A 72,089-nucleotide genomic window follows, 5' to 3' on the forward strand; every position below is an offset into this window, starting at 1 on the left:
GTCAAAATATCACCAGTACTTCATATAACTTTTTTTCCTTAAAGTCTTCGTAACCAAGTTACGGGCCCTCGAAGTTACAAAATGAAAAATGTTTTTCTTTGATAACTTTTCAAGTGAATATTCAAAATCATCCAAATTTTGATAATTGATTAAACAAATGAATTCCGTCGATGAGCTTTCATGCAGGAGTCAGTTGTTTTGCTACAAAGTCAGGAACGGACTACCCCCGATGGTCCACACCCCAAAACTTTGAAATGACAGATATTTTTCAACAAATTAAGGTTACTTGGACAATTTTATGAATAAAAGTACTCGTGTGGAAAGTCGAATAATTATCAAAGCAGAAATAATAATGATAACGTTAATTCAAAAACATTTATCCTAAGATGTCTACCATTATTCGAAAATATTAGTTTTTAATGGATTTAAATCCGGAGACCGCGATGGCCATTAATATGGCCCACCTCTACCAATCCATCTATTGTGGAAAATATGGTTCAGATGGTCACGCACAATCAAACTAAAATGAGGAGGAGCGCCATCATGCATAAACCACATATCTCTTCGGGTTTGCAATGGAACATGTTTCAAAAGTCCATTCAAATCGTTCTGAATGAACTCCAAATAACGTTCTCCATTCAATCGGTCCTGTAGAACGAATGGTCCTATAAGATGGTTTCCTATGATACCAGCCCAAACATTCACGTTGAATTTCCGTTGGTGTTTGGTTTGCAATATCCCATGGGGATTTTCTTCGGCCCATATATGGAGATTATGAGAGTTGATAACTCCATCTCTACTGAAACCTGCTTCATCAGTGAATAAAACTCGATTAATAAAAGTCATATCCTCTCTTTGCCTATCCATGAACCAATTGGCATATTCCAGTCGTGCTGGAAAATCTTTAGATGTCATGGCATGTACCTTCTGGATGTGAAATGGGTGGAGCAGTTGTTCCCTAATTATTCTATGAATAGTGGACTTGGATGTATGGAACTGTTCTGATAGATTTCTGATGCTCATTGAAGGATCATCAGCGACGGCTTCCAAAATATTTTCCTCCAATACAACGGTACGTACAGTCCTAGGAGCGCCCTCACCACCTCGTTTTGGCAAAACTGTACCTACAATAATATCGAAATAAAACAACGTGCTCAAATCAATTATCAATTATTACATACCTGTCTCCCTCAAGCTGCAATCGACACGCTCGAATGTTTCTCTTGACGGTACCGTTCGATTGGGAAAATGCTCGGAATACAGACGACGAGCTTCTGCAGCATTACAAAATGCTCGTCCATAAAATACATGCATATCTGCATATTCATTGAATGTAAACTGTTCGGCCATATCAAAAAAATTCAAAATATCCTATAGAATATTGACAATACAATGATAGTCATATGACAACGCACCACTCAACAAAACAAAATCGTATTCCAGTTTCTCATTTTTTATCAAAACTTTCTAAAAGGTTTTTTGTCAACATCTGTGAAAGAAATGGAACATAACTATTCCCTGGATATTTTTCACCTGATCATGTGCAGCCGTTTTTGTAGTTCATTCGTTTGCTTTTTATTAGTATAGTAAATATTTTTTCCGATGTGCGTTTTTTCAGCTAAATTTAGATTCGTGTTGAAGAATTTCTCCCATAAAATTATAATTATCAGTGAAACTCTCCTCAACAGTTTAGCTGTGAAGAAGAATTTGAAACATTCGAATGTTGAGTTTCATGAGATTCAGATAACTGATCAACACGAAACGTGATTATTCCACACGTATTATGTACATACAAAATATGGAATGAATTCGATATTTCATAGTAGAGTAGCTTGTTAGTTTAAAAACACCACGAATCTACAGAACTTGATATTTCTTTTGAAAAAATATCTGCTATCACAATTGTGACTCAAACTTCCATATAGGTACTGTACTTTTTGTTTACGACTTCATTTTAGCATACTTTGTATTATTCCTGTTATAAATGTTGTTGAATTAACGTTATCACTATTATTTCTGCTTTGATAATTATTCATTTCAAATCATGGTGGACGAGCGGGTTTGATGTCGTCGAGTAGAACTACATTTTTATCAAGACTCGTTGCTCCGATCGACTTTCCACACGAGTACTTTTATTCATAAAATTGTCCAAGTAACCTTATTTTGTTGAAAAATATTGAAAAATATCTGTCATTTCAAAGTTTTGGGGTGTGGACCACCGGGGGTAGTCCGTTCCTGACTTTGTAGCAAAACAACTGACTCCTGCATGAAAGCTCATCGACGGAATTCATTTGTTTAGTCAATTACCAAAATTTGGATGATTTTGAATATTCACTTGAAAAGTTATCAAAGAAAAACATTTTTCATTTTGTAACTTCGAGGGCCCGTAATTTGGTTACGAAGACTTTTAGGAAGAAAAGTTATATGAAGTACTGGTGATATTTTGACCCCATCTATACATTCCCGAGGGGAAAAGAGGAAGTCCAGGGACACCCTGTATACTTCATTACATTTTTGTGAATTAAAAACATGGTGGAGGTTTAGGTGTTGAATTTGCTTTGAAATAAAACCGACACATTCGCCAATATACATGACACTTATGCGAAATTTCTGTTAATATTGAAAAATAGTTAATCAGAATAATATTTGAGGTTATTTTCAGTTTTATTGTTTTTAGTTTTTCGTACGAGGAGAGATATTTTCCAAATTGCATTTTTTTTATATTTCACTCATTCATTATCAGATAAAGTAACATTTATTCAATTCAACTTCTAGAAATTCTCATCAGGATGATAGATTTTGTAACATTTACTAGTTATCCATATAAAGATATGCATCAATAAACTGTTGAATATTTTTTAATGCTTGCAACTATGGATGGAAGTTGATATGAATATGATTGATTTTGACATAGATTCTACAAGTAGACTGAACGTTGCAATTACCAAATATTATTTATTCAACTAATCTCAATGAACTGAAGTCTATGGAATGGTTTTGTTGCAAAATATGATGGGCGATTGCTGATTTTTCTGGTCTTCTATATTTTAGGTGTGCCTCATATCTTATTTAAATAGATCTTTTTGTCTGTCCATAATATTTCGCATCGCAGTCCTTATATACAATTTCGTAAATCACAGACCGAATTGACAACTTTGTCTTTTGGATTTCCTAAAAACCGTCTTCATACCTAATTCTTTAAAATCTTTCCAAGATTCTTCGTGTATTGGTGGTATAGAACTGAGATATATTTATCTTGGTTTTCATCGTTTATAAAAGTCGAGATTCCGTTGATTCTCAACCTAAAGTTTTTCTTCCTTATTATATCATCTACAATACCCTTCGAGAAACAGTTACTGGCTGCTATTTCCTGTATTGTACGTTTTTCCTTTGTGATGTCTCATGTGGGAGAGGAAATGTAAAAAGACGATGCACTAGAAAATTTAGCCCAGCACGTTTGCGCTGTCCACAGTGATGTGAACTGCCAGGAATATACCTGAACGTGCTTGTTTCCTCTCTAAATACATCAGCAGTCGCCTATCATATTCTGTAACAAAACCATCCCATATACTTTAGTTCATTAATACTAGTTAGACAAGTTAACAACATAAGGCATCTAGATGCCTATGAAAGTGCAGAAATAAGTAAACATGTATTATGAATAACGTTGGTGGAGCAATATCTAATAGATTACTATGTAGCTTGTTAAAATAATATTTCAATAATTAGATTCACCTGATTATTACATAAGAATATATTGTAAAATTAATCTGAGACTAGTAGGTGAGGCAATATTGTGAAATTGATTTGAAAGACTCAAGACGCAGGTACCTATGTTATACATAAGGATAGCATTGTGAGTTATTTAAATCTCATTCAAATCTTCCTCTTGAAGATGATCACCTGGTGATCGAAACACGTGTCGAGGTGTTAAAATAACGGTTTGGTGTTGGGAAAAACTCCAGTAATATTCATCTCTACACCAAAGTTTCCAAACAGTGCATCACAAGTATACGTAAAGACTCGCCCGTAGAAGCTATTGTTTGGCAAAACAAATGTTGCGTTTTTGTAAAACTGTTTGATGAACATCTTGCAGTTAGTGGTTTCACTTATGTATCGCTTGCGTTTAGGCAGTTATTTTTATTGAGTACTTTCTTGGTTATTCAATCGAGGACCACCTGCCCGGCACTGATGATGCCCAATAGGCTATAGGCAATAGGCTACCGGTGGCTCTTAGATTGAAATCAATGTGGAAATGATCAGAATAGTATTTATCTATTCATTTTTGATTTTCAAAGAATTATTTTCCAGCAGCTCGACTGCATTAATCTTTCAAAAGACAACTGCAAGATCTGGTTCTCAATTCTGACCGCGATATTTTGATTTTCAATGCCTGCAGATGTGGTTATGAGAATATTATTTTTTGATATCAAATATGAGAATTTACTAATGAATAGCATTTTTTGATAAAAATGATATTGAAGTGAAACGGTAGTTTTTATGTTTAAACTAGAAGTTTGCTCTTCCTATACCTGTATTGAGTTCTTTGTCTTTTTATTGAGAATGTGAAAGAAAAAATTCACAAAAAACTTATAAAAGCTCTATTATTCTCTGACGTCACTCATAAATTGATGTAAGTTCGATATGTGATCTGAATAATGGACCGAGGAATACATTCTGAAACTTTTATTTATAGTTTGATTTTTTCATTAACAATTTAAGAAATACTGATCAATAGATCGATTTCCTCGAAATGTGAATCAAAATTATTTAACTCAACTTTTGATTATAACTCGGAAAGACGACAGATATACTTCCGATCCTGTTTTCGCGCAAATTATAGTTATTGAAATTAAATTATTTACTTTCATTCACATGTATTCGTATCAATGAATTTATATCAAGTTCAAAGTGGATAGAAATTATGTTGACTGAAATGGAATCAGTTTCATCTATTCCACGTAATGAATTGAATATATGAAAATTCATTATCTGAAAATAAAATATTTCGCTATTGTATAGCGAAACACGTGATCAGGATTTTGTAAAACCCTCAATTGTGAAAATCACACATTGAACTGTAATAATTAGTTTTCTTATGAAACAGCTACAAGATTTATAATAGAATGTATGTATGTAGTATTCAAAGAAAAATAAGTCCTGGATGATAATAATTAGGTGATGGAAATAAGAAGATTAGTTCTAATTAAAGGATTTTCGAGTGTTTTCAGAAAATTGATCGTAGACTTTGATGACTGACTGATTTCGTAGTGTACGGTGAAACTCAAGTTACTCAGTTTCCTATATGATATTACAGATCAGAACCACTGCATCTTATTGGGGTTCGATTCTGCTTTTTTATCGTTCAATTGTCGATCATGAAAGAGAATTCATTGATATTGTGTTAGCTGCAAGTTCAGCCAATTCTATATTGCATCAAGTCTTCCGGATTTACGTTCAAATGATTGTAGAACCTCTTCTATTGTAGAATAGCATACCATACTCTGCATATAATTCGTTATCACCATTTAGTGCTCTACGGGATACGGTATTGATATAAGTTGAAAATAGTTTTGGGGGCCTGGAGGGGAACCGTGCGCTCCCCCTTTCAACTTCACTCAGATGACTCCACTCTATCATTCAAATAACTTATTCTTCACGTCTATTTCATATAGTTTTCTATGAAATATAGTATCTAATGCCTTCCGCTGGTCAAGCGACATCACTAAGTGAATTTTTCTTTCTCTGACGTCACTCATAAATTGATATAAGTTCGATATGTGACGATATGGAGACGTACTATTAATAACTTCCAGACTCTTAAATATGGAAAGTAACTTCTTTCAAATCTTGGTGGACATGCGATGTAACTATAAATTTTGATTTTGTCTGGTTCCACTCACTGATGTACATGAAATACATATGTACATGAAACACAGCCATTGAATAGAACTCTCCGATACTTGATGAAAATCCATAATAACGTGAATTAAAACAGTTTATTGCGTGATTTTCACTATAAAGGGTTTTACAAAAACCGCAACATGTGTTTCACTATACAAAAGCTTCCTCAAACTTAAACTGAAAGTTACTTCTAAATTACAACCATATTATACTCTAACATATTACCTACTCGTATACTTACTTTCTAATGAATGAATCTACCTGAAAAGGTCAGGTATGAATTCATTAACTATATCAATAAATTTTTCGAAAGTACCCTTAACATACCTGGAAATGAACAGATTCAATAATGACGAATTATTCAATTCAGTTTGATTGTTCATAAAATATTGAGAGTTTTTTGGTTTATTTATTTCCATACTCTCCAACAGGTTAAGTTTCAATCCGTTTTTCTGGAAATGAAGTGGCTTGTATTCATGGTTGACCTCATGTTCCCCTGTGATTCAATGAGGGGCATATGTGGAATTCATTTTTTCATTCTGGAAACTATTTTGGTGTTCATTTGAGCGGGGTTTGAACGTTCTTCCAGTTTGACCTATATAAAACATCGGACATGACCCACATGATAATTTATACACTCCCAATTTTTATGAAACTGAATTTTTATTTTTGTTATTCTTAATGTGCATTCCTAAGTTGTTGGTTTTGAAAGCAATATTTACACCTTTGCTGTGCAGAAAATCTGAAATATTTGTAGTGGTTTGGCGTAATTAGGTTAGGATTCTATAACTTTTATTCTCTTCTCTTCGAATCGGGTAAACTTCCTTTAAAGCTTGGCAGTATAACTTTTTGATAATAAAGAATGTATCAGACTGCTATCGTAATCATTGTTGACGGTTATTTGTTTCATTATCATCTGTATGATAAATGTGCCCTTGTTTTCAATAAAGTACTGAACATGATAAAACAAATAGCCGTTAACAATGATTACGATAGAAGTCTAATACCTACATTCTTTATTATCAAAAAAGTTATACAGTCAAGCTTTGAAGTTTACCCAATTCGAGGACAAGAGGATAAAAGTTATAGAACTTCAATCTACTTAGGTCAACCCTCTACAAATATTTCAGATTTTCAAAACCAACAACTTAGGCATGCACATTAAGTTCAGTTTCAGAAATTCGAGAATGCATAAATTATCATGAGGGTCATGTCCGATGTTTTATGTAGGTCAAACTGAAAGAACGTTCAAAGCCCGCATAGATAAACACAAATATAATTTGCAGGATGGAAAAATAAATTCCACATATGCCACTCATTTAATCACAGAGGGACATGAGTTCAACCATGGATACAAGCCCCTCCATTTCCAGAAGAAAGGTTTGAAACTCAACCTGTTGGAGAGTATGGAAATAAACAAATTCCAAAACTGTCAACGATCAAACTGAATTGAATAATTCGTCATTATTGAGTCTGTTCATTTCCAGATAAAAGTAGTTAGGTATATTTAAGGTACTTTCGAAAAATGTATTCATATAGTGAATGAATTCATAACTGACCTTTTCACGTAGATTCATTGATTAGAAAGTAAGCATACGAGTAGGTAATATGTTAGAGTATAAAATGGTTGTAATTTAGAAGTAACATTTAGTTTACGCTTGAGTAAGCTATTGTATAGCGAAACACGTGATCAGGATTTTGTAAAACCCTCAATTGTGAAAATCACACATTGAACTGTAATAATTAGTTTTCTTATGAAACAGCTACAAGATTTATAATAGAATGTATGTATGTAGTATTCAAAGAAAAATAAGTCCTGGATGATAATAATTAGGTGATGGAAATAAGAAGATTAGTTCTAATTGAAGGATTTTCGAGTGTTTTCAGAAAACTGATCGTAGACTTTGATGACTGACTGATTTCGTAGTGTACGGTGAAACTCAAGTTACTCAGTTTTCTATATGATATTACAGATCAGAACCACTGCATCTTATTGGGGTTGGATTCTGCTTTTTTATCGTTCAATTGTCGATCATGAAAGAGAATTCATTGATATTGTGTTAGCTGCAAGTTCAGCCAATTCTATATTGCATCAAGTCTTCCGGATTTACGTTCAAATGATTGTAGAACCTCTTCTATTGTAGAATAGCATACCATACTCTGCATATAATTCGTTATCACCATTCAGTGCTATTCGAGATATGGTATTGATATAAGTTGAAAATAGTTTTGGGGGGCTGGAGGGGAACCGTGCGCTCCCCCTTTCAACTTCACTCAGATGACCGCAAAGACCATTGACGCTCATTTTTTTTCAACTCTATCATTCAAATAACTTATTCTTCCCGTTCATTTCATATAGTTTTCTATGAAATATAAAATCTAATGCCTTCCGCTGGTCAAGCGACATCACTAAGTGAATTTTTCTTTCACCAATTTTCATTTACTAATTCGTTCCTGTTTGGGTTGGATCAAAAACATTCGGAACAGTTTCCTTTAGCGAGTTCATTGTCCTCACGTATTTGTCGCACTTTGCTCGAATGTCGTGCTCGATGTTCTTTCTGAACCTCATCCAGCACCGAACATACATCGCCCTCTATTGGGGATCATCGAAAATAAATAGAGATGTTACCGCCGAGCCCAAAGTTCGTCTACTGCCTACAAAAATCACAAGCGCTGCAATCAGGAGTGCAATCGACTTTGTTTTGATCCTATTTCCAAAAGAGGGGCGTTCACCAGTAACGAGAGCATCCTATCTATAAGTTATTCTGTGAGGTGTGACGACCCAGTTAATCGATAAAGGGATTTGGGTTATGCTTTGATGATCCATTCTATGACTATATTGGCCAACTAACACTGCCCTGAAAAACTCTATCAATGTAATTGTAATATGTTGGTGATTTTAAATAATCTGGTGACAGTTTAGGGGTTATTCCCATCGAAATCCCATCAAGTTTTACAGCAAAAGAATGTACTTACTAGACTTCAATACATGACCATAAATCGGTACTCATAACAAGCATTTTCAACATTGAAATTTTTTTCAGAAAATCATAAACTAAAATAAACTGAGACATTCAACATATCAAAAATTCGGATTACAAAAATAAGTTTTTTTTTATTATTTTTTTTATTACTTTCTGATTGATTCGGCCGTCACCTGTAATTTCACAAATTACACCTAACGATTTGATCTTCATAAACTTTATTTTCAAAAACAATATCACGACATTTTTTGCTTGCTTGCTTTTTTGCAGTAACTGACATAATAAAAGTTTATTCTATTACATACTCTGATTTTTATCTACCCCACGTAATCATAAGTGAGAGATACCTACTGTAATACTTCTTCGATCATAATTACCAAAAGCACCTACTCAAAGTTTCATACTTGAAGTACATCCTCGAATTATGAATACGTAGAGCATACTATATCAATAATACATTGTCGGTTTCTAAGAAAACACGTTCAGTAATAGTGATCTATTTAAATTCAACTGGTCATTCAGTAAAATGTTCGAATTTTCAAGTTCATTAATTTCTATTGCTTTCAAATAATTCAGCTTCAAACCTTTATTTTCTATGTGTAAAATTTCAAAATCTCCGTTAAAGATATAATTTTCTTCTAAAATATATGATTTGAATATGTTGAACTTGTTTCCTCATTTACATAGCTCATGTGATGTTCTTGAATGCAATTCATAATTGTTCTGCCAGTTTGACCAATATATACCTTATGACAAGTTCCACAATTTGATTTATATACTCCTGATTTCTGAGTTTGGATGTAAATATTGAAACTAGTCCTAAGGAATATATTGATCAAACTGGAAGAACATTTAGGAACCGCATTCAAGAACATTATATGATATATGTCATCAGTTCGGACTTCCATTGAAATACCTGAAAAAAAAAATTAAAAAGATCAACCGAAAATGACCATTTTATTAAACAAAAATTACAAAGAAATAACATACAAGCAACAACCAAAAAAATAAAAAATTGAAATAATAATATAAGCTGAAAATTAAAAAAATTGAAAAATATTATTAACAAAAAATGAAGAATCAATATTAAAGGATTCCAAACCAAGTTACGTCACGACGCTTCGATTGTTAGTATCCACGATCATCTTCGGGTGATAACTGGGATTTCAAATCAATTTATATTATATTAGACAGTGGAAGTCCGAACTGATGAAATACACCACGAAACATTGTCAACCACCTTCAAACAAACATCATATGAGATATGTAAATGAAAAAACAAGTTTGCCATACTCAAATCATCTTTCAGAAGAAAATAATATCTTTAACGGAGATTTAAAAATTTCACACAAAAAATTATTGTTTGAGCCTCAAACCCTTAGGTGTAGGGTGTGTTAGTTCATCGAGTTGATATTATTGTTTTCTGCTTCAGGATATAATTTTGACAAATAATCATACACCAAGCTCAGTAGATCGAATGATTTGAGATAAAATCCCTTGAACCACAGACTCGGTATTTTATCAACATATTAGGAAGTCAAGCTCAGCAAAATGTAAGTATTTGCACATATTTCAACCGACCTAACTTGATGCACCCGAAATATAATCATTGATTATTATTCTCATGAAGAATCAAATTTGTTCAATTCCGAATTGTTGATTTCAAATAATTTTAGCTATATACGTTGAAATGAAAAACGCAGAAATCATTTATTATTTCAGTGTTTGAATAATAATTTTCTGCGTAAGAATCTTTCTTTAGATTATCATTGGGACTGTCATTGAATATCACAGTGTTTATATACCGCATGTCATCTAAAAAAAAATACTTTCATTGTCCAGAAGTAAATGACATAGATTTTGGTGTAGTGCCCATTGAGTTACAATATAGTATTGAAATTGAATCCAGAAAATGGTTTTTATTAAAGGAAATGGATATGGATATATAGATATTCCTTTTCATATTACTTTCATGAAAAATTTCAGAAAAGGAAAAGTGATCAATTTTTCATTCAAGTTAGATATTCATATTGAAAAACGGTTCAGGTGCCAAATTATTGTTTTCGAGAAATGGTTGAAAATAAATGATTTTATTTGTTAAATCAAATAAAATGATTTGAAACATGTATCAAAAAGCTGCTTAATTCATTTTGAAATTGATTTTTTCAAACTATCTACTAATCGATGAAACTAATCGATGAAAAAACCGATGTTTCTTTCAGGCATTTCTGGTGTTTGTTCCATTCATTTCCATCACTTTCAAATATATTTCATCAAATTTTTTAAATGCCATGAATCCACATTCGTGAACATATAGGAGTCAAAAAACAACACTATCAAAATCATAGAAATATGATCGGTTGATTCTTTATTCGATTATATGACTAATCGAACATGTAGTAATGAAGGAATTATTAATTACCTTGTATCAACATTATGAAGATGATTTTCTCCTCAAATACCATTCTCACAATAATGTTCTTTCCTCTGGTACACCCAAACTATGATCTCAATTCACTTTTCGAAATATCTAAGTATATCAGTTGATAAATATCATAAGAGTTATTGTATGAAACTTAATAATGATCGGTGACGTGATTGGTTCATGTGGAAGCGAAAATATTATTTTCAACTGTTTGGCGGTTGGTCCTCTTTTTTGTATCATAATCCAATTGCTGCTGATTCTGCCTTCTTCTGATATTTTTCAATTAGGACAGAAAATACTCTTTCATTACTTTTTACGTTATCAAATTTTAGATGACTTTTTTCTATTATCTAGTATGTTCAATATTACTTGTCAGTAACGAGCCTTCTACGAATGTAGGAAAATGCATAGGTATATATTTTCACTTGATAAATATATGTATATTTTCGTTTTTCATAATTGCTACGAAATTAAAGAACTTTTCGTATCGGACTAGAAGTTATCAGCAAGGATTCTGAAAAGTGTCACTTAATATATGAAAATTACAAAAATGGTATTCATAAATTTTATTCTGTTTGGGGAACTCTTACTTCACGGTAGAGTTGTTATCAATTTTCCATTATGTTGTTTCTTGAAACTAGACGCGATGAATATATTTAAAATTTTTCATTGGAAATATAAAGCCATGTACCATGAATCATAACAAATAAAATACTGACAAATTCAGTAACAAATTATTCAGTTGTTGAAAAAAGTCATATTCTTCTCGAAGTTGACAATGGATCAGAAATAACTGAGGCATTTATATTTCCGTTGGCATTCGATAATTGATTTTCAATTACATATTTGCATTTTCTCAACTAAATCATCAATTCTGAAAAATGAAATTCATTTGCACGTACAAACTTGAATAAAGAGCAAATTGGTGAAAAATAGAAATAATAGTCATTCATACAGTTTTGCTCAATAAATATTATCGATAAAAAAAAATTAATAACTTCGAAAAGAATCGCATATCTTAGAAATATAATATAAACAAAAGTTCCTTCATTAGTTCCGTTAATTTTTTTATCCTACACGCTTATTATTTTGTTGAAAATGATCAGAAATTGCTGTGAAAATGGATGGATCAAACACCTATTTTCTGTTAAAATAGAAATAGATTCAATCAATAAAAACCTTTTCAACCACGTGTTCAACGTTATTTTTTCATTATGAAAACTGCTTCAATTTCAAGTATGTCATTGAATAATTTGTAACTTTGGCAAGAAATTCAAAAATTTATCGGATATTGATCGGGTTCCCCTGTTACTCGAAGAAGTAAACTCATTTAACTATAAAAAGTGGCAATTAGGTTTGACATAGGTATTTTTGAGGATTACAATCGATTACTGTGATGATAATATTTTTGCTTCCTCAAGACTTAATGAAAAAATACATGCCAAAGCTCAAATAATACATTATACTCGCCCTACTAGAATAACAGAACTAAATTGTACAACTGTAGCAATACAATGATCCCTACTATGCCACTCAACACTGCTTGACCTATCCCACTCCCAAGCCTGGAGGAAATGAAACTTGCTAGTTTTTTATGCAGGAGCTCTTCTGCATTATCAAAATTTCTGGAATATAGGTCAACCCTGAATATTTCGGGTTACCAAACACGAGGTGACGTACACTTTTGTTACTTTCATAGAGAAAAGGTATAACTTTGAAGGCACGCCCCTCTGGATGTATAATACAGCAGTGTTTCATGTCCATGAATTATAACACCCATTCATTCTACTTATCTCATTTGATGATATATAAATTACAACTGCTATGAAACATTGATGATGCTACTGAATAATAAAAGTTCAAAGTTCTATTTCTGTATCTCTAGTTTCAAATGTTTTTCAATTCTCTAAGTCATGCACTCTCAAAACTTATCAAAACATTTTTCGTTAACTTACCTTATGTCAATAAACATTTAAGCTGCGAGTTAGTCTTTTCACTCTATAAACGTTATATAAAATTTTTCAGAAAACACACTAATAAAATATAAATCTTCTATTCTAGGCAACCATAAACATTGAACATCTTTAATTCATTTATCATTTAGGGTTTTTATTATACAGTTAACATTCAACATTTAGTTATTTATATTTTATGATTGTTTAGTTTATTCAGTGTTTGATTAAATGTCGCACCTATATTTTCTCGTCCTGTGGAAAAAATGTGAAAATGGTTACCCTGATGCATGATGTTTAAATAAATGAAAGAACATCTCATAGTTGTAAGTTTATTAAAAAATAATACATTCATGTAACGTAGCTAACTGCACAAAAAAATCATTCAACACAACCAAAGCGAAAAAATCTAGTCACTTTCCGTGTAGTATGGTAAAAATATAACAACAAAGCCTTTATATACAGCTCTATTCTAAAAAATCTGAGTGAAGGAGTGTACCTTGAACCAGTTATACATAGCATTTACTTTTATGGGGGTAAAAATGTTTTATACGGAATCACAGCACTGCAGGATGAATCACATTATTTTTAGGGTTTTAGGAGACACTTTCGTGAAACTGAAAGATTGAGCATGAGTAATTTGTTAATTATGTATCGGGTACGGGCGTACACCTCGCTGGGAAGTTCGCGATTTTGCCGTCAGGACAGCGGATGGCACTACTTGTCACTATTCAGAGAGCTTCTGAAGTGGAGAGGTTCAGGATCCTTCGGAGATATTCGGATAGCGAACGCTGGGTCAGGATGAAAGGAGAGGTACGTGAAAATATTGCGTAGGGCAAACCCTTTTCGTGACAGTCAGGACGTGTAGTTATTTATATAGTGAATGCTGAGCTGATAATTAATTTCATGGAAAAATAGCTATGAGAGCCTTTCTTTTCTAAAAACTAGTCCATCTCAAAATGAACTGAAACTTTTCAGAAAATGAAAATTACAAATTGAACAGGATCTATGATGTGCTGGTTTTGCAATGAATACCTAGTGGTTTACTAATCGAATGGTAAAACTATTCAAAACCCCACATAATCCCAAATCAAAAACGATGTAACAAATTCAACAAATTTGAGCAAATATTGTTTAGTCAACTGCGTCACATTTCTCGCAATAATACAATAAATATAAAAAAGAAATATAAAGAACAATATAATATAAATAAAGAACAATATAATCTGATGAAGGAAAACCAAAAGTTATATATAAAATATCCCCAAGTTTCAATCTACTCAATTCCAATCATCTATTCAATAAATATAAATGAAACTTTTGGGAAAGAAAGTGTTTGGCTCTTAACTACTCCACCCTGATACAAAAGAATGTAGGGATTTTTCAAAGAAAGGAAGGAAGCAATCAATTTTGAAAGAAGTAACTCCGAAGAGGGCTTTTTCTTCCAGTTTGTGTCTGAAAGTTACTTCTTCACATGATCTACACATCTATGTAAAGGGTTACTTCTTTTAGTATGAATTGCTTCATTCCTTTTTTGGGAAGATTCCCACATTTTTTTATCAAGATGGAGTAGTAGGAAGCAAGAAAAATTTCTCAAAAATTAATCACTACCAAAAATATAACCCTTACAATTTGAACAAGATTCCTTTGGCTGGGATTTAATAAAATATAAGTGAATGAATGTCATTACGATGCCGTCGATGACATAAGTAGATCAAACTTATAAGTGATATGAAGTCGTGATTATATGAATGAATTGTGTGTTTTTTCTTATAATGTTATTCAGATTGGTACTGAAGAGCCCTAAGGCAAGTGTCTTACGGCGAAACATCGATGTCTACCACTGAGGATGACAGTGTTCCATGAAAGAAAAATTTTAACTTTTCATTCAGTATATTGTGTAGGAATCCTGTGAATGATATCTGATTCAATTCCATAACGAATATTTGGAATACAAAATGAGTAGAAAAAGTATTTTTTGTATAATTTAGTGTTTATATGAAAGTATTTGTTTCGAAACAATGATTCTTTCGTGTAATTCAATATTGATATGAAAGTAGCTGTTTCAGGATGGCTTTTTCTTTCAGTTTGTGTCTGAAAGTTGACACTTTGCATGATCTACACATCTATGTATAGAATTACTTTTCTTTAAATTGATTACTTCCTTCCTTTCTTTGGAATATTCCAACATTTTTTTGTATAAAGATGGAGTGGTAGAAAGCCAAAAGTTTCCTTTCCCAAAAATCGATTACTCATAAAAATATAACCCTTTGGATATAAATAAAACATATCAAGACTGAACGATGTTTTCTAACAGAAATAGTAAAATAATTGTAATTACAGTTAGAGTTCTAGTCCGTTTGTGGAACCAGAAACAGAACAGAGGTTATTTCACTAATTCAGTAATTCTTCTCTCATATTGAATGAATTCTGGAAATATCTTTCAATTTTAGATAAATAAATAGTAATTTACAATTGTCAAGAAAACTGAAAATCAACATCAGATACTTGGTGTGCTTGAACATGTCAAACAAAAAATATATGTTTGAATATGTTTAAAATATGTTTCGTTTTTTTTCAACCAGCTATCGCAACCCTACGAACAACAACCCTCAGAAATCGAAACTTGTGCAAGCTAAGGACTAACGAGGTTTTACCTTTTAACGTGTGATTCCTAACACGGGTTGGAAGATAGCAAGTGAAAATAGATCGTACAGCCTGGGGCTTGAACCGTCGACTCACACATCGGCCAACTGACAGAGTGAACAAAGCACCCTCGTCGAACCACCCGGCTACCGACCGACCATCGAGGACTCTCTTTCACTGTCTCGAATGATTTCATCATCAAACCTAGTGTTTCTTCTTAGTTTCATAAGAAATTTCCATTATTGAATATAATTTGAATAAAAAATGTCTATAAACTGTAGTGTAATCATTATTGGTAAAACTTCCAACGGTAATATCAGCCGAGTTATTTTCTATTTTATCCCAATTCAAAACGTTAGTTTGTGTCATTTCTTATATTAGATCAATGCAAAGTCCCACGAACTGTTCCATTCTACTTCCATCACTCTCCATCCAGAAAAGTACAATGGTTGAGTCAGACCATATAATTTTTTCATCAGTCTTGTCTTCCAATGTGTTTCAAAAAGATTTTCGAAGTACAATTTTCATTAAAGTAATTCGAAAACTCAAATATGGGATGGAAATAGTCCTAATGGAATAGTCTTCATGGGTACTATTGTACGAGCATTGATCAACACAGAGCTGCAATATATGCAGCTGCAATATATGCAGCTCTGTGTTGTCTGATGAGAAAGTAGGTATGTGAATAACATATTGGCATGGAAATTACTTTTCCCTATTCGAGTCTCATTTTGTCAGAATATCCCATGGGAGATTTTCACCTATCTTTCCTCAATCTGGAAAATGAACGAAGCTAAATCAATAGAAATTGTTATAAAATGGTACTTCAACACAAAAATTCACTACTTTATATGAACCACTATCGAATTCATATATTTTGCCTACAAATTGGAAGGAATTATTGTTTTAATCAGCTATCATGTTAACGTGTCGAGAAATAATCCTCTTCCGTTCTCAAAATCCAAATACCTACATTCACTTATAAAAAAAACCAATTTCGAAAAAATTCCTCTTAAAAATATAACCCTTTCGATATTAATCTGTTTCTGTTTAAAATATGTTTTTCCGTTAATCAGCTGTCGCCCCCATACGAACGACAATTCTCAAAAGTTGAGAACTTGTGCGAGCTGAGGACTAACGAGGTCTTACCTTTTAACGTGTGATTCCTAACACGGGTTGGAAGATAGCAAGTGAAAATAGATCGTACTGCCTGGGGCTTGAACCGTCGACTCATACATCGGCCAACTGACAGAGTGAACAAAGCACCCTCGTCGAACCACCCGGCTACCGACCGACCATCGAGAACTCTCTTTCAATGTCTCGAATGATTTCATCATCAAACCTAGTGTTTCTTCTGAGTTTCCTTCAGAAATCAAGATTTCTATGAACGGTAGTGTCATCATTATTGGTATAATTTCCAATGGTGATATGAGCCGGATTATTTTCTATTTTAATCCAATTGAAAACGTTAGTATGTGTCATTTATTGTATTATTCCAATACGAAGTTCTACGAACAGTTCCATTCTCCTTCCATCACTGTCCATCCAGAAAAGTACAATGGTTGAGTCAGACCTTACAATTTTTTCATCTGTTTAATCTTTCAATGTGTTTGAAATAGATTCTGGAAATCAAAATACCTACATTCACTTATGAAAAACGCAAATTTCGAAAGAATAAAGTGTCTGACAATAATAGTACGTTTAGTTGACCAACTTAAATTTATTAAGTTTCTGAGGAATTGGTAAACGTCCATAATGTAATTGGTTGTGGTTTCCATTAGGTTTTTTCAAAAATGTCGTCCGTTTTAATGTCATATGTTAATGTAGGTCCATATTTCAATAATAATCCATTCTACTGTGTCGGGGTGTATACTGATCAATAGAGAATTGTCTACTCTCTACATAGATGCTGTTAATTTTTACCATATTCTAATTGTTTGCCTTTTTTCAGTTCACTACAATATGATATCATTGAGTGATTTCTGGCAAATTTTCTCTACGAATTCAAAATGAAAGAAAGCGCTGCGGAAACAGCCAAAAAAATTAACCAGGAATTTGGCAATGATAATGTATGTAAATGAACATACTGTTCGAAGTTGATTTTTGAAATTTCAATACGGATATTATAGCCTCTGAAATGAGCCCCAAAGCGGTCGACATATAAGTAATCCAAGACGAGGATTTGAGGACGCTGGTGGAGATTCACCTATCACAAACGATGTGTGGGATGGTGAAAGAACTGGGCGTCAGCTCCCATGCGGTGTTTGATTCTTTGAAGGTAGTTGACAATGTTTCATGGTTAATTTCATCAGTTTGGATGATATGATATGATATGAAATGATTTGAAATACCTGAAAAAACAGAACAATTAAAAACTTAAAATGAATAGCTAAAAATAACAATTATATTAACTCACCACCAGTCGTGTGGTCAAAAGTTACGCGATAGGTCGCGTGTTACATTTCATCTAACGTAACGTGATTGAATACTAATGTTGAAAAAAATAACATTCTAAGTGGAAATTAAAAACGAATGTTGCTCCAATAATGAAAAATAACAAATACACAGTGCAAAATGTTTCAATTAGCAAACACCTACAGAAAAAAAATTCACTAATTTTATAAGTACCAGTAATATTTTGAAATTCACTACATTAGACTCAATTATCTTCTTCGATATTACAATGAAGACAGGTGAATACAGTAACAGCCGTGTGTTCATTGCAAATTGATTTTGAACATATTGTACATCGCCTTTTCGAGAACCTATTTTTGCCTACTGCGCAAAAATGTCATCGTACCGTCTCTTCCGGTTGAACTGATGCAGTATGTCCACGAAAAGACTGCTGACCTGAAACATTTTTTATTTTCTGTTGCAGAGGTATTGACAAAGTTTTCAGGCAAGATCGCCTCAGAATTAGGGATTTGGTCAGTGCTTTCACTAGATCTGTCAAATAGGTTCTTCTCACCATTTTGTGATTAGTGTTCCTGTAATATATTATTTGTGAGTTTATTCCAGCAATATTGAGCAATGCACAGAATACAGTGAACGGCCATCTATTGCTCACTCTTGCACACGAATATTCTATTTTCATTCTATCAATAACATCAACTCCTCCTTTTGTCAAGTTATAAAATGTTATAACCGAAGGTTTCATCCGATTGCCAGTTTCTGTGTCTATTTCGTCATTCATCGTCATCATGGAAAGTTGAAATCATTAGTACATTTTTGTTTTTCTTTGGAACATAGGGTGTTATCATGCATTTGTTTTGATTTTGTCCCCAAGCAAACATGCTGCTTTTTATTGGTCGGATATTTGTTTGCAAGAGAATAGGAGGCAATTCTCATTTATTATTTCTAATAGTGCCAACTATAGTTAAACGTTTGCTAAAGGAATGGAAGTGAAGTAATTGCATGCAGTTACATTTCTACCTGTACCACTGAGGTGTCTAAGCATTCGCTTCACTACACTTCCAGCGTCGTTATTGACCTTGTAAGGGCCATCGGGTTGTTTACCTGCATAAATTTCAATATTATGTGTATAGAATACACTAGCATCTACAACAGCCTGAATTTTTAACAGGTTTATTTGCTATGTATTGCCGAAACTTGAATTTTCCTTGAAATGCGTCAAGCATTTCGTCTATTGTTATATATTCGCCAACTGAGTAGTTTTGTACACATTTCCCGGTAAACTGTTCCACTATATATCTCACTGAAGCCAGGTTGTATTCTTTAGCTCTTTCTTTACGTGAATCTCCATCATCAAATCTAAGAGCACTCACCAAAGTATGACAACTGCGTTGCGACATTGTAGCTGCAAAGTATTCTGAAGCCGTGCCATCTGTTTTCCACAAATCGTCGGTGTTTAGGTGTGGAGCTTTTTTTACACCAGCTAAATATAATATTCCCAAAAACACATTTATTTCATCATAATCGGTAGCAAGGCAATCTCTTTCTCTGCCAAAAAAAGCGTCTCACAACATAAAATTTTCTACTATATAATCAGTCGCTTGTTAGTTACTAGCTAACATTTGGACACTACCTTCTACAAACACGATTTATTCAAAACTGGTCTTGCACTTCAAGAAATAATATTAATAGGGTACATTTTTAAGAAGGCATACCTGAGAGTACAAAGTCATAAAATTACTACAGTATACAATGTGTTCCATGAAGTAAAATTGTTAGATAAAATCTAACAACGCGACCGATGGCGGGTTACGAAACCCTGAAATTAAATTACAATGAAATTAAATGCAAGCAAAAATTTTAACAATCGAACAGAAACGAAGAAAATAAAAATTGAAATATTCATAACATCTCCATCATTGTTGTGGGTCTCCTCTCTTGAATTTATAAGTTTAACAACCCCAAGAATTTTCAGTGGTGAATTTCAAAGTTGGCATCCTGGTTCGCCCAACTACCTGTCTATCAAATAATTGTCATTACTTCTGATAAAACCGAGTTTTCAAACTTCACATTTCAGTTTTATACTTGATAATGGGGTCAAACCCGAAACCGGTCGTATAAATAAAATCAACTAGTGATAATAACACAAAAGTGTTTTCATTCGTTTCATTGAAGTGATCATTTATATTGAATTGATTGAGTATTCACGAAAATATTATAGTTCAAGTAGTCTCATAAAAATGGACATTACTTTGAAAACACCCTTACATTTGTCTAGTTAAATAACCCTTTGACATTCTTGCTAGTCGTTATGGCCTCAAGTTGAGAGGCAAGTGTCACCAAAAGCTGTAGCTATAACTTACATTTAGTAATTATCCTTTGTTTTCTTCTAGGAGTTTTGATCTTCCTGATTCATCGTAATAAGATGAAAAACCTCTGACATTTCTGCGAAAACCAATTTTCGGGCGAAAATGTTGTCAATACCAGATACCAAGTTAATTCAATTAGAACGACATAAAAATTGAACTTTGATTCATTATGGTTAATTCAAACAAACATCGGCAAATAAAATTGCCAGCCAATACTTTCCAGATCACGTGCATATTTCATTTTTGGGAATGAAATGAGTGAAAATTGGCCTATTTCACGCTGTATACAGGGTGTTTCAAATTCGATCCTCACCATTGGGATCTCATAAACTATGAGAGATGCGAAGATGGTTAAATTGGAACAAAGTTGAGCATTTACTTGACTAACAATATGCCGTTGAGAAAGTTCTGAAACTCCGAGTATATCCGGAGATATCCGGAAAAAACAGATATTTCGGAAAATAGTTTTCATTTTTTTCTGGCTTTATTTTTCAAAGGATTTGAAATTTGAAAGATTGGAGATGTTGAAAAAAAAATCTTATCATAATGGGTTTTGACTTCAATGTTTCTAGATTTGACTTTCAATTTGTCACACTCAATGACATTTTGATATTGTACAAGTGAAAAATGGCTTTCACGAATGAAGGAAAAAGAGATATGATACACATTAATTTCGAATACGTTAGAAACAGTGTTAGGACATCGGAAATGTATTTAAACTCGTATCCCGAAAGATGACAACCAAATCAAACGTTCAAGTTATTTGATCAAAATCTCCGAGTTTGGTTCATTTGAAAAGAAGAGGAAAAAATACGGAAGCAGAATAAACAATAAAAATTTGATAAATGAGGTGTGTATCGGGTAAATTAGACATTGTGTATTTTTAAATGGAAATAGAACTTTGAACAGGTAACAATAATTAAGTAAAATGTAAAGACAAAAGTAAATCACAGCAAATGCTCAAAATGCTGGCCTTGTTCATGATGACACAATTGTACCCTTCTTCGAATATTATTCACTACACAATCAATTTCCCTCTTCCTCAATCTTCCGAGTATACCCTAGTATACATTTCCGATGTCCTAACACTGTTTCTATCGTATTTGTAATAAATTTGTATCATATATCTTTTTTTTTTCATTCGTTGAAGCCATTTATCGCCAAAAATTCAATGACTCATACAATAATAAAATGTTATTGAGTATAACAAATTAAAAGTCAAATTTAGGAACATCAAACTAAAAGCCTGTTGTGATAAGAATTTTTTCTCCAATTGTTCGAATGAGAATGATATCTTATGATACATCATTGAAAAGGTGAAATCTGGTTGTATTCAAAACAGGAAAAATCCAATGTAGCGGTCATAAGAAAAAATAAAGCTGATGATGCTAGCCGGTAGACGAAACGACGGATAGCAAATCTGAAAACACCACTATGTAGCAGGGAAAAAGTGGAAATGTGGAATTGCAATTTACTCTCGAATCCTTGGAAAAATGAAGCCAGAAAAAATGAAAACCATTTTCCGAAATTTCTGTTTTTCCTGATATCTCCGCATATACTGGTAATTTCAGAACTTTCTCAACGGCATTTGTTAATCAGGTAAATGCGCAACTTTGCCCCAATTAACCATCTTTGTATCTTTCATAATTTCCGAGATCACAATGGTGAGGATCGAATCTGAAACACCCTGTATAAATAAATATCAAAAATTATTCATTCAAAAAAAGTGCACCGGATACAAAAACTATAATGAAGATACCATAACATGCAGAAATTATAAAAAAGTTGTTTTGGGTGAACTCAGCAATTAAATATCAAAATAGATTTCAATAGATAAAATTTGAGGATATTCATCATGATTTTTTTTCTGTCGTACATATAAAATATTCATTGCCACATTAAACAATCGAAACGATTTTCTAATATTTTTTATTCTCATCAACAACAAAATACAGGGAATAACTATGACTTCATAGCTTCACCTTGACTCTCGAAGATATAAATCGTGCAATAAGTAATTCATTTAACACCAACTTGATTGTGTATATAATTATCTGCATCAAGAAAAACATCCGTTATTTCTTTGTTGAGACCAGGATTCTGCAATGTGATTATTGTTCTGGGAATATTCGGGAGTCCACTTTATATGAATTATTTATTGAGAAGTAGATATGAGGACTGAAATACTTAAACAATATGACATTTCTCTGCTCATGCATTCATATCATTTTTATGATTTCTTATTATTCATATAACATCATCGATAATTAGGCATGAATAAAATTTTTGATGTAAAATACGCTAAAGATAATGACACTAACGAATCTCTTTTATAATCAATCATACAGAATGCCAACTGATTTTGTAGCAAATGCTATTTCGTGTTTTTTTTTTTTCATATACGCGAGTATAATTCATGGTTCATTCTGTGTCGAAAATATGTTTTGAGTACTTTGGGGTACTTTTATGAGTTCTTCTCATGAAACAGACACAAATTGATATCAAATTTGATACCTATAATACTACTATGTATGCATATCATGCATACAAAAACTACCAAACGGATTTCATGGTTTTCACCAATGGACGAAGTGATTTAAGAGGAAGGTTGAATATATAATTTATTGATATTTTGAGTGAATTTGTTGAAATTTGACAAGAGAAGTCGATTTGGTGGTGCTACCCGGGAAGTTTTCATCCAAAACGATGTTCAATCTCTTTGAGATATGACAAATCAATCCACTACATATTGTTCTTCTTCCATAAATCTACAAAAAATATGCAATGATAAATTTTCATTTTTTGAGGTTATCATATTCATTTTAGGAAGATTTAACAGATTTTCTCAAGTCTGGATTCCTGGCCATACTGGCCTAGAAGGCAATGAGGCTGTTGACTGCTTCGCAAAGGAAGATGCTGCAAGCAGCTTCATCAGACCACAACCTGTCACTTGCATTGTTTTAGGCTTTGCCAAACAAAGATTGAACACCTCGATGGCAAGGAGATGTATGGACTTCTGGCAGCATCTTCCAGGATTTGCTCACTCCAAGGCGTTTATTCATCCTTTGAAGCTTGATACCAAACAGTTGTTGGACTACTACAGTAGGGATAAACTACGATGTTTTTCAGGCCTTCTTACAGGTCACTGTCTTTGATTATCATATGCAGAGACTCGGACTGTCAGAAGACAGTGTGAGTCGCCTCTGTTTGGAAAATGATGAAACAGCACAGCACATACTTTGTGCCTGCCCAGCTAGGGCCGAATCTGGTTTGAGTTCGGCAGAGCTGTACTCATAGCATCTGACCTGAAAGACCACTCACCATACAAATCGGCTTCGTTAGGAGGCTGGATTTATTTGGTCGAATGTGAATAGGTGGAAGGCCGAATAGACCCACTCACTTTGGACCTAACCTAACCCAACTATATTCATTTTCATGAGTGGCAATCTGAACGAAAGATGCAAATTCATCTTCATCAAATGAATTACGCTCAACTTGTTGTTACGGGTTCAATCATACTGATACCTCCTAGTTGACTCATAACTTCAATAAAGCTCTCGAAAATTAAAACATTTCAAAATGTATTAAATCATCCAGGATGGATAACTTGAAGTCACTCGATGATATTGCACAGCAGACAAATAACTGAAATAAAGCCATATTTTTAGATGTTCAATCAGCACAAGAAGTACTTTACCCACTGTGAATGCTTTTTTCATTCAAGATACCAGTTTAGTTCATTGTGAATTTCCAAACAGAGTTATCTGTTTTATCGCCATTCCTTAATTTTCCATTTTCATATAGGCTAGTTTGTTATTGTTTATCTAGAGGTTATCTGAAGGATCCAACCCTGCTAAATATTCAAAATTTGACAGAAAGGATGTCATTCATCTTCAGTATTCTCAACTTTGATAACATGTTACTAATATCCCTAGTTTGACCTCCAGAATTTATCTCTGTTTCCTTTCCATTTTTATTGGGGGCTTATCAAAGTGGAACATGTGGTTCTGATTTTCTCTATTTATAGAGGATTTTCCGAGTCTGAAAAATTAAAATTAGTTGTAAAACCATCTAGAAAATTGTCATAGGATTGATATTTCAACTACCCAGTGTAGATTTCGGGTTTTAACTAACCTTAAAAGTTTCCTGACGAAACTCTCTCCGAAACCACCCTCCATCGAAGGTCTCTTTTCGTTTAGTACCTTGTTTTAAGTTTTATCTGTACGAAGGATACTTCCAGCTCCCACATCACTATATCCTATAGCCATACACCAATTTAGCTATCATGCATGTTTAGAACTTTGCTTTACACCTAACCGCTTGGAGACAGCTTCATCCCTGCTTATTAGATAGAGCTTGCTTGATTTCCTCTGCGAGTTAAAGTATAGACTTTCTTCAATCCTGATAAACTGAACGGACCTTCTATAGAAAGCCATTGTTGGGAATTGCAAAAGAAAGGACAACCTACTAAGGAATATACAAGTAGGATCTACTTCATTTATTAATTTTGCCTTGCACAACTTTTGTTCCTTTTTAACATATAAGGAACATTTCATATCACCAAGAATACTTAGAAAACTAAATACTTACCAAGACGTCTGTGAACCAATAGTATATATACTAACGCGGAAAACATTCGTGAATAATATTAATCTTGTATTACGTGAAGCATCTATTGCATTTATAACTGCAATTGCATATGCACCATACTGCACATATTCAGACATTTGACAGTTTCAATTTGTGAATATAGAATCGATCAGCTGATCGACCGTGGATCCATAGAGTTCAAGAATATGTTCAATCCGATCCGATATACCGATGGCCTTAACTTTCGGGAATTCTATCCAGGGTTACATTGTTTCGTGAAAAGCGAACTTACCCAATGAGGGAAGTTAATAAGAATATTGTTTTTGATATCTTTAGTGTCAAATAATTTATTTTACGCACCAACCCTCTACCGGCTAACTAATTTTGATTTTAGAGTTTTGATTTTGAGTTAGTTTAATTACGCCTCGATAATTTGATTTTCCATCTTATTATTGTGGGCGTAACACTGTGACGAAGAAAAATTTGCAATTACGATGGTTTTGTTTCAAGCGTTTTAATTTCTTGTTGCCTTTGGGTAGATACGTACTTGCGTATTTTGAAACTTAAACTAATAGTCCTGAACATACTTCTATTAGTTTGAAGGTGATTGACAATGTTTCATAATGAATTTCACTAGTTCGGACATACATTGTCTAATATATAAAATGATTTTAAATCCCTGAGACACCTAAAAGAGAAGAATTAAAAAATGAATAGCTGAAAATAAAAATTATATCAAGCAAACACCTGAAATGAAATAACAGTGGAATAAAATACAAGTGAAAATAGAACAATTCAACAAAAATTGAATAAAAATAAAGAAATTAAAAAAAACAAATACAAAGTTAAGAAATTCCAAGCCACGTTAGTTCACGACGTTTCGATTGTTGGTATCTACAATTGTCTTTGGGTGATGACTGTCATCACGTCGTGAACTAACGTGGCTTGGAATCTCTTAACTTTGTATTTGTTTTTTTTTATTTTCTTTTTTTATTTGATTTTTGTTCAATTGTTCTATTTTTACTTGTATTTTATTTCACTGTATTTCACTAGTTCGGACTTCCATTGTCTACTATATAAAATGATTTGAAATCCCTGAAACAACTAAAAAAGAAGAATTGAAAAAGAATAGCTAAAAAATAACAATTATATTAACCAAAATAAACCTGAAATGAAATAATAGTGAAATAAAATACAAGTAAAAATAGAACAATTGAATAAATAAAGAAATGTCACGTTAGTTCACGACGTTTCAATTGTTAGTACTACAATCGTCTTCGGGTGATGACTGGACTGATTCCTCCGAGAGATGACTATTTATAGGTCGTTCGAGTACTTTCACTTATCCCCGCTTTCCATTTTCCGCTTCACTGGTCCCGTGGGAGATGACCGTTTTGGCGGGAGTTGGCCATTTTTCGCCTGATGATGGGTTTTCATATGTTGCGTATTACTACGCTGACTTGGCTGAATACATTGTTGGACAACATGTATGCGGCTTCCTTGAATTTTCTCCTAAACCAATGTTCCTCTCTGTGCAAGATCTCAGCTTGGAACCACTCGATGTTGTGTTGATGGGTCCAAACATGGTCTGCTATTCCTGATTTGCTGGTTTCCCCTCGCTGTGTGTGTTTCTTGTGCTCGGCAATGCGAACATTCAATGGCCTCTTAGTTTCATCAATATAGGATTTTCCGCTCTCACAAGGTATCCGGTGAATGCAATTCTTGGAATCGCGTTTGGTGGCCTGGTTTTCGTGAGGCTGCTATGGATAGTGTTACCGGATCTGAAGCAGGTTCTGATGTTGTACTTGGAACCAATTCTTCTTATCCTCTCCGATAATCCTCTGATGTAGGAAAGTGCAAGCACTGGTTGTGACGGCTTCTCTTCTTTGCGAGGCTCCTGCTGTCTTCTAGCCAAAGTCTTTTCTACCATCTCTTTGGAGTAGCCATTCCGTTAAAGATCATTTTTGATGATGTCTAGTTCCTTCTCGAGACCTTCCTTCGTATTACGGAGCCCAAAAGCACGGTCTAATAAAGTCTTGATGATTCCTTTTCTAGTCGATTGATGGTGGTTGGATTCGTGGTTCAGATACTGTCCCGTATGAGTGGATTTTCGGTATACAGATGATGAATAGATATTCATTGATGAATATCGATGTATTTGTATTTTATATTTACTTTTGTTTGAAAAATGAAGACTTTCCTTCACCCTGTGAGGTAAATTATTATTGAGTTCGATAATCATTTGCCCTATGCCAAGGATGACAGCTTTCGTCGTTTGACCGATCAAAATTTGTGCTTTTTGCAGCAAGTAGGCATGACAACAAAAGTTATATATTTTTTAATGGGATACCCAGTATATGAATACGTCATTTGATTCCATATTTTTTTGTTTTCGAATTCATCAGAGGTATACGTTACGAAAAACAGATATTTTACATATTATTTTATTTATTATTGTAACCACGAAAAAAATCATTTATTTACGTTCACTTACTCAATATATGTTCAATGTGAACAATGAAGCCTAAATTTTTTATTGAATAGAGGAGCCAAAAATATGTTTAAAATGATGACCATTTTCTGCAACATTTAATGTCAGTCTTTTTTTAAATGAATTCTGAACTTGTTTCAGCATATCCTCTGAGATTTTCCTAAAAGCTGTAGTGCAGTGTAGTAATAGTTTGTTTCCCAACCAAACTTAATCTGTTGATTCTTGTATACATTGAAGCATACTCTCTGTGTTTCAATATTCAAATGCATTCGAATCTTATTTATCTCTTTTTCGCATTGTTCACCATCGCTATTGGAAACAATACACAGAAAAAAGTCAGCGTTGTTATAACACTAGTTATTACAATAAGTACTTGTCCAAAGACGCCACATTTTAAACAAATAACAAAATTTTAAAGTAATTATAACTGCACTTATATCGAATTTCCACACTCAAATCGCGACCAGTTCGTGAACTGAACGCGACGTCGTTAACCATAACCACATTACCCGATTTCTATTCGTCATCTTAACATGGCTTCAAATTTAATTTCATGACTCTTCAGCCAATCATAAAACTCGGTTAGTAAAAATTATCCAATACGATCCACCAAGTCGACAATACACATGGACTAGTTTGCTGCCGGTTCATTTCTATGTATTGGTTTTTTAGCCTTAGAGTGTGCCGCCAACTTTAAGAGTGCACGAAATCGTTTACTTCGACTATACTTGAATGTTTCTAGTTCTCATGCATGTTCACCTAGTTCTAGTCAACAATCTTTGAACAGAAATGTTTCGAATGAATCTAGTGGTACTAGTGAAAATACTGTGGTTATTTTATCTGAGAGAATCATAAATAAACCTTTAAGATATAGAGAACAATTATTTTTTTTACTTTTGTAAAAGATAGATATGTTACATGTGTCGATTATATTATTGTCATGATACTTAGTATTCCACAAATCGAGTGGAAACTCGGGAATATTTGGAGACTGGCTGTAAATCAAATCATATAAAAGAACAATTCGTTCAGGTCAGTCTCAAATTACCTTCACTGTAGGTTAATGGACTATACCTATCAGAAAACAACTATTCCTATAGCTAATATCCGGATTATTCAATGAAGTTATTCCTGCATATGGTGTAGCCGATACAACTGCCGCAATCAATTTTCAATTTTTGGAACACTTATGCAGACCGGTTTCAGGCTGTTTGGCCATTCGTCAGTGCCAAGTAGAATCTATTATCAACATAAAGTCGATGATTTCCGATAATAGAAAATCGAATTCCTTCGGAGTATCATTTCTCGAACTAGGCTAAAGCGAACGACAAGCAACATGTTTGTCATTGCCCGATCTGCCTATGAATGACGTAACCAACCGCATATCTGAAATTTTCCCAAATGAAATCACCTACCCTGTAGGTTAATGGACTGACACCTATCAGAAAATATTCACTACACTGGCTAATCCCATGAAGGCCTTGGATTGTATCCGACAGGTATCAGTGCAGGATTCTTCACTGAAATTATAACCGCATATGTTTTTGGAGATACAACTGCCGCAATCGATTTTCGTATATTGGAAGACACTTGCAGATGGGGCGATGACAAACATGTTGTTTATCGTTCGTTTCAGCTCAGTTCTAAGAATGATACTCTAAAGGAATTCGATTTTCAATTTACGGAAACCATCGATGTTGATGTTAATGATAGACACTACGTTGCACTAACGAATGGCCAAACAACATAAAACCCGTCAATGTCGTGAAAGTGAAGTGGTCTGCATATTTCATTTTCGTTTCGTTGTCCATTGAGATTGGTCAGGTATTGAGTTCTGCCAAGAATTGTCTTTTTCGGTAGTTTGCGATTCTTGCCCCAGAAGTCTGCTTACTCTGTACATACACTTGTAAGTGCCGGCTGCTATCTTCTCTTCAGGTGTCTTCTGACCCTGATGAGCTTCATTACCTCCAGTCTTATATAATCCTAACTTCGAAGCCTTCGGGCCATAATGATTTTTTCAGTTTGTCCCAAGGGCCAATTTCTGCCCTTAACTATATTTCTAGACTAGGATAGTCGCAAAGTGCGTCACCTAAGCAAACTTACGCTTTTTTGCATTTCAATTATTATTGTGTATTGTGACACTTAACGACATCTAGCGGTGAGTAGTGGCACTATGTACTATATTTGTCAGCTACCCGCTAGGTGGCATTAGGCGTAATTAAATATTTGGAATTACCGCGTTGGTTCGAGAAAGTTCTGGTTCTAGCTAGTGTATTCCGATCACCTGGAGATCGCAGTAATAATTGCATATAAAAAGGCTAGCAGCGCAACTGCGAGTTAGTCTGCGTAGGAAAGGCGAAGGAAGCGAAACTGTATATTGTGAAATAGAGTAACCCCCGTCAATGAAAATATTTTGATTTGACTTATTTTTTTTATGTGTGATTTGTTAGTATGGAAAAGAAGCGAAAAATCGGCACTGAATGCAGATCGTTCCAAGAAAAATGGAACTTTCAGTATTTTTTGATTGAGTCCAGTAATGAGGCGCTATGTTTAATTTGTAATGGAACCATATCTGTTCTCAAAGACTATAACATTAAACGACACTATGAATCGAAACATCTTAAAAGTTACTCCAAGTATACAGGAAGTTTGCGGAAGGAAAAATTTGAAGCTTTGAAACGCGGACTCAAATCGCAGCTTTACCAAAGCGAATACTGAACAAGAGTCTGCAACTCGCGCCAGCTTTCGTGTGGCTCTTGAAATCCGAAAACGTGGCAAACCATTCACTGATGGAGAAATGATAAAAGAATGCTTGATTGCAGTAGCCGAAGAAATATGCCCCGAAAAGGTAAATTTATTTAAAATTGTCAGTTTGTCAGCAAACACCGTGGCTCGGAGGGTGCAAGACATCGCAGAAAATATATCATCTCAACTGTCTGACAAAAATGGACATCATGAGAGGTTTTCTCTAGCATTGGATGAGTTAACAGATGTGTCAGATACTGCTCAGGTGTTGATTTTTATTCGTGGAGTAGATAAAAGCTATGAACCGTATGAAGAACTTCTTGATATTGATAGTATTCACGGCACGACATAAGGGGCAGATATTTTTGAGGGAGTTGAAAATGCCATTAATAAAAAGAACCTTCGATGGAGAAATTTGAAATCTATAACAACTGATGGAGGCAAAAATATGTATGGCAAAAATAAAGGATTGGTAGTTCAAAATCATTAGTCTTACCTTGTATCATTCATCAACAGTCCTTGTGCGAAAAATGTTTGGATATGTCTGAAGTTCTAAAACCAGTCAATCAGTTGTTAACTTTATCAGATCCACTGGGCTGAATCACCGACAATTCCGCTAGTTTATTCAACAGATTGGAGACAATGATTTAACATATCATACTGCCATACGCTGGCTTGGTTGCGGAAAATTCCTTAAGCGCTTTTTTGAACTTCGAGCAGAGATCGAATTTTTTTTAAATGAGAAGCAGCGCCCTTTTGCCGATTTAGAAAATAGTGAATTGATGTGGAAGTTAGCCTTCTATATCGATTTGACAAATCATATGAACGAACTGAATTTGAGATTGCAAATCTCCCTGATTTATACACCAATATCAAATCCTTAAGGCAGAAAATAATACTATTTCAATCGCAATTACGTAAAAAATGTTTCACACCTTTTGAAACATGAAACACTACAGAGACTGAATTTCTCGTCAATTTTGCAATCGAAATTTTGAGTGCTTTGAAGATAAATTTTGATACTCGTTTTTCAGATTTTGATGTCATTGCGAATGAAATTAGGCTTTTACAAAATCCTTTTGATTCTGACATTGAAACCCTGGTTCCGGAAGTCCAAATGGAAATTATTGATTCACGGTGCAGTGATATGCTTAAGAACAAATATCAAAATTCATCTTTGTTGTTCCACTGGAACAATTTGATAATTTGCATAAATTTGCTCGTGGGTTGTTTTCTGTTTTTGGTACTACTTACTTGTGTGAGAAAACGTTTTCCAAGATGAAGTACACAAAGAATGTTTACAGATCTCAATTAACCGATGAGCATCTTAAATCTCTTTTGATAATTGGTACAAGTAAAATTGATCCACAACTACAAAGTATTGTCGGTGGAAAATCACAATTACATAAATCTCATTAGCGTTTTTGTTTTACTGTGATTCATTTCAATTATTTGTTTGTTATTAATATGCTTAAACTTAGATACTTAAGTTAAGTTTTCTTTGTCATCATTTCTGTCGTTACGTTTTACCTTGCAAGTAAATAAAACCGAGTAGTTATCATTCTGTGTTTTCTTCTTCAACTTATCATAGCAATAGTAACAACAATTATGTAAACATTGGCTGTCGCGGGTCAGATTGATGACAGTAAATCATTGGCTGTCGCGGGCCGGATTGATGACACTGGCGGGCCGGATTTGGCCCGCGGGCTGTAATGTGGAGACCTCTGCTCTAGATTGAAGCACGACACTGGGATGTCCTGTGCGCTTCGCTCAATGGATTGCTGGACTGCTTCTTGGAGTCGTGCTGTAGTGTCCTCTAGGTCGTCTTCGTTTTAATGAATCGCGTCTTGGATAATGCGTTAAAATTCACTCTCGGCCTCCCCGGCATCTATTCCTATAGTTCAATTCACATTCGCGATTTCTTTTATATTGTTCTTTATTGATAACGAGATTTTCTTTGTGATATAAAGAGCCCTATAGTTTCCTACATTGTCTTTGATACCTGATTAGATACTGATGTTACAACGTTATGTACCCTAAATTTTGCAGAATATTTGCTCTACCTATGTAATTACTCTACTGAAATTACATTCTAATGTAACCTACGAAGTCAAATGAAAAAATTGTTCTACATGTAATTTAGGCCAAAAATGGCGTTCTTTGTTAATAAATATAGCATGGGTGAAATTGCTGGTAACTCAATGTTAATAATCAAACAGTCCTCGTTATACATATAAGTGAAGATAATCATACTTTGGGTTCTTCTGATTCCGGGATTGAAGATATTCAATTTTCTTTTTGGAAGAAATTCTTGAACAATAATGATATTGAAGAAGAAACTACATCCTATTTCAGCCTATTCCAACAAAATACCTAACGGAAGGTGGTTCTCGATGGGAGTACTCTTTGGTACTTCGTTGTATATGGTTTTTATGTACATGAGTAGTCGAAAAAAATATGCTGTTTCATGTATATTTCCGATTGCCATTATTTATTCAACACCGATTGTAGATTTGATCAATATTCGTTTCGTTCGCCGTATTATTATTTGTTTTTCTTAGTGTACCTGATATTGGCTTACTCTTAACATTTTTTACATTTTTTGAACAATCTAATGTTCGGATGAGTAATTGGAATTTTATGGATCAAAATATTATTAAATATCGGCACCATTTCTTTATCATTGTAGAGCCTTATTTCAAGATATCAATTAGATCATCCTCTTAGTATAAATAAGGGTACTCATTGAAGTGTCGGTGAAGAAAAGGTAAATTTCCCTACAATTTTTTCTGATCCTGTTCCAAACTATATAGTTGAATGCATATTTGGATTACTATGAATGACTATTTTTGCATCCTCCTCTGCCTAAAAATAATACTGATAAACTGAAAATGACTGTTTTTCTCTCAGCTTCTGTCTGAGAAAAAAAACTACAAATTTTTTCATATTTCTGGTGAATATTCATATTTGTATTCCCAAACTTCCAAACAGCCAAACCATTATCAAACAATTTACCAGAAGATTTTACAGAAGGATCATAAATTCGATAATTATTCCAAATGAGATTCAACAATAGAATTCTTTATGAACCAGGATACAAATTTTCCAGAATATAATTTTTCATCTCACGATCTCCATTAGATAATCACATTCGTGACTTAACACTTATGAATCGACAAACAGCTATAAAAACAATAACTTCGCGAATCAAAATCATTTGGAACAATGAAGTGGTTTCCACCACTCGTTTGCTCTGTTCTATTTCTCAGCGGTCTCAGAGAAAATGTTGCTGATGACAAATCGGGAGAGGTGGTGTATCTAATCGGTTTGTTGTCTGATGCAAAACACAACGTAGATGGCAATAATGACATTGATTATAAGGACGGAGAGAAACCCAGTTGGGTCTTGAAAGATCGAATTCCATTCCAAGAAGCTGGGGATGGCGTGTATTTTAGACCGGAAGATGGAAAACCTGTGAAAGAACCAACGGTGAGTGATATTTTCTGTTTCATAAATCACGGAGAATTCCACTAGTGAATATTGGCCAAGAAATTTCGATGTAGAGTTTTGATCCATTACCTGATTGCCATTGGTGCTATTGTGGCCAAATAAATGTTTGTATTTGAATAAGTGAATGCAATTTCTTACTCATTTTTCATTGATTCGATTTTTCGTGTTGAGAGTGCTGATATTCTACAACCTTTCAACTTGTAAAACAATACTAATTCATCATTAGATCTCAAATATGGAGCCAGAACTGACGATTTTAAATTGAATCCAACTGAAAGTTTCTTGTACCACAATAATTACAACTTCTTTCTGACATTCATTAATAAATTCTATTATTTCTACTTTTCCAATAATGTTCAGAAAATTCCGAAGGAATCAAAGCAACTTAATTATAAACATCAGATTACATAGGAATGACACTTACTTACAATAAAACTTTTTTGTATTCAGTAAAATACCTCAATTTTTTTTAATTGATAATATGCATTATTGACTATGCAGTAATTATATGGATACAGAAAGTCATTTTTGAAAAGTTTAGTTGAATTTCGGTTGAGGCAATTCCTCAATACTTTTCATAGATAGTTATATTGGAACATGAAACTTGTATTAGCGAGAGAAATATGTAACTGAAGGAAAGAAACATAATTATTTCTCAATTGTTGTTATTCATCTGATCAATTGATATTTCTTGAAAAGTATATAATAATATATAATTATTCACAAATGTCGGGTACATATACGAGAAATTGTAATAAAATACATTATTTTGAAAAATATATAAAACGATAAGTGCAGGCTGCACTCGTTTCGTGAGGCAGAAGAATAATCTGTTCCAATATCGTCTATTTGAAATATACTAAGAACACACATGTGTACATATATGTGTACATATATTATTAGACATGAAGATACGGTCTTAGTATTGTTTGCTTGTAGTTATAAAATAATAGATTTGACAAAATGCGCACTCATACATACACATGATTTCTATAATGTGTAGAGATAAGTATTAAATGTACGTATAACAAACAGATAAATGATAAGAACAAAATACATGTAATATACTAGTATTAACTGAGATATTCTATCAAACACTTTTATTCAAGTAATTGTATTATGACATTTATCTCAATTCCGATAATGTTAATTTTAGTGTTGACCAATTTTGAACATCATATATGAGAAAAATATATAATGATGATGTAGATAATGTACTAAAAACTGGAAAATAATTCGGAGGATCCCAGGTAGCAGTCATCGCACCACTCTCCTCAGCAATATACGGTTTTCATCAGTTAAAAAAATAATAAAATCGTTGGGCATAGCGGAACCTCAGTTAAAATGAGGATCATACGCCCAAGGATTCAATCATTTTTTGCTACGTAGGACCTTCTGAAATCTTTTTGTTCTTAGTACATCATCTACATCATTATCATCTTTTTTTCAATAAAACCGTTCAACATAAACATTTTTTCACTCACTTCATTTCCAAGTTGTCAGTTTCTAATTTTGTTACTGTATTCTTCTCATTCTGTTTAGTTCATTTAGTAGGTACGTTAGTATTATAGGGTAATACGTAATACGTCATTTTATAGCTGCGGTCATCTTGAATTTTGCACCTTTTTTAAAATGTACTACTATTCTACTAGTCAAACTTTGTCATTCGATACCCACATTGAGGTATAGTTGTGAAACAATATATATTCCACCATTTCGTAGAAACGGTCGTCGTGGATTTACAATGATACAGGACTTATTGAACTGTATTGTTTTCAAAATCTGATGTGTGCACCAAATATCAGATCAATCTATTAACAGGTAGGGGGTCAAACAGTTAATGAATTCGATTCAAACAAGCAAAAAAATTGGGAAAGCTAAATGCAACTGTTTAATAAAATGAGCGAGAGGAATTCTTTATGTTGAACGGTTTTATAGAAAAAACATAAAATGATAATGATGTGGATAATGTACTAAAAACTGAAAAAATAATACGGAAAGTTTTAGGTAGCAGTCATCACACTACTCTCCTCAGCAATCAACAATATAAATCAGATTTAAAAATAATGAAATCGTTGGGCGTAGCGTAACCTGACCAACGATTTTATTATTTTTCCATCTGATCGATACCGTAGATTGCTGAGAAGAGTGGTGTGATGACTACTAACAAGAATTTTTCGAATTATTTTTCAGTTTTTAGCACATTATCTACATGATTCTTACCTTTTTCATTCAATAAAACTGTTTGAAATTATTAGTTTTACTTATTTTAGTTTCGAATTTTGATTTTCTAATTTCGTCACTCAATTGTTCCCATTCTGCTCAGTTCATTCAGTGTCTCAGTATTACAAGGTAATATGTAATCTACCATTTTGTAGCTGAGGCCATCTTGAATCTGCATCTCCCTGTCATTTGATCCCCATATTGAGCATATTGAGCATATTGAGGTAGTTGTAAAAAAATATGTAATATGACATTTTGTAGCTGCGACCATCTTTAATTTACAGTGATACAATATTCATTGAATTGTATTGTCATCAAAACTATTTTCAAATTTCAGATGAATCTATGAACAGCAAGGAGGTCAAACTTCTATTACTAAATTTGAACCAAACAAAGAAATAAACAAACAGAGGGACAAGCTAAATAAAATCGTTTAAAAATATAACAGCATTATCTGTATATCCAATAATATGTCTCTTGGATTTGATTTTTCATCGTTTTTTTAATCGTTCAAATTTGAATTGAATAGAATAGGACCGTTGAATAGGATAACGTTGAACTGAAAAGTTCGTAGGCTAAAATAGAAAAAAAAATGATTTTATTATTGAATATAGCTGCCTTCTTGTCGATTATAGCGGTCATTCAATTTTTCGATACCATTTTTATTGTACGATTAGTCTTTAGTTTCAAAATTAGCACCAGTTTCGACGATTGCCTCTCCACTGGCGCCAGCGGGCCCTCTCTTGAAGTCTGAAAAGAGAAAAAAGTCGCTGGGGCCAGATCTGGAGAATACGGAGGATGCAACAGTAATTCGAAGCCCAATTCCTGCAATTTCAAAATTATTTCCATTGATTCATGACACAATACATTGTCACGATGAAACAGCACTTTTTTTCTTCGAATGTTGCCGTTATTTCTCCATTTTGTCCTTCAAACACCCTTATAACGCTATGTAATAATAGCTGTTGATGGTTCTTTCCGTTTCAAGATGGTTGATAGAAAATATACCATGCGCACCCCAAAATAATGATACCAGAGCCTTGCCAGCCTGTGGCCTCTTTAGAGTAGACTGAACTACGTGCAGTCTACTCAGATGACGATTGTTCTGATTCTTGTGTGAAGTGATTGAGCCATGTTTCATCCATTGTCACATATCGGCGAATGACTTTGGGTTTTTTATGTTGGAACAAACATTGTTGTTTTTGGTCACTTGTAATTCACAAGGCACCCAGTTCAAACAGAGCTTTCGCATACTCAAATATTTAAGAACAATATATCCAGCACGTTCCTTTGATATCTTTAGAGCCTTCACTTTGCTGTCATTCAAAATTATTTTGTGGACTTTCATGATGATATCGTGGGTGAAAGCCTCTTTGGGGAGTCCACTGCGTGCATAGTCCTCGGTGCTCATTTCGCCTAGTTCAAACCTAGCAAACCACTTCTCAACGTTTTATCAAGCCAAGCCGCGGCTTCAACAGTATTTTTTCTCAAAAAAGTCAATGCTTCATTATTGATTTCAGTAATTTTGCCCCGATTCTATCTTCAACGGGTGTTTTAATATTTTTCAGACTTTTAATGACCGCCTTGATTAGGAAGGAAGTCGCGTAATATTTTATTATGTGATTCTTTCATTAAATTATTTTCTGGTCAAATTTTCACCCAACCCCTGGATTTGTTGAATTCATAAGGCATATCTTTGTCGTCTGTTATCCACTTTCATAAGTAGTTAATCGAAATTTGTTTCTTGACAATATCAATTGAATGAAATTATTTATGGTACGGAAACTCATTCAGAAATAATTTAGAACAGAAGCAGCATATCGAACATGTTTTTTACTATATTCTATTTTTTTATAGAAATTAGTGGTTCTTCCTCCAAAATTGCTTGTGCGCAAGAGGCGATATCTATCGAAAGGATTACTGACTGGAGGACCTGGAGGTGGTTATGGAGGAGGTTTCGGAGGTGGTGGAGGTGGTGGTGGCGGAGGAGGATTCGGAGGTGGTTTTGGCGGTGGTTTCGGAGGAGGTGGTGGTAAAGGAGGCGGTTTTGGCGGAGGTGGTGGCGGCGGCAAAGGAGATGGTTTTGGCGGAGGTGCTCATGGCGGAGGTGGTTCAGGAGGCGGTGGATTTGGAGGAGGTGAATATTATATTTTCATTCATTCCACTCAAATCGAAAAACAACTCTGATATAAAAAAATCAAATAGCTGAAATCATATTTATAACCAAACAAGTAATTTCTAAAAGATTACGAAAAAACTCATATATCTCTACCAAATGATGAAATATGATACAGAGCAGTTTTTTTCTGTATCACTCATGCACAAATTTGATATCTCTCAAGAATATAGGTAAAGGTATTTTCGTTGTAAAATTAAAAATTTTCTGTTCCTGAATATAATAATAGATGAGCAGGGATGGCCACTAACACCCTTGGCCTTTGGTGAGTTGCGACACCACTTACCCGAGCAACTGGTGCAAAACCGGACCGGCAGCCCAGGCGCACCCGGGAAGGAGAACTCTATTCTCCCTCCGGTGCCGGCCGTGGGTCCACAGGGCTAACCACCCGGTGGACCCAACACTTGGTTCCCAGTGATCAAGGAAGGGGCCCCTACAATCGACCCGCTCGGAGAGGTCAGAGGCAAGGTGGTGGGGCCCATAACGATGATTTGCCTACTGATGACAACCCTGGCAACGACAACGGACGCTTTGAGTGGACGCATGAGCTGAGAGATAGCCTTATGCATTGCTACGAGAATAGTGAGCCCACGCGAAGAGGGTACATGGCGAGATTGCATGCTCTGTGGTGTGAAATACATCCGGAGCATGCCGCCTTTTCCGCCCAAAATCTTAGGGATTACGTATCCTATCTTCGGCGGCAGGGCTATATAGCTCCTTCCCAGCCTGCTAACAAAGTGGTAGAAGTGACAGTTCTACCACCCGTTGACACGGCTGGAGAGGAGACTCGCACCATACCACCAATCAGAACACGCAGGGCGCTCCACAGAATTAGGCCCCTGAAACCACAAGAACTGGCTTGTTTGGATGCGGAGGTTCATAGTGTTCTAACAGAAGAGGCTGACATCTGGCAAATCAACACCGCCGTGTATAACGTCGTCCAATCGCTTTCCGAATCGGAAGGGCGAAATCCCGGCTTTGCGGTTCGGAAGATTGAACGGCGTGTACACAAGATGGAGGCTAAGATCACGTCGGCGAGACAACACGCGTCTCGTATCCAATGTGTGATGGACTACAGGGCGGCCAATAGGCCTTTCACGCCCGCAGTGCGGCGAATAGCCGCCAATTTACGACGTATCCATCACACTCTAAGCCAAGGCGTGCTGTTGACCACCAAACAACATTGCCTTGATAGGATACGAATGCTAGTGGCTGCTAAGAAGTCACTAGTGAGGCGAGCGAGAAGTATCGCGGAAAATCTTAGGTTCCGCGAGAAACCTTCTCGCTTATTCCAAGAGCCTCCACGTGTTGTGGATAATCCGCCGACTGCTGGTGGAATCCTTCTGGAAGGATATCTATGAACACCCGCAGCCACTCAACTTAGACACTCCAGCCCTAGCGCAGTTCGAAGCTTTCAACAGAGAGCTTCGACAGCCTGAGCTCAATGAACTGCGCAACCCGATAACCCCGGATGACGTTCGAAGAGCCCTTGTTGGTTCCAAGAACTTTGCTGCTCCAGGCCCAGATGGGCTGAACACTTATTGGTGGAAAAAACTACCAAGTACCCACCGCCATCTGGCCAGAGTTTTCAACTTATGGCTGGACGGAGAGCAGCCGATTCCGGATTGGTTTGTCGAGGGGCGGACCGTTCTCATCCCTAAAAGCGGAGATTTGTCGATTCCTAAGAATTACAGACCGATAACATGCTTGAATTCGTGTTATAAGTTGTTTACAAGCATCTTATACACACGAATACTCACCGCCGTTGACCGAGTGTTCGAACGGATATATGAGCAGAGAGGGTCGAAGGGAGGAGTCGCTGGATGTAAAGAGAACCTGCTCATCGATAGACGTTTAACGCAGGACTCGATACAATATAAGCGTAACCTCTCTATGGCCTGGATCGATTACCGTAAGGCATTTGATACAATTTCGCATGAGCTCATCTTGCATTTGCTCAGATGCCTTGCGGTACCCGACAACATGTGAGATGCATTGAACAACTGATACCACTTAGGCGAACTCGCTTCACCATAACATCTGGTCAAGCAAGAGTCCAAACAGGGTGGGTCACTTTCAGAAGGGGTGTATTTCAGGGTGATTCCCTCAGTCCCCTTCTATTCTGCATCTCACTATTGCCATTATCCGTTGCGCTCAGAAACACTCGAGGGTATAACTGTGGCACCCCCGGAAACCGGAGGCACAAGGTCACCCATCTGTTTTATATGGATGATCTTAAACTTTATGCCTCTGGAGAGAAGATCTCCATCAGTCCTTGAGGGTGGTGGAAGAGTACACGCATGCTATCGGTATGAAATTCGGGATAGACAAATGTGGAATGGTTCATCTCAAAAGAGGACGATGCGGGGACTACGGAGAGGATGTGCAGCTCGTAGATGGAAGCATTCTACACCATCTGGATGCCGGAGAGACGTATACTTACCTCGGGGTGGAACAACGCCACTCACAAGAGGTAACCGCAGTGAAAAACTTTCTCAGCGGCAAGTATCAGCACAAACTTCGACAGATCTGGTCATCGGAGCTGTCGGGGAAGAACAAAGTTGCTGCAACAAATATGCTTGCCGTTCCAATTTTACTCTACTCGTTTGGAGTAGTGAAGTGGACTGGGGAGGAGCTGTAACAACTCGACGTAAGGACCCAAAAAATGATGCATCTCTATAGGAGTTTGCATCCCAAATCGTCCGTTCCACGGTTGTATTTCCCCCGACAACAGGGAGGTCGTGGACTTTTGAGTTTGGAGTGTCTACATGACAGAATGGTACTGGATACAGCCTGTAAAGTCGTCAGGAGTTCGGATCCCCTTCTCTGCATGGTCCGTGACCATGAGAGAGCGGGAATTGGAGCATTTCTCCTTAGGGCAGCTGCTCGAGCAGCTGAAGAACTCGGTATAGTTTTCGACTCTGAACGAGGTGACTACAACTCTGTCAGCGAGTTGGAACCCGTTCAGCAAAAAACTCAGATAAAAGCCGCAGAGATCACCTTACTTCTGCGGAGACACAGGGATAAGCCAATGCATGGGGTCTTCTTCAATAATATTGAAGACCTTGGCTTATCAAAGCGCATGACGTTCTCAGGTCGAGTGGGCTGAAGTCGGAAACTGAGGGGTTCATCATGGCTTGCCAGGATGGTGTCTTCAACACCTTAGTCTACCGCAGTCGCGTGATGTGTATAGAGGTTCCTGACACAAGGTGCAGAGCCTGCCGCGAGGCGCCCGAGACCCTAATGCACTTGCTATCAGCATGTCCAGCATATGCGGTCTCGGGATATTGAATCCGTTGTGGGGAACGAGAAGTGCCGAATTTATTGGAACTATTCGTTCCCCACCCTCAGGCTCATACAAGCTAATAAGCCTGATGTAGTCCTTCTCGACCACCAGACCAAAACGATATTTGTCGTGGAGTTTTCAGCTCCTGGTGAGACGAATATCGTCAGAAAAGAGGAGGAAAAACGGATAAAATATCGAGATTTTTTCTTCGAACTCCGCAGACTCTATCCAGATCACTCTGTCAAGATGGTCGTTCTGATTGTTGGAGTCCTTGGTGGAATGATGTCTTCTCTACTCTCGAATCTCAAAATCATACCGGCTTGCCGCACTAAGGCAGAAATCTTAGCCGCACAGATGCAGAAGGCTGTCATTCTTGGCTCACTGCGTTTGCTCAGGGCACATGATTCTCGGACCCAATGATCACTTACCCCACGGTGTGGGGAGTGGTCATTGGTTGATTATGCTGGCGCGCCCTCCCGAATGTATCGGGGCTTCGGGGGATAGGGCCTGACCAGCGCACACTACGGTGAAAAAAAAATAATAGGTCTTCATTCCCAGAATGATACAAAAAATAAATGTGAACATTTACTGAAACGGGAATGGCTGAAGATCAGTTGGTTGCATCGAAAGATGCAACTTTAAAACTTCAAACATTTCCAACAAGAAACATCAGCAGTTCAAAAATAATAATAAATTGTTCATTCATTGTCGTACAGTTTCCGACTGTCTGAGTAAAATTATTCATTCGATCTGTCTACAATTCAATGTTCATTTTTCAGCAATTCCAAATCAAGGTATATACTAAAGAAAGGTATATAACCTTTCATAATTTGAAAAATAAACGAAGTTCATTGCGTAATTTCAATGCGAAAATTCAATGTGTAATATAAACCTCCAGTAATATTTAAATAGATAAGTACTATTCTGATCATTTCCATATTGCTTTCAATTTGAGTGCTACCGGAAAACAACTTTTGGGCATCGTCAGTACCAGGCAGGTGGTTCTCAATTGAAGACAAAATGTGACTGATCAAGAAAAGTACTTGATGAAAATAACTGCGTAATCGTAAGCGAGAGATAAGTAGAACTTCCTAGAGGTGTGACACCAAAGTCGACTTGCCAAGTTTTTATGACAGTGTTGGTGGTTTGACCAATCAACCGACAACTGCGTTAGCAGAAATTCGGGAAGCTTTCCTAGAAAGCCATCGAAAAACGATTCTATATGTTTATAAAAATGATATGGAATCGAGAAAGGTTAATGCAGTCAATCTGCTGGAAAATAATAATAGATAAGTACTATTCTGATTATTCCCATATTGATTTCAATTCGAGAGTCACCGGTAGATAGCTGTCCCAGCCTAGTGGGCATCGTCAGTACTGGGCAGGAGGTCCTCGATGGGCAACACTTGGTTACCAGAAGAAAGAGCCACCAGCAGGAGCCAGCCGCACATTTGTGGTTTCACTTAACAGATCTTTACTGTTTACAAGAAAACTATCAGAATCACCACAAAGGCAACTATAGCTACCTGCGTAACATCTATTAACTGAAACCATAAATATATTCACCTATTGAGTTTTCTTATAAATCTATACCTAACCTTGGAAATTTATCTTCAAATATCATAAAATTTTTTCAAAATGAACAAAATATCAAGATATGGCCAAAAAAACATTAAAACTATAAAGAATTTAAATGAAACGGATACTACAGAAAAGTCAAATGTGATTTATAACATTCCTTGTGATTGTAACAACATCTAAAATTCTTTGTTTGAAGGTGGTTGACAATGTTTCATGATGTATATCATCTGTTCGGACCTCCAATGTCTAATATAATAAAAATTGATTTGAAATCTATGAAAAAAGATTAACCGAAAAAATAACAATTTTATTAAACAAAAAAATTACAAAGAAATAACATACGAGCAACAACCAAAAAAATAAAAATTTTAAATAATAATACAAGCGGAAAATTAAAAAATTAAAAAATTAAAAAATTATTAATATTATTCAAAAAAATGAAAAATGAAAAATTAAAAATTCAAATATTCCAAACCAAGTCACGTCACGACGTTCCGATTGTCGGTATCCACAGTGATTGTCTTCGTGTGATAACTGTTATCACCCGAAGACAATTAAAAAATCAAACCAAATTAAAATAAATTAAATTTATTCAAATTGGAAAATTAAAAATATTATTACCAAAAATGAAAAATTAAAAATCGAAATATTCCAAACCGTGTTACGTCACGACGTTTTGATTGTGAATACTAACAATCGAAACGTCGTGAAGTAACTTGGTATAGAATCTTTCAATTTTAATTTTTTCATTTTTGTTTTCATTTTCAATTTTTTAGTTTTCAGCTCCTATTAATTTTTATATTTTTTATTATTTTATTATTTTGGTTGTTGCTTGTATGTTCTTTCTTTGTAATTTCAGTTTTTTGTTCAATTAAATTGTTATTTTTTCGATTATTCTTTTTATTTTTTTACAGACTTTTTCAGGGATTTATAATTTATATTATAGTAGCCAATGGAAGTCCGAACAGATGGAATATAGAGTTCCTGATGATATAATAACTTCACATAAAAATGATATAAAGCTTAATAAGAAATCATGTGCATTAGCACAGCATTCTATAGAAACAGGAGATAAACCAAATTACTCTAATATCAAAGTTTCACATACAGAAAAAAAATATTTTGAAACCCTTTTTCTTGAAATGGTTGAAACTAATAAGTCTTTCGATTGTTTGAATAAGAAAACTGACATTGATAATCTCAGCAGTATATACAGTAACTTACTGGAACTACATCAAAATCATAGTAGTAATAAAAATTGTATGTAACAAAATCATTGTACCCACACAGTAAGAAGTCATCTGAGTAGGGTCAGACGACTTCCGAACACTTAACAAAAAATCGCCAGATGATGACAAGTGTGATTTTGTCGAAACGTTGCGAGAATCACTTCAAATTATTCCTGTCCGTGAAAACCTTCGATCTGATATACAGTGTGTCTCACTTCTCATGGAAACACCCCCGTATCTTCCATAATATTTGAGATAAAACGATGAAACTCTCTGGACTGATGGAAACGCTCAAAATGCACCTACCACTTGAATGGGGTTGGCCAAAGTGATATACACTGTCCGACACTCGCGATGGAACACCCCATTTTTACTGTGGACGGACAGTGTATATTACTTTGGCCAACCCCATTCAGGTGGTAGGTGCATTTTGAGCATTTCCATCAGTCCTGAGAGTTTCATCGTTCCACCTCGAATATTACGGAAGATATGGGGGTGTTTCCATAAGAAGTGAGACAAATTCGGATTTTTCAGGACTGAAATTTTTTCAGGAAAAAAGTGTATTCGTAGTAAGTGGTAGTCCTGATCACGAATCTGAATGAATTTTGAGCCTATTTTGCCCCCTAATATGTTTTACCATAAAAATGGGGTGTTCCATCGCGAGTGGCGGACAGTGTATATGACTTTGGTCAACCCCATTCAGGTGGTAGGTGCACTTTGAGCATTTCCATCAGTCCTGAGAGTTTCATCGTTCTACCTCGAATATTACGGAAGATACGGGGGTGTTTCCATGAGAAGTGAGACACACTGTATGTATTGAGGTGAAAGTTTTTAGGTAAATTTTCCACATTTAACTATTGAAATTTTTTTCTACGTTTGAATTTTAAATAGAAATGTTTGAAATTATAACAATTTCATCAAATTCATTTACTCATTTCAAATGATGATATTTAGTGAAATTGAAAGGTAGGATTGTAACCTCTGCAATAAAAATAATTTAACCACTGGGGGTAGTCACAACTCGTGTGTGTTCAGATCTCAATGGGAATTATACTTGCACTCTGTGGATATTGAATGATACCAGATTGGCATACATTTCCTTACGATCATTATAAATTTGAAACCTTGGAAAAGTAAAAAGTGAATGGGATTTTGAGTTGGGTATAACAGGGGCATTTTTCTTTATCATCTGACAGATATGAAAAAATTGCAATTTTTTGTCATTCAAATAATAAAATCAACAAAAAATCTGTTTAAATTTTTTTTTCGTTAATCAGCTGTCACCCCCATATGAACGACAACTCTTTGAAGTTGACAAACTTGTTCGAGCTACGGACTGATTAGGTCTTACCTTTTAACGTGTGATTCCTAACACGGTGAAGTATTTCTGTTCATGTTTTTGAATTTGTAGAAAATGTGAAAAAAAATGACACCTAACCTGAGATGACACCTAACTGATCAAACAACTCATTCACATTGAGAGTTCTTTGTTCAGTTATAGAATAATGAAAAAAAGACAAATTTATAATTTTCGAAGTATTAATGGTGGATTATTAACGACCCCCATGAAACAAGAACATAAATTTGACTATTGTTATTCCAATTATTTTTTCAACAGGCCCATAAATCGTTCAAATATATCTTTATTGTCAAGTAGCCTGCTCAGAAGGATAATATATCAATGATAGTTATCATTCAGTTTCACAGGTCAAATTACCGAACCTAATTTAAGTATGTCATTATTACTATTATTATTTTTGGGAAAGAAAGTTTTTGGCTTTCCACTACTCCATCTGATAAAAAAAAGGATGAGAGAATCTTACAAAGAAAAGAAGGAAGTAATCAATTTGAAACTCTATACATGAATGTGTAGATCATGCAAAGAAGTAACTTTCAGACACAAACTGAAAGAAAGTCCTCCTGAAACAGCTACTTTCATATAAACATTGAATTACTTGAAAGAAAATAATTCTTTCGAAACAAATACTTCTATATGAACACTGAATTATACAGAAGATACTTTTCTCTACTCAGTTTGTATTTCAAACATTTGTTGTGGAATAAGAATCAGATATCATTCACATGAGTTCTACTTTGAATGAATGATAATAAATTGTACTCACATAGAACACTGTCACCCTCACTGGTATACACCGATGTTTCGCCTTATGACACTTGCCCTAAGGCTCTTCAGTACCAAATTGGATAACATTATAGAAAATACACACACTTCATTCATGAATTGCGATTTTGAATGTCACGGAATAAGCTTGATCTGCTTATGTCATCGATGACATCGTAATGACATTCATTATCCTATTTGATTTAATCCCAGCCAAGAGGTATCTTATTTGAATTGAAGGGGTTATATTTTCAGGAGTGAATTTTTGGGAAAGGAAGGTTTTGGCTTTCTACTGCTCCATCTTGATACAAAAAAAAAGACGATCAGTTTGCTCGAGTGCCTAAACGAGTCAACATCGTTTACGTCTTGCTCCGCATTTATCTTATTAATCACCACGTTATATTCATAGTTAGTTAATCAGTGTTACAAAAACCGATGTATGTATTGAACATTTTTATGTACTTTTGATGACATCGTAATGACATTCATTCACCTATTTGATTTAATCCCAGCCAAGTGGAATCTTATTTGAATTGAAGGGGTTATATTTTTAGGAGTGATTAATTTTTTGGGAAAGAAAGTTTTTGGCTTTCTACTACTCCATCTGATTAAAAAAAAAAATAATAATCCCTTCAATTCAAATACTATTATTATTTTTTTTTTCACCGTAGTGTGCGCTGGTCAGGCCCTATCCCCCGAAGCCCCGATACATTCGGGAGGGCGCGCCAGCATAATCAACCAATGACCACTCCCCACACCGTGGGGTAAGTGATCATTGGGTCCGAGAATCATGTGCCCTGAGCAAACGCAGTGAGCCAAGAATGACAGCCTTCTGCATCTGTGCGGCTAAGATTTCTGCCTTAGTGCGGCAAGCCGGTATGATTTTGAGATTCGAGAGTAGAGAAGACATCATTCCACCAAGGACTCCAACAATCAGAACGACCATCTTGACAGAGTGACCTGGATAGAGTCTGCGGAGTTCGAAGAGAAAATCTCGATATTTTATCCGTTTTTCCTCCTCTTTTCTGACGATATTCGTCTCGCCAGGAGCTGAAAACTCCACGACAAATATCGTTTTGGTCTGGTGGTCGAGAAGGACTACATCAGGCTTATTAGCTTGTATGAGCCTGAGGGTGGGGAACGAATAGTTCCAATAAATTCGGCACTTCTCGTTCCCCACAACGGATTCAATATCCCCCGGAGCGTAGGGCAACACCGGTGTCTCGTCAATACCGTAAGAGTGCCGTAGATGGTAATATAGCACTCTTAGGGCCGCGTTATGTCGATGGATATAGGCCGAGACCGCATATGCTGGACATGCTGATAGCAAGTGCATTAGGGTCTCGGGCGCCTCGCGGCAGGCCCTGCACCTTGTGTCAGGAACCTCTATACCCATCACGCGACTGCGGTAGACTAAGGTGTTGAAGACACCATCCTGGCAAGCCATGATGAACCCCTCAGTTTCCGACTTCAGCCCACTCGACCTGAGAAAAGCGAACATCAGGCGCTTTGATAAGCCAAGGTCTTCGATGTTATTGAAGAAGACCCCATGCATCGGCTTATCCCTGTGTCTCTGCAGAAGTAAGGTGATCTCTGCGGCTTTTATCTGAGCTTTTTGTTGAACGGGTTCCAACTCGGTGACAGAGTTGTAGTCACCTCGTTCAGAGTCGAAAACTATACCGAGTTCATCAGCTGCTTATTATTATTATTATTTTTTTTTTTTTCCACCGTAGTGTGCGCTGGTCAGGCCCTATCCCCCGAAGCCCCGACACATTCGGGAGGGCGCGCCAGCATAATCAACCAATATTATTATTATTATTATTATTATTATTATTATTATTATCGATAACACTATTGAAAGGAAGCTCCTGGAGTCAATGTCTACTCATTTTCACCTCATTACAGTAATGATAATATATTTTCAGGTTGTGTCTATAATAGCAACCCATTTTTGAATTCACATTGTCATAATGGTTTTCCTTCAGGAGGACACGGTGGAGGTGGCAAAGGAGGTGGTTTTGGAGGAGGGGACGGAGGATTTGGAGGTGGTCCCGGAGGCGGATTTGGGGGTGGTGGTGGTCCAGGAGGTGGATTCGGAGGTGGTCCAGGGGGTGAGTTCATGTGAAAAAATTAGCATTGAATTTTCTGCTATATTTTATAATATTATATGGTCTATCACAACTTTGCATTTGTAACGGACTTGTTGAATTCGTGTCATATGCCATCGCAACGAAGAAGTACAGAAAATAGTGGATCACGGACCCCCACCCCTTGACATTTGAAAGGGACAAGATTTGTTTGATAAAGAATTGAAAATGATGGGTAATATCGGAAGTGCATGTTTTTTCATATTTTGGCACTTCTTGAACTACAACTTTTTAAAATGTTAAAATGAAATGAATAAAAAACACTTTTGTCTAAATACCACTATTTGATTTTGTTTATACGACCGATTTCGGGTTTGACCCCATTGTCAAGTATAAGTGTATAAGTGATCATGAATCACCATAAAGTAAACAAGTAATCAATAATACATATTTCAAAATATTACAAATTTTCAATATGCTTATTGTCGTAAATTTATAATCATGGTAAAATTCTGACTTGAGCTGAAATTTTGATTTTGTGTGTGATTTTTCAGGTGGTTTTGGAGGCGGTAAAGGAGGAGGTGGTGGTTTTGGAGGGGGAGGCGGACTAGGAGGTGGTGGAGGAGGTGGACTTGGCGGAAGTGGAGGATTTGGTGATTCAGGTAGTAGTTTTGGAAGCGGTGGATCATCGGGTGAACGAATAAGTGGAAAAATGTCACGAAGAAAATTTTACGAATTTATACTTCGAATTAGTTGTGTAGGGTGGGTTAATGAAACCAAAACATACGCAATTTATCATTGGTTACATTTTGTATATTTACACGATGATCATTACTACTACCTCCTCGGTGGATTGCATTCCAATCCGTAAAAATGGGATAAGGTTTCAAATAATATCGTGTTCGATGGTTCATGGGACTTCTTCGACATTCCGTAAATTCGTTGCGATAAAATTAAAAAACATCGTGAAAATTAATTTCCATGAAGGCTAAAGTTAGTACTAGTAATTCGGTGCCTGTAATGAAGAAATGAACGCACCTTATTCTATCTTTTAAGTGATGAATTTTCAAGACTTCTTGAAACAATGAGGAAGAGTGGATATTTCATATTGGATACATACTCTACGGTTGAGTCCGTTATATTTTTCATTGTATCAGTTGAAGTTTATGATTTGTAATACTGAAAATTCAATTGATTGCTTTTGGTAGCTAGTACTTAGTAAACGCCGGGTTTTTTCAATATTCAGGTTAACTCGAATTGATATATACCTCCACTCGTCACATTGGTACACCACCCTCCACAACAATTTTTTGCAGGGTCACTATTATCAATTATGTTCTGCTTAATCGAAAACCTGAATAGAACCAATTAATTATCTGTTCTTAGACGTATTCGAAATAAAATTCTTCTGCTATGTGTGAAGCAATAAGTGAAATTATTTAACCTTCATATTTTTCAGGTGGTGGCTTCGGCGGTGGTAAAGGAGGAGGCGGTGGCCTAGGAGGAGGCGGCTTTGGTGGTTCTGGAGGTGGATTTGATGGAGGTAACATTAAAAAATTTAAATTTCAAGAGCTTCCTTGTATTATTTCTAGTATTTCGTAATTGAAAACAGCGAATCAATTTTTTTTCCAATCATCGATTATTTGAGGCATGTTCGTTTCTACATAGGTGGCAGCGGAGGCGGTGGACACGGTGGCGGTGGATTTGGAGGAGGCGGACAGGGCGGTTTTGGAGGTGGAGGACATAGTGGTGGTAAGTTGAAATCTCGAGTGAAGTTGTTGCTAAATCATTGAGGTAATTGAGGAACAAAAGTACATTTGGGTTTTGGTGGAGATGTATACACTCCGAAACCTAGGACAGATATATCAACCTGCCTTGGGACATATGCGACCTAATTCCAGGCAGAAACTATCCTCACCTATAACTCAATGAAAATATTCGAAATATTCGCGGAAAATCAAGCGTCTTTGGAATTACATGGTTGTTACTTAGCAACAGGCTTATTAAATATTTTCAATGATTTATTGATTATTCAAGTGAATTCAGAGAATTTTGTCATACTATTTGTGGAATTCAAAAACTGTCTACATTTTGTAAATCTGAAATTTTCAGATGCACCTAAATGTTACTTTCAAAAATCAAAATTTCATGACGATACTTCTTCGAAAAAAATTGGATAAAAATTTTGGAACCAAACATTTTTTTATAAAATTCACATTTTAGAAATTGTTAAAAAACATGTCAATTTCTAATATTGCTCATTTCACAGGGGGTGGTTTTGGTGGAGGACCAGGAGGAGGAGGTGGTTGTGGTGGTGGATGTGGGGGAAAAGGAGGAGCGTTTGCTTCATCTTCAGCCTCTGCCCATGCTGGAAGCTAGTGAGTAATTTCTTCACCGTAATGCGCAGATTATTCAGTTTGAGGAGTGCCAGATGATGACAGTACTACCAACTGTCGAAAGCGCTCGCTGATAATTAATAGAAGATATAAAGCTTCAAATCCTTTTGTAGAATTTAATATTGAAATACTCAAAATAAAGGAAAATTAGTTGCATCAATCAAAATATATATATATATATATATATATATATATATATATATATATATATATAGGAAGAAATGAATAGATAAGTACTCTTTGATCACTCCCATATTGATTTCAATTTAAGGAGCCACCGGTATACAGCTGTTTCAGCCTATTGGGCATCGTCAGTACCGGGCAGGCGGTCCTCCATTGAAGACAAAATGAGAAAAAACCAAGAAAGTAGTTGATAAAAATAGCTGCGTAAACGCAAGAGAAACATAAGTGGAACCACCTATTGGTGTGACACCCAAGTTAACTTGCCAAGTTTTTATGTCAGTGTTGGTGGTTTGACCAATCAATCGACCTCTACCTACCCTCTACCTCTGAACACGTAACAAATACCATTTTACCAGTATAGTAAGAAGTGAGTCGAGCAGGGTCAACTGACTGAGATATATATATATATATATATATATATATATATATATATATATATATATATATATATATATATATACGTTTAGAAGGAAATATCTTTTGAATATTTTGAATATTCAAAAATTGGAAGACTATGCTGAAGAGAATCTCAAACACTTTGAAACATTCCACTCGGTTCCTCTTGCCTTCAAATACTGGGAGGGGGTGATTGTTACCCTTGCTGGAGGTGATAGTTGCGGAGTTTGTTTCCATCTGATGAGCTTGTATGAATTGAAAATGTTTGGTAAAACAACTATTCGACTTTCACTGCATTACTTTCCTTCAAACTTTTGATAACCCACATATCCATACTACTTATAAATAATCACCAATTTCTCTGTTGAATTTTCAAGTTTTTTTTATTGAAAACAATCTAAATAATATTCAATACACATTAAACATTTTTCTCATTTAGCATTTCTTCATACTCTCAAATAACTTTACATATTTTCATTTTCAGCGGAAAGTAAAGCGGATTCAACTCTCGATTTCACGGAGTTTACTGAAATTATCTTGTTACATAATTTTGTTTACATCACAATATTTTTTTGTTATTCATTGAATAAATTTGATTTTTCGTATATTTCTAAATGTATTTTGTTTTCAACATGCCTATAATACCTAATTTTGAAATAATCTTGGAAGGGATATTACATTAATAACTAATGCTTGGACGAACTTTCTCCGACTCCGATTAAACTCGTTGGAAATCAGAATATAAAAACAACAAACATTTTTTCTAATTATTTTGACATTAATTAAACAATCTTTGAACTAGTACATAACCCTTTCGTCCTGTATTGTCCATGTAGAATATTTTGGAAGCAACGAAACAAATTTTTTGGAAGTTAAATTTATAAAAAAACTCTTTTGACATCTGTCGAAGAAGTAAAGAAATAAATAATCACAAAGTAATAACTGCCAGTATATTAGAACTTTTTTGTCCATTTCTGAAGACGGAGGCAGATTTTGGCCTCCAAAACGTTAAGATAAGTATTGCATTATTTCTCAACAATTTTTTTGATAGGCAAAATTGTTGAGTACGACAAGTTACTGATGAATAGAACATTTTTCTTTTTGAAAAATACTTTGATTTTACGCAGTAACTTATCGGGGTAAACTAAAAAGTTTGCCCTTCTACACTTATATAAAGTTTTCCATTATGATTTTTATATTTTTTAGATTGTGAAAGGTAACAAATACCCAAAAAAGGTCGATAAAAAAACTAAATTGAATGTTACAAAACACTGATTATGTTTTGTTATGGAATAATAACAAAAAATAAGTTGTTTACCGCTTTCAAGTTATATTTTGTATTAGTTCATTCAAGTATTTCAAACTTTGAAGTTCACAATGAAAACGAGATTCTGATATCATTTCACTTATGCGTAATTTTTTTTTGTTTTTGCAATTTTTTCATGCCACCTTCAATTTATATAGATTTTTTTGGTGTTCCTCGAAATTAAAATACAACCTTCACATGTCAGAAGTCAGAAATCAAATAACAAATTGGGGTTAATCCAATCATTTAACTTTGTGAATTAATTATTTGTTGTGTCCGGGTTGTTGTGTCTGTCTAGACTTAGTTGAATTGTTTTGGAGATTACCTTTCTGTGTGGGTGCGAATTCAAATTTTGAAACCGTAAGGCGAAAAAACACTTTTCTCATTCAATTTGTACTTCACTCGTTACTGGAAAATTGTTTTTCATATAATTCAATGTTCATATAAAAGTAGTTGTTTCGAAGGTATTTTTTATTTATAATGATTATATAAAAGAAGATGTAGAGGGCTTTTTCTTACAATTTGTATCTTGAAGTTACTTCTTTACATGATCTATACATCTTTGTAAAGAGTTAATTCTGTAGTTAATTTCTTTTTTCTTTTCTTTGGAAGATTGACACATTTTTTTATATGGAGATGGAGAAGTTGAAAACCAAAACCTTTCTTTCCCAAAATCTATCCTAGAATTATTGTCGCAACTTAGTACTCGCTTGGCTTATTAACGAGAGGATTTTCATTCGTCATTCATCCTTTCCATTCGGGATGGAAAGGATCTCTTGGGATTATAATGCCTGTATAGCTTGGTTTTCTGAATACATTGAACTCAAATTTATTATGATTATGTGTAATGTTCAGATCTGAGAAATTATCTGTTTCTCTAACTCTCGATTGTAAACTGTATGTTTTTATTCAGCTGTCGTGTAGTCCCTCCTGCCAGGCGATAATATCGTCTACATATCTGTACCAAAAATCAATATGTATTTTACCCAGGTCGGAATTCACTAAAAAGACCATTTCTTTTATCATGTGGTAACACTGTCATATTCTAAACCGTAACATATACGAAGACAATCAAATGGGGAAAAAAGGTAACTGTCATTGGGATCAATACAATGGTCGAAGAAAATTTTCGGGGACCTTCGCCCTTCTCGAGTTATACGGGGAAAACCATTAATACTGTTTTTCCTTTGTTTTCGAATGTAATTGTTATATCCCTTTCGTTCCTGGTAGTTACAATTGTGAGGGTGAACTACATGCCGCACAATATGATCAAATTTACGATCGAATAGGTTCATACCGACATCATACGATTGTGAGGATACGTATTGATGCGCAGAAGGCCGCAGTTCCGCCATTTGACGCGTAACAGCCAACTTGAGCAGACCTGTATGAAGCGTTTCACAGTGTTTTGTTTACATTCGTGCATCAACATGAATTCAGCAAGTAAGTTAATTTCAGTTGAAGTTATTTTCTGTTTTTAAGTGCATGATGTCAACAATAAAGGTTGATATTTGAGCCTACAGGTTGGATGATATGAAAAAAAATTAAGTGAGACTTCTGGGATTGGTTGATTTCATAATATCACAGATGTGAGTATTGGGACTCAACCTCTCCAGGAATATCACGGATATTGAGAATTTGTTATTTTTTTACAGAAAGCAGGAGTGTCACTGATTTGGATCATCTTCGAGATAATCCTGATGCTATTTTTGATCTATTGGACGAGGTTGGATCCGATTTCGAGGTTGATAATGAGGAGTCCGAAGACGATATTTTGTTGGAATCAGAAAATCCAACCATTGCCCAACTCGACAGTGATATTGATATCAGTTCTGAAAGATCGATTTCTGATGAATCAGATGCTGACGATCCAGAGATGAATATGAGACTGAGTGAACTTGCCAAAAAATACAGTAAACAGTCATGGAATCGAATTGTTTTCGATAGTAAAAATGGACCCCAAGATAACATGAATAGCATTGATACGAATGCAGTTTCATCACCTTGGGGATACTTCAGCAGATACTTGGGTGAATCGTTTTACGAATTGGTGGCAAAGAAAACAGCACACTTCTATTTACAGCTACACGGAAGAGAGATCAAGCCTGCTGTTACACCAACAGAGATTAAAAAATTTTTTGGCATTCATGCAACCATGGGTTGTATGAAATTTCCTAGGATTCGTTTGTATTGGAGTACGAAATTCATTTTTCCAGCAATAGCAGATCAAATGTCAAGAGACAGATTCTTCCTTTTACGCAATATTCTCCACATTGTAGACAATTTGAACGTTCCTGAAGATACAAAAAAAACAACCGTCTGTGGAAAGTACAACCCATGATTGACCAAGTCAGATCACGCTGCTTACAGATACAAAGACCAACAAATGGTTCATTTTCCGTGGATGAGCAGATGATTCCATTTTTAGGCCGTTGTCCTGTTCGGCAATATGTCAAAAATAAACCTCGCCCTGTGGGTCTCAAAAACTTTGTCATCACAACATCGGAAGGATTAGTGCTTGATTTTGAAATTTATCAGGGAAATACCACACGAATTTCATCTAAAGAACTGGGTTTGGGTCCAGCTGTAGTCACTCGTTTAGTGGAATCACTACTAACTGGAAGCTACATATTTTTTGACCGATACTTCTCAACATTGTCCCTATTCGATAAACTGAAAGAACTCGGAATGGAAGGAACTGGGACCATGATGAGTAATAGACTGGGTAAGAATTGCAATCTAAAAGCTGATAATAAAATGTCAAGAGGAGAGACAGATTCGGTAGTCAGAGGTGATGAAGAATTATGTTTGACTAAATGGAAAGACAATAAGTGTGTAGTGATGGCTTCCACAGCTTTTGGAACAGATCCAATGAATGAAGTAAGCAGATGGGATAAAATCCAGAAGGTTCGTAGAGGAATTCCTTGTCCAAAGGTTGTGAAATCTTACAATGAAAAAATGGGAGGTGTAGATGTTTGTGATATGATGATGGAATGTTACCGAACATTCTTCAGGACGAAGAAATGGCCAATAAAAGTCATTCTTCACTTATTCGATTTGGCTATTGTGAACAGCTGGATGGAATACCGCAGAGACAGCAAGAAAAATGGATTGCCTGCGAAAAATATGAAGGATCTGCTTGAATTCAGATTGGAATTGGCCGAATTCCTTTCTTGTGGTACGAAAAAACGCGAAAGGGAAGATGAAAATGACGAAAACGATTCTTCCAAACCTAACGAAAAAAAAACCAGATGTACACCAATGCCATGTAAGGATAAAAGGTATGACTGCTTCGATCACTGGCCCATCAGTGAAAGCCTGAAGCATCCATTGAATTGTCGCCTTGAGGCCTGTAGTAGCCGATCAAGAACAAGGTGTAGTAAATGTAACGTGTACCTGTGTCTTGGTAAAGACCAAAATTGTTTTATGAAATTTCATAAAAGATAATTCTTAATAAAATATTTTACAACATGTTCTTATTTAATGATAATCACATCACAACTGTGAGGTTTAATTGTTTGGAACGATACAACACAATTGTGAGTGTCCTTGAAATCCTGTAGATTGTCCTTTGAATTCAAAAACATGATTTGATTCTTCAATTTCATAGCTTGTTTAGCATATAATGTGATTTTCGCTCAGAAAATACAATTTTTTTGATCTTGGGTCTGAAAGGGATATCGGAGAATATAAGAAAATGGAAAAAAACAAAGTTATTGTATTCGAAGTGTACTATGACAATGTAATAATGAGTACTCGATATAACTTTTTATATCAACATGGCCACCATCAACTTTTTTTTAATAATACGGACCTGCCTTTTTCATTACAAATGTTGAATAACCAATAAATTCACAATCTAAGGATATATCACATTTGGAATTCTCATAGCGTTTCATTTGAAATAACTACCATCAACAGTGACAACAATCAAACAGAAAACCAATTTTGGGAAAATCAAAGCTACATGGCAATCTTCATTACCTGCTCGAATTGATGATCCCTTCGTTGAATGCACATAAGTTGTCGGTCCAGACGATTCCTGTGGCAAGTTTCTAGCATAAGATATAATCGATATCTGTACTTGGTGTTGAAAAAACTTTATCCTTTATGTATCCCCAGACGAAAAAATCTAAAGGAGTAAGATCTGGGGATAGAGCTGGCCAGTTAATGGATCCATTGTTTACAATCTATTCTCTTGGAAATATTGCATCTGAATGTTCCCCTACTATTGTTGCAGTATGGGGAGGAGCGCCGTCCTGTTGAAAATATTTTGTATTTCACGGCGAATATTCAGTGACAATTCATCTAAGTAGTCATCGAATTCAATGAATAGAAAATTAGGATACAGTTCACTATTCAAATGATCAGCATAAAAGAGAGGGCCAAGGATGTTTGTTCCCACAATTCTCAACCAAACATTTTTTCCGAACCTTTCTTGGAAATTAGTTCCTCTATTTCAAATGTTCATTTGTATTATTCCACCTATAATGGATAGTTCTGTTGAATCAACCATTATTGGTGAATTTTGATTCGTCCGTCCATATTATTTTTTCACAAATATTTCCAACTTCCCTATTTCTACGTCTTAACCACTTCGCAAATGGTACCTGCTCTCCTTCCGTAATCCTTTTCATTGATATGAGGAATTTTACGTATCTTATAGCATTTATATTTGTTCTCTTTCAAAATAGTTCTGATGGATTTTACAGAAATCCCCATTTCGTGGGCAATTTCTCGTACAGAACAATCTCAATTAGCAGAAATTTTGTAACTGGCCTATCCTAAATTTAAAAAAAAGGATGTTTTCACTATGTAAATTTTTATGCGGTAATATTTGCTTACCCATAACATTTATTTGATTCCTCACACTTCATCACACCATAGTCCCTCAAATTTCTTTCTAATCGTCTAAACATTTGGATGTTCGCAATATGTCGATTCGGGTGTAGCTCAACATACATATTCCTTGCCAAAAGAGTATTTCTATTTAATTTTGCATAAATGAAAGCATATCAGTCCTTTCATTATTTGAAATTCATTTTTGATATGTTCATAAACGTCTGACAGTTCTCAACGTACATCAACAACGCATTCATTTTTCCTGCCATAGAAATCAAGGAGAATCTACGCGTTTAAGATGGTAAATGATTTGAGAAGCTCATTGATCATACCAAATTATACAACAATCGAATTTCGACCAAAAATTGATATTTTCGTTACCTCCAGGATTGCGAACTATAAAAATATTACGAATTATAATTGATTAAGGAGAAATTATCCTCGTAAAAGGATTACGGCAATACATAAATTTACAAAACATTGTGTTTGGGTACCTACCTGTCGAATTTTTTGGAGTTGTCTGAATTATATTTTGAAAAAATCGAATACATTTTCAAAATAAGTAACGACAGGACCTGATGACAGTCACCTTTTTTCCCATCCAATCGTTTTCGTATCTGTTACGGTTTAGAATATATCAATGTTACCACATGAAAAAAGAAACGGCCTGTAGTGGTCTCTAAGCTGTTCATAAATATGTCTGCTTGAAGGGGACTGAGGGGTGAGCCTATTGGTAAACCTTAATCCTGTTTATAAAATTTGCTGTTGAACTGTAACCCTGATTTACCCTCAGTAACCCTGATTTAGGCATACATCGATAGTTGTCGAAATTTTAAAAGGAGTGATATGGCCTACTTTGACCTGATCTGTTATATCTAAAATGAGAGGCTTACATTCGTTGTACGATATGTTGGAGAACATACATCGAATGAAACTGAAATAAAATTATGTGGTGTGGTTTGGTTACTTATTTTTTCCACTGGAGTCAGCGAATTTTCAATACTGTGACGTGGGACGAAATTGATAATATTTTTGAACAAATTGTTAAGACGTATTCTTAGTTCTCTTACCGGAATGTTTATATACGAAACTACCAGTCTTACGGGTTTATATTCTTTATGTGTTGACGATTCAATGTTGAACAGAGCTCTCTCGTTACCCTCATTTGCTAACAATCTAGACACGATAATTGTGATAATCATACAGACAGAACATAATGATGTTTTCAACACAGACACAATCCAGAAATGTTTGTCAAAAACAAAGCCTCAAATTTACGGACACATTAATATGCCCCCAGATTGAACAATCAGGATTCAATGATTTCATAACTTTAACATACTTTGGTAAAAGAACAGAGTCAATTGCGGGTTTTTCCAGAAAAAACAATGCAGAAGTGCCATTCAGACCACCACATGCCAGGTTATCTAAGTTCCTTTACAATGCCAAAGATGAAGTGGACACGATGGATAAATCTGGAGTTTATGAACTTGAGTCCCCGGACTCTAATAGTATTTATGTAGGACAATGTAGCCGAAATTTCTGAAAAGGGTATACTGAAGGTATAAAGGTAAAAATGATTCGACGTTTTCAAACCATTCCTTGGAATGTAACCACAAGTTCCCAAATCTAAACGATAAGGATATTTTGCACTATGCAAGCAAGAGTTATACACTCAATTATTTGGAATCGTTAGAAATTCATAAGTATAAGCATTGCGGATGCTAAATGATCAAATCATGTAACCTGAAAGTGCACGGTGGCATATTTCCTTAAAAAATTCTTCAAAAAGACTCATAAATAAGTTCTGTTTCATAAAGGCGGTTTCTATACCTCTATTCTTTTCAGTCATTTCGTACACCTCAAGGAAATCTACAAGAACCAGAATTCAATTCTTTGCGAATTAAAATATAAAAGCCACGGTTGGCAAGTAAACGGTGATTTGAAAATCTTGGTAATGTAACAATTTAAAGAATTTACTGTCTTGAACAAATTTATTTCCAACATTTGAATTCTTTGTTTAACCGCTCGATTCACTTTCTGAACTCCACTGTCCTCTTGGGACGAGAAGCCGGCCTTATATATCTGTAATGACCGTTCTAGAATTCTATAGTTGTTTCGGTACTCAACTCGAATTTATTCGGCGGTTGCCGACTGCATTCCTTTTGCGGTGATGTCATGTGTTTGTTCGCTGGCCGTCATATCGGTCAGGGGCGGCTTTAGATTCGTTACATTGCCCCCTTCTTAAAAATGTTTTGCCACAAAATGTCATCCTTGGCGTGTGTCGATACCTGCAGGACTCCCCATATCTGCAATGTGAAGTAACACTCCACAGTCTTCATGCTCGGTCGTGGAAGATGGTTACCGCACACCAAAATCTTGATGCCGCTGGATCTGAAGATCGTTTCCAACATGCTTCTCAGAATTCTCCAATCCAGCCTGTCGAGCCCAAAGGCTATTTTCGGCATTGCCAAGTACACGAGCTTCTGGTCGAGCATCGTGTCCCTCAGTCTGGTAAGACTCGGTTTGTCTCGAAAATGCTTTATGGTCACCAAGTAGGAAATGTTTCTCTGGTCCTTTTTCAACTGTAATACTCCTCCGACTTCAGGGTTCTGTTCTTGGAGCTGACCGAATTTCTTGTTGAATACCACAGCGATACCCCTGGACATTTGGACATCCTCTGCCACACAGTGAGCTGGTGCGTAATCAACTGGAACTTAAAAAAATCTGTTTAAAATCTGTTTTTTCGTTAATCAGCTGCCGCCCCCATACGAACGACAACTCTCAGAAGTTGAGAAACTTGTGCGAGCTAAGGACTAACGAGGTCTTACCTTTTAACGAGTGATTCCTTTGAAAAGGTATCGTGGCTCTTCTTGAGTTACCCCTTGTACAACCTTCTGTCCGTTCGAGTATGAAGACATTAACACCGGTTTCGAATCCTCCAGCATTCGCGACGGTAAAGGCTTTCTGGTTGGGCAGAGCATAGGCTTCAGCCCACTTACTGAAGTAATCCATAGCTATCAGGATGTATTTGTTCCCATGGTCGGACTCTGAGGAAGGGCCGGCGATGTCGATGAAGATTCTCTCAAAGGGACTGCCCACGTTATACTGGCGCATTGAAGCTTTCGGTCGCATTCTAGGTCCGTTACTGGTAGTACTACATCAGTCCTTGACTTCGCGTCGGCCTGACAATTAACCCAGTAAAACCGTTGTCTTACTTTCTGGAGAGTCTTTGTAACTCCCAGATATCCTCCAGTGACTCCATCAGGGATTCCTTTGGGCACCTCCCGTCGTCTGTTCCTAGGTGCCACTGACTGGCGCCTTTCTTCTCTACCGTATTCAGACTCCAACACTCGCTTCAGAACCCCGTTTTCCAAGGTAAGGGATGCCACGATGGTCTTTGATCTTTTTTCTTTCATCCGATGACTAAAGCCAGATATGGGTCTTTCTCTAGGTCTTCCTTGATCTTATCGTCCTCCCAGTTGTCGTTTACAGCTGTAGTTCTACAAATAGCTGATTCCTTCTCTTCTGCTCGTCGGCAATGTGAGCAGTCATTGGGGCATGGTATCTGTGACAAGGCATCTGCATTTTTATGGCTAGTGCCAGTTCGATGTTCTATTTCGAAGTCAAATTCTTGAAGTCTCCCAATCCAGCGCGCTACTTGGCCTTTGGGATTTTCGAACTGCAGGAGCCATTTGGGAGCTGCATGATCCGTTCTCAACAGAAATCTTCTTCCATACACGTATTTGTAGAAATGCTCTTCAATTTTGACAACGGCCAACTGCTCTCGCCTGGTGACACACAATTGCGCTCTGTTTTTCTGAGCATTTTCCTGAAGTAGCCAATAACTTTCTCCTGTCCATCCTGGATCTGAGAAAGTTCCACGTTACTGGCGTCCGTATCTAAAATAAACTTTTCGTCCGATAGGGGATGGCTCAAAACAGGAGCATTGATCAGAGCTCTTTTCAACTTCTTGAATGAGTTTTTCTTCTTGAATTCCTCGTCCAATTTTGTCATTATGTATCTTGGGCTCTAACATTACCACCTTGCCGCTGGTCGCACTTCCATCCAAGTGAGCCTCCAGAATGCTTTCAGCCCTCTCAGGTACGTACATGTCTTCAGTCAACAGGACCCTGATCATCTGTTTGCTTCTTCCATGAAGCACCAGCTTTTCTCCGCCGACACATAGGACACCGTATTGGAAGTTCAGCTCGAATCCCCTGGAATTCAATATTCCATTGATAGTTCTCCAAGTACAGTGGCTGGCTCCCCTGTTGCGGTGCGTAGCTTCCAACTTGATGGTTCAACTCTTGCCGGTGTTTTGGTAAAGGTTGACCCAAGAATGGTTCTCGTCGCACCTGCATCTATCAGCATGGTGCAAGGCTCGTTGTTGATCAGGCCGTCTACGAAAACACCTTTGTCTTGTCTTTGGAGAATGGCAAAAATGCGTTTTTTACAGGGGCTTACTGAGTATAGGCCAACGATATCTCATCGACCACCTCTAGTTTTCTTGATTTGTTGTTGGTTCTTTGAATACTGGACATTCGCTACGCACACGCTCAATTTTCCCACAGTTCCAGCATCTTATTTGTTTTCTCTCAGGCAACACTTCTTTTAATAACTTTCTAATGGTGGCCTCAATGTCAGAAGGCACCTGTCCATCTTTCTCGATAGTTCAAACTTTGCTCTGGCTCTTGCAGTCTCAAACTCCAGAGCGCTTGCCAGAGTATCCACCAGATGTTTGGGATGAGCTATTTCCAAGAACTGCCTTATTTCTTGGTCGCGAAGTCCGTCCAAGAATGCTGCTAACAGCTCCATTACATTTTCCGGTGTAGCAGGATATGCCAGACGAACCAATCGAGCAATATCGGCTTCGAATTCTTGTAGAGATTCTCCTGATTTCTGGTAGCGGTTCTTCAGCTGTGAATGGTGAACGTGCTCTAAGTGGTCCTGCCCATACCGTAGCTCAAGATGTTTTATAAGTTGGTCATAGTCTTTCTGTTCTTGGACCGTGAGGGTTGGCAAAATATTCGTTGCTTCTCCATGCAACGCCAGTGTTGATGCTACCGCTTTTCTCCTACATTCCATCCATTCGCTCTGGCTGCAGGTTCGAATTGTCGGCGGTAATTTGCCCAAGGAGTTTTTCTGTTACACTGGGACGGCTTCATGGAGGGCTTTCTTGGTTCAGAAATGACTTTGACATCTTTCATTGCCTTATGAAGTTCTCCCATGTTGAAAGTCAATTCCGGAAATGAGCTTTCGGTAACAGTTTCTGTGGTGTGGACGAAATTAACAATTTGGTTTTACAACTTGCTGATTGTTTTCTTTATCTACTTTTCTGTGTTAATTTCCTTCTTGAGTTTATCTATCTCTGTCTCGATGGTTCCTATCCTTTCTTCGAGTAGGCTCGCCACACCAATAAGTTCTTTCTTCAAGCCTGCTGCATTTTCTGGAAGTTTGTCTTCCGAACTATTCGAATTTTCCAGATGCTTCTCCTCCAGGCACTTCGAATTTTGTTGAAGTTCATCTTTTGAACTCACCGAATTCTGCGAAGTTTGTCTCAAAATCTCTTCGAATTTTCTTGAAATTTGTCTTCCAAACTTTTCGAATTTTCCGGATGCTTCTCTTCAAGGTTTACCAAATTTTGTTGAAGTCCATCGAGTTTGCTCATTATTGAAATAAATATGTTTCGGGATCCTCTCCTGATTCAGTCAAGTTATCTCACAGTCTCTTCTGGCGTACTGATTTCTTTCCAGAACAATCTATCTAATTCTTGCTTCAATTCGGCGACTTTCAAGTCCGTTAGGCGCACTTTCCTCGAACACATTTTGTCTATTTTGCACCAAACTGTAATAACTATTTAATCGGCGGTTGCTGACTGCATTCCTTTTGCGGTGATGTCATGTGTTTGTTCGCTGGCCGACATATCGTTCAGGGGCGGCTTCAGATTCGTTACGTTATGTTGCTCGAACAACAATCTGATTTTACCAAATTCCCTTGTTTTTCATGACTGTGGTATAGAAGAGACCGAGCAAATCACTGAAACAAACAGTGTTAGCCTCCGAGGGAGTCTGACGTTGGCGAAAAGAACGTCCTGCATGAAACTTTGGTGCCTCTGCATGAAGATCTTCTACCACCGAAACTGAGATTGATAAAGCAATTTATAAAGTCACTTCCAGAGCTTTCAGGCCTCTGAGAGGCTAAGTTGAAAGAAAGTGTTTTCGTTGTACCAGATATTAGACGGCTTATGGCTGACCCACAATTCATCACAACCATGACAGATCCTGAAATAGAAGAGTTATTGTCTTCTAAGAGGTCGCAAAGAATTTTTAGGCAATGAAATAGACCCTAATTACAAACAAATGGTCCAGGTTGCCTAAAGTACATTTTTTTCATTTTCACCTTGACTATTTTCCAGAAAATTCAGGAGATGTGAATGGAGAGCAAGATGAACGATTTCAGACTACTGTTGAACGCGAAAAGAGACCTTTTAGATGTTTCCTGCGAACGAAAATGTACCAAAAGGAGTCTCACTGGGAAGAAGAAATATGTATTTTAGATAAATAATGAGTTTTGTTACGAAATTATAGACATTAAAAAAATTTTTAAGGTCTTTTATTAACTTCAAGATGTTCAACACAACACACATTGTCGAAGAGCGTGATGTTCAATGACAAAATAAAATCAATTTTTGGATCCAGCATACTCAAAAATATAAGAATTACGCAAAAAACCCAAAAGAGCTCCCAATATTTTTTGTAGACTTGTTTGTCATTGGTGATATAAACATAAATATAATGGATGCAAATGATTATGATATATATCATTTGAATATTTTAAATAAATATGGATTCAGATCAGACATCCAGAACAAACGAAATTTCAAAATCATGCCTGGACCTCATATCTGTCCTGCATAAATGATTGAATGTGAATGTATTGCCAGTAATGATACAATAAAACATATATTATATTATATTATATTATATTATATTATATTATATTATATTATATTATATTATATTATATTATATTATATTATATTATATTATATTATATTATATTATATTATATTATATTATATTATATCATATCATATCATATCATATCATATCATATCATATTATATTATATTATATTATATTATATTATATCATAGCATAGCCTATCATATCATACCAATACCTATATCATTATATCAAATTGTATACTTTTTCTTAATATGTTATCTTGAAATGAAATAATCACAAAGTACATTTTTCACATTACAACAATTTCCTGATGGAATGTCCCCCGTTTCTTGGTGACATAGGAAACCTATGGTATGGTACTTCACCTGTATTGATACCTCAGCTCGCTGTCATCTCGATCCGACTTCGCAAACTGCTGGTGTAGCCTCTGAATATGCTGAAAAATTGAAATATAATTATCTGGAAGATCATAATATTTTCTCTCCAATCGCTATTTAAATATATGGTAGCTTTGGTTCCTTTCTTTCCGATTTTTTCAGATATATTGGTCGAAAACCAATTACAGTAACAGACGATTCTAGAGCAAGATCATTTTTAAATCAAAGAATCAGCACTGTAATTCAGAGAGTAAATGCTGCATCAATTTTTGTCACTATTTCTCCTTCTCAATGTCCTGATGAAATTCACTTTCGTCCACAAAATTGGTCTGATATAACTAATTTTCCTGATACAACAGATTTCTCCCCAGCTTCTTCTATTGAAAATTATCCAAACGGAAATAAAAGTAAATTAGAGTATAGTTTAAAAATGTTATGTTAGAGGGCTCTACAGGCAAACTGAGCACTAACAGTTCCAACATCATGAAAGGACAAATGCAGATGCAAATTGGGAAAGTGAAAACTGTCGGAGAAGTGCTCAAAGTACTCTTCTTCAAGAACAGTTGGAAACAGTAAAACAATATATTCCGATACTTTTCAACTAACCATTCAAATTTTTGTAAACATTAAGATTCCAACGGTTTTGAAATTGACGTTGACGTAGTAAAATTCGCTTCGTCATTCCATATAATATTTCTCAAAAATTGGTCGTTTTCTTGATTTCACATAATGAGAAAGTTAATTCTTCTCCAATAATCGGATAGTTTCAGGCCATGGATTAAAGTATGAGAATACGGATACCATTTATGTTTTGCAGATATTCCCTGCATGGACATTTCATTCACTCTCAAATCTCATGCCACATCTTTCAAAGATGTTTCTGAAAATGCTGTGAAGTACCCAAGCACTGGAATTGCAGTATTTACATCGTCCACTGCCGTTTAAATTACAACAATTTTACTTTTGAATGATCCAAAGTGCGTACGATTGAAAATTAACATTCTGATGATATCTGGAGAAAGTTTTGGTTATTCTGGACACACAAGTATCACATGTTCTTATTACATTCGCCATAAATCACCAATAAAATAAAGATATTGTGATTGCTATAACCAACACAAATCATATTGTACCCTTTGAGAGTACGACACTCTGACAGTAAACAACTTAATTTCATTTGTCACTAAACATTGTGTTGAATGATGGACAGCAGCTTACTAGAAATATTATTTCGGGCAAGTTTTTAACATTAGATAATATAATGGAATATCTCAAGATTATAAGTTTTGGGTGAAGGAAAGTGTATTATAACTATGGCCTATTTTCATAACAGAATTGAAACTTGATGGAAAAAGGGGGTTCCAATTTAAAAAAGTTGAGATTTTTCATTTTTATCATTCACTTATTGGACTCACATTTTTGCGCACCCTGTGGTTCATTCAGTGGATGTGAGAATGATTCGATCATCCTTTAATATCTACAATTCACTCACTGCATATTTTTTTAAATGTTAATTTACATAAAAATGACTCGAGAGGCTGGATCTGACACTTTATGTATAAAAACTCGAATAACAAAAAAACGGTTCATGGTAAAGGGTATGATCCATGATCTAAATCATGAGAACAATGCAAAAATGAGTTGGATTACAGGGTATGCCATTAAAAATAACAAAGATAATAATAATAATAATAATAATATAGTCTTTATCATCTTCTAACATATTTAAATCAAATTAATCAGGTACAGTTTATTCATTATATGAAGATAGAAGGCGAAGTTCAATTTACATGATGACAAGTCATCATTCAATAGCTCTTCCACTTAACCTCAAAAATGTCGCCTAGTACGCAAAGGAATAAACAAAACGGATTTTAATTATCTTAAAATATTATGACTATCTAAATATTTGTAATAGGTAGGTAGGTAGCTATTGGGTCATTAATAGTTTGAAGATAATCAGAACCGTTTGAAATTGGTTTTAAAATGATTGAAGTCATCTCGTTTCATGGACTCGGGAATGTCATTATAAATTGCACAGATCTGGTAGCTGAAACTCCTTCTGAAGAACTCTGTGCGAATGGATAGCGGAGTCAGTCGGCCTTTATACCTCACATTGATATTATGCACATCATCAGTTCTGGTGTAAGTAAGACGGCACTTTACTATTAATTATTTTGTGAAACAAAGTTGCAGCATGTAACACTCTCCTATCGTTCATATTTAACCAGCCAGCATCCTTCAGTTTATGTGATATTCTTTCTCTTTTTCTAATACCAAAAATTAACCATAAGCAGGAATTCTAAAATTTTCGTATCTTTTTCTTGATTATACATGGACCATACAAAACATCAGTATCAATTGAATATAGATAAAACTAACGATTCACACAAATTCGCCTTCACCTTCATGGGTAGGAAATTTCGGTGTCCATATACGATTTTAAACGAACAATATGCAAGCATAATAAACCTATTAACCTGATTTTCGAATTTCAAGTCCTTATCTAAAATGACGCCCAGGCTTTTGGCTTCTGGGACAACATGATCATTTACTGCTATTTTCACAGATTTGCAGATATCATTTCTAGGGCCTTTTGGTTCGGGAACAATAACATTGGATTTACTACAATTTATATCCAAGCAGTGATCAGAAGCATTTTTCACAAATAATTTTAAGTCACTATTGATTTGAGTACACGCATTGTCTATAATTTCAGGTGAGAAGCTATAATACAACTGAGTATCGTCTGCATACAAATATATATTATAAAATTTTGAATATTTTGCAAGTTGAGATGTGTAGATAGCAAACAAAAGGGTCTCAAAATAGAGCCGTGTGGCACTCCACATATCTGCTTTAAATATTGTGAGCTGTTTTCTTATATGGTAACCTTTTGTTGGCGGTTGGTGAGATACGATCTGATTAATGATATAGCATTTTTAGAGAGTCCTTTATAGCCAAGAATTAATAACATTAAATCGAAGTATCGAACGCAGTGCTAAAATCAAGAAGTACCAATACTGTATTATTATTTGCTTCACGTGCTCTTATAATATCGTCCACTATATGCAACAAAGCAGTTGTACAACTATGTCCTTTACGAAATCCAGATTGAGTTATTGGAAGTATAGAGAAATTGTCAAAGTGTTATTTAAACGGAACTTCAATAATAGCTCTTTCAAGAACTTTTGACAAAGTTGGTAATAAACTAATGGCGCGTTGGTCTTTGTACACTGATGGATTCTTTTTTTAGAACAACTTTCAGAATTGCTTTCTTCCATACAGTGGGAAAAATATTATTATTCAAACAAAAATTCACGATATGTGTTACATATGGAATTATATGTGGACAGCACATTTTTATGAGTTTTATATTCAGTAAATCATATCTCATTGCATTAGTTTTTATCTTAGAAATTGTTTCAAAAACAAACATAACATGTACTTCTTGAAATTTGAAGTCAAATTCTATAAATTTATTGTCAGTATAGAAACAGGTGAGTTCGGAGGATGGTTCATTAATAGGAATTGAGTTAATAAAAAATCATTTAATTGTGGGGAATACTGTGCACTTTATTTGGTATGAACTCATTAGATTTTATGGCTTTGTTTTTTTTTGTTGAGCTCTGAAATGAATGCCTTCTTTTCTCTCTCAATCGCCTGATTAGTGACGTTTCGCATGTCTTTATAGAACTGAAAATGAATTTCTGATTTAGTCCTTTTGAATCTTCTGAAAGCTTTATCGCTTATTAACATCATCTCTTTCATTGTTCCAGTTAGCAAAGGGGATTGCTTATTAGTTATTCTTGATGTTTTCAAGGGCGCATGTCTAGAGGAAACTCCATTAGTGTCAATGATATCTTTGTCGAGAACCCATTTGGCTTTAGTTATAATTACATCTAAAAGTGTTGATGTTGTTGTAGTTATTCTTATTGGTGCATCTATAATCTGATCTGAATCAAAGCACTGTATAACTGACAATATTTTTTCGGTATTGTTATTATCGTAATCTAAAAAATTGATATTAAAATCTCCCCCACAAATAATGCCATCTACTGTGGGATAAATAAGGCCGAGGACATCTTTAAACCTTCGAATTCAGCTATAAAATCTGTATTGACAAATTTAGGTGGCTTATATATCACTCCAAATGCAATTTTCTTTTTCTGAATTGTTACTTTAATACACAATTGTTCACTGGAAGGGCAACTCTGAGGCAAATAAATTTTTCCGTTGGAATATTTTTTCTTCAGAAAAATGCACAACCCTCCACCTCTGTTAGCTCGATCCAATTAATACAACTTATAATCATCAATGGAAATATCATCATCACTTATATTGCTTGTGAGCCATGATTCACATATAAGTAAAATATCAAAGGAATACTTTGAAACTAATAATTCAATATCCCTAAATGAAAGTATTAAGGATCCATTATTTAAGCTACCTACCTGCAAAAATCCACGGTTCATGTTCAAATTCCAAAACAATGAAAAATAACAAAAAAAAAAACAATGATAATACTTTGGAATACTTATCTAAAATTCAAGTGAGTGCAGCTCAACTGTACACTTAGGGCCGCCATGTTATGAAAATGATTTATTTTGTGTTTATAAATGTAATGGGTATCAAGAAAAATGCGTTCACAACAATTATAAAGTGTTACTTGAATATACTTATACATTTCGTAAAAATCAAGTACCTATGGGTAATATCTATTAAAATCTTTCCAGATTTTCGAAAGTATTAATTTTGTGGTAGGTTTCTTGATTAACAAACTTTATAAATGAGGTTCCATAATTGGTCCAAACATTTCCGGATTTTTCAATCTTTAAAGAAGCAGCTTTCACCAATTTAAGTTATTCTGAACTTAGATCTTCTCTTACAACAAGAGCAGTCTTCTTCAAAAGTTTTTTATTTTTGTAAACCATATTTTTATGATAGCTACTATAGAATTTAACTATTACTGGTCTATGTTTATCTTTCACGAATTTCCCTAAACAATGAGTTACATCATGTAAAAGAAGAATATTCAACAAAAACTGAGTCGACCATAACTGAAAATATAAAAAATACATCGAGAGGCTATGAATTTGGAAAATTGAATATTTTCGAAAATTACTATTTTTAACAATTTGGCTTTTGACAAATTGTTAAAATTAGCAAATTTCAATACAAAAATCAGTCAATTTCAAATCCATCTTATGGTTAATTATTTGCACAACATTTTGCATACATTTTTCATTTTTATTTCCTTACATTCCATATATTCGAAGATTTTTGCGCTGTAGAGATTGTTCAAATTTTTCTTGTTTTTTCATCATTGAATTAATCGTGTCATTTTGTTTCTTCAGTAAAGAGTGGAGATTTTTATTTTCTTTTTTCGAAGAATTAACTTCCCCTTCAAATTTTTTTAGGATTTTCGAAATTGAGTTGCACTATGTATTAATGAATACTTCGGAGCTGCGCACATTGGTGACTAATGATTTAATTGTTGACAGCAGTTCATCATCGCCCTTTTTGATTGATCTCGTGCTTGCCATTTGATATAATAGAATTAAACTTACTTATTGTACCTCTACGAAATTTTTCACAAACTTCACCTTTCTTCTTTTGTTATGAAAATTTAGATTGTTTTTCACAGAGATTCTAATAAAATATATAAATTGGCAGCTCTACATACACTTCCGAAGAAACTGGAAACGTTATACCAACGAAAATATTCCAGTTGAATTCTTCACTAGTGCTTCACTCATTCGATCCATTTTCCACAATCGCCCTAATTTCAGTTTCCTATATAAAGATCAAGTTAACTCGTCAAAATATACCCCGTATATACCTATATACGAACCCTACACACATTCCATCGGTAAAATAGATATGTATTCACTGTCGAGTGTCAACACTAACTTATTAGAGGATTCCGCAGAAAAAAATTTATAATTTATAAATTTCTGATTACAGGCACAATCAGTGATTGGGTGCAGTGTCGCAAGCAAGTATTCAGTTTCCGATGAGAAGTTGTATCTTTCAATAAAGATTTGAAATTTTCTTCAAGAAGCTGAAACATTAAGAATGACGGCATACAATTCTGCAGCGTATTGGGTAACAAATCAGATAGATAGATATGTCTTGGTACAATCACGTTGACGAAAAAAAGTATAGATAGCTCTGTGATGCAATCAGCCGATGAAACTCCATAACGTATTCGAAAAATATTGTAAAATTTTCGTCAAACAGTGTTACAAAGACGCAATATGTGTTTCGCTATACAATAGCTTCTTCAGGCGTATCTTTACTAACTAAAATCTATATGTAGATTCAAATTTTAGATTTCAGTTAGTGAAGACACGCCTAAAAAGGTATTGAATAGCTGCGTTTTTATAAAACAATTTGATGAAAATCTCACAATAAAAGTGTTTCTTGAATATGCATAGGAACTTGAGGAACTTGAAACTAGGAAGTTACATACACCCCAGTAACTCTCAATACTTCATGAAGAATAAATTAAATGCTCCTTGGAAGGAAAAAGCTATATGCCTGATAGGAGCCACAGAAGCGTGGACACTAACAGGTGGCACTTTTGATCTACGAAATCCAATTCCGTTGACATCCATCATTTTGCCCCCCAGCAAGCATGGGCACGTTCAGAGAAACAAATAGATTGAGTCAAAATATCGGATCCTCGGCACTGAACCTCCGGCTCTTCTGTGCCTCTGACAAGTATTTTATCTGTGTATTATCTTTTTTGAGATAATTCACCTGCCATAATCTGAAAAAGTTCAAATTAGTAATCGAGAACTTGAAATGACAAACTACTAGTTTACCCCGTTAAATCATTGCATGAAATCAATATACTTTCCTCAAAGGTACATATAATAGA

General features: G+C 35.2%; 2 protein-coding genes and 1 long non-coding RNA gene across 5 annotated transcripts; 1 reads left to right on the plus strand and 2 right to left on the minus strand.

The window, feature by feature from the left end:
• Window positions 1-22,428: 22,428 nt before the first annotated feature.
• LOC141481794 (uncharacterized) lies at window positions 22,429-25,273 on the minus strand. Of its 2 annotated transcripts, none has more exons than XR_012465183.1 (3): window positions 24,827-25,273; window positions 24,394-24,733; window positions 22,429-24,337 (listed from the first exon to the last, which is right to left on the minus strand). It is a non-coding gene; the product is annotated as an uncharacterized lncRNA (long non-coding RNA). The 2 variants fall into 2 exon arrangements; XR_012465182.1 differs by having other exon boundaries at window positions 24,390-24,733.
• Window positions 25,274-33,711: 8,438 nt separating this feature from the next.
• LOC111513670 (uncharacterized) lies at window positions 33,712-52,314 on the plus strand. 2 transcript variants are annotated; one of them, XM_074173997.1, is made up of 8 exons: window positions 33,712-34,007; window positions 38,109-38,388; window positions 48,571-48,756; window positions 49,287-49,394; window positions 50,192-50,275; window positions 50,401-50,484; window positions 51,002-51,110; window positions 52,192-52,314. In XM_074173997.1, exons 1-8 carry the CDS (start codon window positions 33,744-33,746, stop codon window positions 52,199-52,201), a joined length of 1,125 nt encoding a protein of 374 aa, XP_074030098.1. In that variant the 5' UTR covers window positions 33,712-33,743; the 3' UTR covers window positions 52,202-52,314. The 2 variants fall into 2 exon arrangements, with proteins under 2 accessions (XP_074030098.1, XP_074030099.1); XM_074173998.1 differs by having other exon boundaries at window positions 33,713-34,007; window positions 48,631-48,756.
• A 7,278-nt stretch (window positions 52,315-59,592) lies between these two features.
• On the minus strand, window positions 59,593-60,870 carry LOC111510969 (ADP-ribose glycohydrolase OARD1-like). Its single transcript, XM_074174233.1, has 3 exons — window positions 60,687-60,870; window positions 60,268-60,571; window positions 59,593-59,626 (listed from the first exon to the last, which is right to left on the minus strand). Exons 1-3 carry the CDS (start codon window positions 60,868-60,870, stop codon window positions 59,593-59,595), a joined length of 522 nt encoding a protein of 173 aa, XP_074030334.1.
• Between the last annotated feature and the right edge of the window lie 11,219 nt (window positions 60,871-72,089).

Source organism: Leptinotarsa decemlineata, unplaced genomic scaffold (genome assembly GCF_025532065.1).
Source record: "Leptinotarsa decemlineata unplaced genomic scaffold, Ldec_3_MD MMD2_tig00000505_RagTag_RagTag, whole genome shotgun sequence".
Taxonomy (NCBI): domain Eukaryota; kingdom Metazoa; phylum Arthropoda; class Insecta; order Coleoptera; family Chrysomelidae; genus Leptinotarsa; species Leptinotarsa decemlineata.

Coding starts and splice junctions, on each gene's coding strand:
- LOC111513670 (XM_074173997.1), top strand. CDS start 33,744: ATGAAGTGGTTTCCACCACTCGTTTGCTCTGTTCTATTTCTCAGCGGT. Junction 38,389..48,570: donor AGGCGGTGGATTTGGAGGAG/GTGAATATTATA, acceptor ATATATTTTCAG/GTTGTGTCTATAATAGCAAC. Junction 50,276..50,400: donor TGGAGGTGGATTTGATGGAG/GTAACATTAAAA, acceptor GTTTCTACATAG/GTGGCAGCGGAGGCGGTGGA.
- LOC111510969 (XM_074174233.1), bottom strand. CDS start 60,870: ATGGATTACTTCAGTAAGTGGGCTGAAGCCTATGCTCTGCCCAACCAG. Junction 60,572..60,686: donor AAGGAATCACTCGTTAAAAG/GTAAGACCTCGT, acceptor GATTTTTTTAAG/TTCCAGTTGATTACGCACCA. Junction 59,627..60,267: donor TGGAGAATTCTGAGAAGCAT/GTTGGAAACGAT, acceptor GAATTTTTTAAG/GAAATATGCCACCGTGCACT.